The following is a 72,089-nucleotide window of genomic DNA, read 5'->3' as shown; positions in this document are numbered from 1 at the left end:
CGTCCCGCGACGCGGGTCTCTTTCTCCCTTTATTTGCCTCAGAGCGCACTGCTGGCGCGTTTTGCGTCACTTCCGCGCGCCGCCGCGATGCCTGCCGGGAGTTGTGGTCCCCCCCGGAGCGGCGGTGCGGTTTCCTATGCCCAGGTATGACTCTCGGCGGTGGCGGCTTGGGCGTCAGCTCTGGCGTTCGTTTTTAGCCTGGAATGACTCTCGGCGGTGGCGGCTGACTGACAGATCCCAGGATATGACTCTCGGCGGTGGCGGCAGGTAAGTAATCTCCCCCGCTCTGCCGGTCTCTTTCTCCCTTTATTCGCCTCAGAGCGCACTGCTGGCGCGTTTTGCGTCACTTCCGCGCGCCGCCGCGATGCCTGCCGGGAGTTGTGGTCCCCCCCGGAGCGTCGGCGCGGTTTCCTATGCCCAGGTATGACTCTCGGCGGTGGCGGCTTGGGCGTCAGCTCTGGCGTTCGTTTTTAGCCTGGAATGACTCTCGGCGGTGGCGGCTGACTGACAGATCCCAGGATATGACTCTCGGCGGTGGCGGCAGGTAAGTAATCTCCCCCGCTCTGTCGGTCTCTTTCTCCCTTTATTCGCCTCAGAGCGCACTGCTGGCGCGTTTTGCGTCACTTCCGCGCGCCGCCGCGATGCCTGCCGGGAGTTGTGGTCCCCCCCGGAGCGGCGGCGCGGTTTCCTATGCCCAGGTATGACTCTCGGTGGTGGCGGCTTGGGCGTCAGCTCTGGCGTTCGTTTTTAGCCTGGAATGACTCTCGGCGGTGGCGGCTGACTGACAGATCCCAGGATATGACTCTCGGCGGTGGCGGCTGGTAAGTAATCTCCCATATGACATATATGACAAATATGACAACAAGGTTGGCCAAGGAAGAAGATATTATCAAGAAGATAAAAACATTTGAATTTCAAAGGGACAAATTGGACTACCAAAATGGGCGTATTTATACATTTTCAAGGAAGTTTGACCCACCGGCAACAAATAAAATGCCGAAACAAATACAGGCGACAATGAGTTAGAAACATCACTCAATTTCATCTACAGACATCAGTACGGTTCCCAGCAGTGACTCCGAGATGGAACAAGGATTAAATGTGGAGCAGTTGGGGTTTACAAAGCGGTCGTTGGGTCAGGAGGTGGAATGCCTGCAAAACGACCGCAAGAAATCACTAAGATCCCATGCCTCCAACTCCGGCTCAACCAACGCAGAAAATGCAGGGCAGCCAAATCAAGGCGCAAAAAAGAAGACGCACAAAAGATGGAATCGCCGCTAAATTCACAAGTAAGTGAAAAACATGACCATTGTGAATTTAACTAATACGCGATTAAGTCCCAAAGAACGGAAAATTCTATCACTGGGGTTATCATTTTGTCCACCATGCACTTTTGATTACGCCAAAACCAGAATGGACATTTTTAAATTCATAAGAAAATTAAAACTTAGAAAGTTATTCCTGGTGAACAAACAAAAAGCGCGTAAACCTCAAGATACAAGTATGGGGGATGGTACTAACCTGTTGGTAAGAGAATATGAGTTGCAATGTGACTTACAAGATCTCTTAAATGAAGGGGATTTGGATAACATTCAAGAAACAGTGAGCACAACTGTAACCAACAATCCAGGCAATACCTCATTTAAGCCCAAATCGACTTTTAACCCAGTGATGGCACATGATAATATCGATGTGTTCAGTGACATGATAACAATAGAGATCAAGAAGCTAAATAAAAATTTTTTGATGGCAAATAAAAGAACAACAAAGTATAACAATTCTTTTGGCAGCCTAATGAAAAAACTTCAAGATGATGAAAAAACTGTAATTAGGCAATCAGACAAAGGGGGCAATATCGTCCTCTGGCCTCTGAACCTTTATCTGGAGGAGGCACTCAAACAACTGGGCGACAGATTGTGCTATAGCAGGAGTGATCGACAGGCATTTAAACAAGCATGGGACTAGTTGAATACAAAACTGTACTCATGGAAAGGACAAGGACTCCTGAGTGGGGATGAATTGAAATTTTTAAAGACTAACCATCCGATAATCCCGGTGTTCTATCTGATTCCTAAGATCCATAAGGACAGCACTAGACCTCCCGGGAGGCCCATTATATCAGCATGTGGGGGGACATTTGAAAAGGTGTCCCAATATATTGATCATTTCCTTCAGGAGTTTGTAAAATCCCTGCCATCTTACATCAGAGACACTATGGACTTTTTGCAAAAAATTAAATCGGCAGTGTGGAGTACAGAATATCTATTGGTCACACTAGATGTTACTGCTCTCTATATGAGCATCAACCATGTTGATGGAGTGAGGGCAGTTAAACATTTTCTCAGCAAAAGACCAGTGTGTCTGTTGGAGCATAACATTATGTTGGTAGAGATGTTGAAAATGTGTTTAAATAATAACTATTTTCTCTTCCAAAATCAAATGTTCCAGCAGTTGCGGGGAGTAGCAATGGGGGCCTGCTTCTCCCCCAGTTACTCATGTCAGCACATGGGGCTGTGGGAGGAGTAGGTCTTGGGTAATGCCTTTAATGAGATCATGTCTAACAAAGTGGTAGCTTGGTACAGATTTATAGACGATTTGTTTATAATCTGGAAGGGGACAGCGAGTGAAGCAGAACAATTCATTAGTGACATCAATAAGAATGAATTGAATTTAAACTTCACAGGCACTATAAGTGAGAACAAAGTCAATTTTTTGGACGTAGAGGTGTATGTAGAAGAAGGGAGACTGCAGACTAAATTACATCGTAAAGAAACTGCAGGTAACACAATCCTCCATGCCTCTAGCCAGCACCCCAACCACCTGATCCGAAGCATCCCCTACGGGGAGATGCTAAGGATTAGAAGAATCTGTAGTACAGAAGCTGCCTGCTTATCAGCACAAAATGAGAGCAAAGCAAGATTCTTACAGAGAGGCTATACAGAAAGTGTGGTGTCAAAAGCAATGGAAAGGGCTAATAAAGCAGGAATGTTCCCGGCTGCGCAAGCAGATGCGGGGGCAGGACATACAGTGGCAAACAATGCTGGGTGCCAGCCAAGACTTATTTTGGGTTATAGTTGCCAACATAGGCAAGTACAAAATATTGTCAAGAAAAACTGGCACATAATCACAGGGGACCCTGTGATTGGAAAATCTATGGCAACCTTTCCTGCAATAACATATAGTCGTGCCCGGTCCATGAGTGGCATGTTGGTCAAGAGCAGTCCAGAGATATCGATCCGGGATAACGGGCTAGGCAAAAAGCAAGGGTTTCCTAAAATGTGCTGTATGTAAGGCATGTACCATAGGGAAGAACAAAACAACATATAGCTCTCCATTTAGTGAGACATAAATCCCTATTTCCAAGAAGATAACCTGTAAGTCAGATTATGTTATCAACGTGTTGGAATGCGTTTGTGGGCTGTGCTACGTTGGTAGCACCAAGCTACAAGTCCACAAGCGCATATTGCAACATATGAGGGCAGTAACTAATAAAGATGAAGCCTACCCTGTGGCGAGGCATGTTAATTTATGCCACAAGGGGGATGTAAACTGCCTAAAGTATTTTGCAATAGATATGGTACAGCCTTTACGAAGAGGGGGCAACAGAGAAGCACGTTTAAGATTATTAGAAACCCGCTACATTCTGGAGCTCGACACCAAGACACCGTATGGCCTTAATGCGACGGAAGATCTATACACTTGTCTACAACTGGAATAACATCATAAGACAAGTGATATGAATATATCGAGAGATGCAGTAGCCCTAAAAGTGTATCAGGGGCATATAAGTCGTCAAACAAACTATACCATCTAACGCTGCCAGGTTTTAAACAGTATTAATTCAATCACAATACCAAGGGGTAAACCACACAATTTCTTTTCGTAGTGCAGGAATAACACAAAAAGCTACCCAAGCAGTATAGTAGCAGTGATCCGGGAATTTAATGATAATGCCCACTAGGGCAGTATTACTTAATCCTCTTAGAGTACTAAAATCCACAGTGAAGCAAGATCAGTTAAACAACATAAGCACTTTATTTTGCCAACTTTGCACAGAAGTTACCCTTTGTGTGACAAAATTATTTGTATAATATTTTAAAGGGAATGTGTACATATTTGATGAATAATAATGTTGGTGTATATAAATGTTGAAACTGATATTGCAATTTTGCACATATTTATATATTTATTTTAAATATTTATTATATTTATTGTGAATTTTGCACTTTTCTGTGGAGTACAAAGCAAAGAGGTAATGACTAAGAATGTAAAAACGAATGAACATTGAAAAGAAGCGTTTTTGCTAAAAAGTTCGGATTAGGCTGAAGTACTTTGTTTATTTCTATAGGCTTGGGAACATGTGACCTTTTCTGCACTACAAATCACGAGGTGAAATTCGACCATGTAATGTGATCAAGGGCTCCAGGGCCTGAAACGCGTCATGGCGGACAAGAGGGTGCACAGAATAAAATAAGCGCTAAATTCAACCTGAATGGGTCCGTTTCGTTATTCGGTTTCTAGTTTCTTTGGGGCAGATGGCGAAGTTCTTGTCATATATATATATATATATATACATATTACATCACTCATGACATGGTCAGTGACATCACTCATGACATCACTGATGACACCATCCAGTGAATGTGTGTCTTTCTGAAAAATAAATATGTCACCGACCATGTCATGAGTGATGTAATATGTGACGTCATCAGCAGTGCATTGCAGGCGCGCAAGTTATAGTGAGTCCAACTAACTATAACGTGGGAATTTCGATGGTTTTATGTCAGTAAAATTTTCAGCTAACTATAACTGGTGTGAAACCTATGGTTTTTTCAGTGAATTTAATAGGTTTTTTAAATGCTAATTCCTAACTATAACTGGTGTGAAACCTATGGTTTTTTCAGTGAATTTCATTGGTTTTTTAAATGCTAATTCCTAACTATATATAAGGCCCCAAACCTATGTTTTTTTCAGTAAATTTCAAAATTTTGTTAATAGCAAATTTCTATAGCTATGAAATGTAATATTTTTGAAAATGAATGAATCCTATATTATATTTGTATATAAAAAAATGTTTTAATGTATATATATATTTTTTGTTTTTTATTTTTTTTGCCCTGGAGCGCTCCCGGGGCGCGCCCCGGAAAGCGTAGTCTTTTGAAGCGCCCCAGGGCGCGCTCCGGAGAGCATCCCATTAGCGCTATTGCCGCGAACGAAAACATCATCGTGACATATCGCATAGCCGCGTCCTCGTGATACGCACAGCGTAAGCGCACCCGGAAGCACTCGAGCGAATACGATCGCGCAACGTAAACATCCGACGCGCTTACGCGACGTGACCCAGGGCGCGCCTACGGGCACGCCCGGGGGCGCGCCGCCTAAGCTCGTCGGGTCATGTGACCTGAAAATAACACTTTTAATTGGTGCGGAACAGTTTTGGTTTCGTAAGGATGACATCCCTAGTCTTTTGACCTGAAAATAACACTTCTCATTGGTTCAGGACATTTTTTTTTCCAAATGATGAAAGACCCCACCTTTTTTCCTTATTCTGACTTTGTCCTTCGACTGAGGAAGACCTGTTTTGAAATCTTTTAGGTATATTTTGTACTTTGAAATGGCTACAGTTGCAGCATCAGCTGGAGCATCTGCGCCACCACCACCACTACCACCAACAAGAGGACCACCACAACATCACATTGGTGGTCAAGAAGAAGAGGAGGAGGAGGAAGAGGAGGAGGGGACGAGGAGGAAGTGGCTGGAAGAACACAATACCCCATACCAACCCAAGCCACACATTGTATGGGAGTTTTTTTCCATCCCTGAGGGAAAAAAAGAAAGTGAATGCGGCAAAGGTGACTTGCCTTATCTGTGACATGGAACTCTCAAGGGGTAACCCAAATAAAAAATATTCATTGGGAACAATACCATGATAAGGCACATGCAGCGCAAGCATCCTAACAACTATGCTGCCACGGAGATGAGAGAACTGGCCAGCAACCCTCCCCAATCTACACCCAGCACCTCCAAACGAAAACAACCCACTCCATCGGCACCAGAGACAAGGGAGACAATCCCTTGCATTCAACCACGAATCGGAGAATTTAGGGTCACCTGTATTTTTTGTGGTAAGACCATCTCCTATGGTGAGCAGAGCCTAAAGCTCATCTTCCTTGCTGGTGACAACCACAATTGCCCCAAAAAAACCTAATTTTTTCCTGATTTTTTTTTGCTCCTGTTGAGCCATTTTCAATTCCCTGTTTTTTGTTTCTCCCCATAAAAATAACCAAAACAAATACAAAATAGTTCCTAAAAGCCAAAAAAAGTACAAAATGTTCAAAAAACATTAAAAAAATATAAAACAACAAAAAGAAGAAAAAAAAACAGTTCTTTTTAGAACTACCTCCAATTTCTAAAAAAAGGCTACTTTTTTTAAAACTCTATCATTCATTTTTCCCCATGGCACGCTCCCTGGTCCGCTCCCCGGTGCGCGTACCGGGCGCTCCCCCCGCGCAAATCAAATTTTTTTTTTCACTGCGGGTCCCTTTTATAGCCCCCACATCAAACCTAGGGGTCAAGGGGGGTCTACTCTGCCCCCTTATGGTCATTTCCCCCTTTGTTTTTCCCACCTCTTGTGTCTCGATCCTACTGAGACACAAGATGGCGGCCGCTCCGGACTGTTTCGAATGTTTACAGACACCCGAGAGCCAATCAGCTCTCCGTGCGCACCTCGCGTACCGGGGCGCTGCCATAGATATATATATTTTTTTGAACCTAAATTACTCAAAAACCACTGGAGCACATATCTTGAGACATAGCAAAGGCACATCGGGCTACCAGTCCCTACAATTTTGCCAAGTTTGGTGGAAATCCATTCAGCCGTTCGAGCTAAAAGTGAGGTCGACCGCCCTATGGAAATTAACATGGGGAAAACACGTTTTGGGACCCCCCTTTTATCTCGGCCCCCGCTTGACGGATACCCCCAAACTTTCATGGAAGGACCGGAGCGCCGCGAGGCAAATTTGAGGAAATTTTCAGGCAGATTCCTCAACCGGCACCAAAGTTATTCACAATAGAATTTTGAGGTTTTGCATTGAAAATAATCCTAACTATAACTACCTACTGGCGACCGCCAGTAGGTAATATATATATATATATATATATATATATATATATATATATATATATATATATATATATATATATATATATATATATAATCCCAAAGTGCTCAGATATAAGGCCGTACTCCGTTGCAGTTTGGTGAGCAGCCTTTTAATTTCGTAGGTATGCAGCATCTCCTCCGGTTATTTATTCATCGGCCTTATGCGTTTCGAAGGTTTTGTCCTTCTCATCGGAGGCCAAACATACAGCATGAGATTTACGCCACTTCATCACCCCTGACAGGCTTTTAACACTTTAATGAGCCTCTGGTGTGCTCGGTGATGTCACTGTTTTTTACACAATGCCTGCTGGATGATGTAGTTTAGCTTATTTGACTGAGCAGAATCACTTTGCCGTTTATCAACACCACATTTCACACTCATACGATCAACCCAAACACACTCTTTGTTCCTCAGCCAACCCGGAACCTCTTTTGTACCAGGCTCCCTCCCCTTAAGGGAAACAAAAGGCGAGACACCAGTAACTGAATGTGGCGTGACTCTATAAGACCACACCATTTTCTTGAGTTCATCAGACCATACTAGACCGTTAGCAAGAGACAGTTGAATATTTTCCATTAACAATCTGTTAATTCTTTCCACAAGACCATTAGCCTGCGGCCTGAATAACGCAACTCTCTCATGACAGATTCCCATACCATCCAAAAATTCTTTCATTTCTCTAGAAACTAATTGCACTCCATTATCTGATACTAGAGTTTTCGGAATCCCTTCATTCAGAAACACTCTTTCCATAAAAGCAATCACTCTCCTGGTATCAATATTCTCAGTAGACTCCACCACAAACCACTTCGAGTGATAATCCACCAAAACCATTAGAAACTTATTACGAGCACCCAATTTAGAAATTGGACCAAGAAAGTCAATAGCCAATTTTTCCCAGGGACGTGCCGGAAAATCAACACACGAAAGGGGAGGCTGCCTAACGATTTTAGTTTTATCGCTACCAGCACAAGCATAGCAATTTTTGACCAAATCATCTATTTCCCCATCCATGCCTGGCCACCAGTACAACTCACGAATTCTCCTCTTTGTCATGTTTCTTCCTAAATGACCTTCGTGCGCCAAAGTCATAATCTTAGACCTAAGATTGCATGGTGGCACCAACCTGTTTCTTCTCCACAACTTACCTTCTGAAACACTCAATTCACCCTCAACATGATGAAAACCCTTTAGGCGAATGTCAGTACAAGACTCCCTAGACCACCCTTCAGAAACATTTCTTATGACTAATGTTATCACTTGATCTTCAGACATGGCAGATTCCCATTCTGCTCTATCAAACATCAAGATTTCATTACAACTAGCTACAAAGTCGTCATTTTCCAAATCCTCACCTACAGACTTAACCGGCATTCTTGACAAATAGTCTGCAACTACATTTTTCTCACCTCTGACATATTCCATCTCAAAATTGTACTCAAGTACAGACAGAATCCACTTAGATATTCTGGGTGTTACATTTCCTTCCAAACCTCTTCCCCCCTTAAACAAATGTACAAGGGGTTTGTGATCCGTTCTCACCCTGAAAGGCAAACCCCAAAGGAAATATCTGAAATGCTTTATCCCCCATGTGCAAGCGAGAGCTTCCCTCTCAATAACGGAATAAGAGACTTCAGCTCCCTGAAGTCTCCTTGATGCAAATCCAATGATTTTCTCCACACCATCAGAAATCTGGAACAGAACTGCACCAACCCCTACAGCACTAGCATCTGTGGTAACTAAAGTCCTAGCTTTTACATCAAAATGACCAAGAGTCAGTGCATGCACAATTCCTTTTTTAACACACTTGAATGCTTCATCACAAACCTCATTCCACTTAAATGTAACACCATTCTTCAACAACACCCTCAAAGGTTCTACAACATTGGAAAATCCCTTTATAAACTTTGAACAATATTCAGCTAGACCCAAAAAGGATCTAAGCTGATCTTTGTTGGACGGTATAGGAGCATTGTTGATTGCAGAAATTATACTCTTCTTAGGTCTATCCCAAGACCCGATATCTCATGGCCCAGATAAGTCACGCTGTCTCGTTTTAATTGACACTTCTCCTTTTTTATGGTCAAACCATTACTTTCCATACGTTCCAACACTTCCGTCAAAACCTTATCATGATGTTCACAACTCTTCCCAACAATCAACACATCATCTTGAAAACATAAAACATTCTGTATTCCCACCAAAACTTGTTGCATCCCCCTCTGAAACACCGCCGAGGCAGACGCCAACCCAAAGGCCATCCTACAATACCTAAACGCACCCAGCGGAGTCACAAAAGAGGTGAGATGTCGGGATTGTTCATCCAAGTCTATCTGGTGGTAAGCTGCAGACATGTCAATCACACTAAAAATTACGCCACCACCCATAACACTTAACATCTCAGAAATATTTGGTAATGGCTGCCTATCCACCCAAATATTTTTGTTTAAGTCTCGGAGGTCCACACAGAGCCGAATCTTAGCTCCCCCATCCTTAGGTGCGATGACAATGGGGGCGAGCCATTCAGAGGCTTCAATGGGTTCAATTATTCTCAAATCCAATAATTTATCTAATTCATCTTTGAGAGGGGCCCTCATTAAATGTGGAACATTCCTAACTTTATGAACCACTGGGACCGCATTCTTCTGGAGAATGATTTTGTGCGAAAACCCCTTCAATTTTCCCAAATTGTCAGAGAAAACATTGGGAAATCTTCTCATAATGTTAATCTCAAAGCTGTCAACATTAAGGACAGAAAGTGAAGAAACCGGGAAAGCAGCATTAGGATTCAATAAAATGCCCAAATCCTTCTGGTGGCGCCAACCAAGCAAGTTGGAACCCTGCTTTGTCAGGTAAACTCGTCCAAATACTTTTCTATTTGAGAAACTTGTCACCATCCATTTGAGTCCAAGGATATCTATAGTCTTCCCACTATAACCTACTGCTTTTATATCTGGCGCCCCCCAAGACGCAACATCACAATCATTTCCCCACACTTCAATGTACATATCTTTAGACAGCAATGTATAAAGACTTCCAGAATCAATTAACATTTTAACATCTCTTGTCTGAGGATGCTTCTCATCCCTGCTATCAAAATTAATTAAACAGTGTGGCTTTTCTAATTTGTCTGTGCTCTCGGAAGGTACATCGACAAGAGAAACATGGTCTTGAGTACGCTCATTGTTAGGTAATCCTTCAACACACAACATCAATTCTTGAACATTTTCGCAACAATCATCAACATCATTGATATTTTGTGTTTTAGCATTACAGACTTTTGCTAAATGACCCCTTCAGCCACATGTTCTACAAACAGCATTTCTGGCCATACATCGTGTACTTGACGCAATATGCCCAGGAGCACCACACCTGTAACACTTAATTTGACGAAAATTTCCTTGTTGTCCAACATTACTTGGACGATACATAGGAAATTTACCAGTAGATTTAAAATCAAATTTTGCAGCAGGCTTGACTAACTTAGTCTCATGAACATCAGTTGAAACTTGAGAAACGTTCTCACTATGCTCAGTCACCTTTACAGGATCTTTAGATGCCACCAAATTCATACACTTGTCCATTTCTTTAATCCATAAGTCTGTATTTTCAAGCCCCTTGGCAATTTGTATTGCTTCTTCCAAAGTACAATCTTTTATGAGTAATTTTTCCCTTACTTTCTTGTTATTGGTACATCTAACGATCTGGTCTCTAATTAGAGAGTCACCTAGATCTTTGAATTTACAATTTAAAGACAATCCCCTCAAAGCTGCAACATAACTAGAAATATCTTCATCACTCCTTTGTACACGACAAAAGAATTTGTGCCTTTCTAAAACAGTGTTGATTTTGGCTATAAACCTTTTCTCCAACATCTGCATGCTCATTTCGTAGACATTAGTGGGTTGACCATTACCTATACCCAAGGATATCTCTGGCAAATCTTCATAAAGTCTCCTGCCTTCTACTCCTAAATTGTGGAGTAAAATTGCCTGTCTCCGAATCGGGCCAAATTTGTCTGCACCAGTAGCAAGAATGTATGTCAAAAACAGCTTTTTCCATTCTTTCCACGGCACAGTAGGCTCACCAGGGGTAGGAAGAAAGGAAGGAGGAGCAGCAAATGATTGATCAGCCATAACTGTAGAAGAAATAATATGAGTTCCACACAATGCTTACTCTAATAATTGAAGACAAATTACATCAAGAACAATTTGCCCACAACTTTTCCCAAATGAATGATGTGGAAATTCCCACTAGTTTTCCACAAAACGATGTGCCCACAACTTTCTTGAATGAACAATGTAGAAAAGAGTTCCCACTACTTTTCCACCTTTACGCTTCATATAATGATTGCAGATTACCCAGAAATAGTTATCGTTCCACGTTTGTTATTGTTTCTTGTTCCGACCTCTTTATCGCTTTCCGTTGCTCTTTGTGGTTAAATGAAAGGAAACAATTTTCTAGACCAATTCAAAATGGCCGGCACGTTTTTGTGACGCTACGTGATGGTGTGATGACGATTGCACAGGTCGCGCGGGTGATTGCAGCTTCAGACGGCGCATAGAACTCCTGGTGGTGCGGGTGACTAGCAGAGACGCGAAGAGCTTCTGACGCCGGACCATGGCACAGATGATCGTCGGAGCAGTAGCAGAGACGCGACCAGCTTCTGCTTGGCAACAGCAGTGCGTGCAGCCTCTGATGACGGTGCTTAGAAGTAGCGCGCTCTGGTAGGCAGTTTCAAGCAGCTCAAATAATGCACATCGGAACACCACGAATAACTTGGCACGAATAACTTGATGAAATTGTGAAATTCAAGAAAATTCACAAACAGTTTGCAATTCCAATTGGCAATGACGGATAAAAGTTGCTTAGGCAGTTAAGCAGACATAGAAAAAACAGTTAGAGATGGTATAACCAAGTAGTTGGAAAAGATTTCTTGTGGGTCTTTGCAGGATTGATAAAATATAGCTTTAAATCTTTAAATCCTCAAGGAAGCAGGCAATTAAAGAAACTAAGATCCAAATCCAGTAGACTTGTAATTGAAGAAGTAAATGTATACTACCAGCTCCAGGTAGTATCGTCCAGGGGTGGAGGTCAAAGGGAATCTGTCCCCTGTCAGAGTTGTCCCTCGTCGCCAGTGTAAAGATGAGTCCAAAGCAGTTTGTAGAAGGAAGTAAACTTTACTTCACTAAGCATACATGAGAAGACCTCCAGCTACTTCAGCAACCTCTTCTTACTGAGCTGCACTTCACAACATAACATTCTGAACTCCTAGCAACCTACTCAAAGTTCCATTAAACATAGATCCCAACAAATACGTTCTTTTTTTTTTTTTAAATATTTTTTATTTGCATCAAATGAACACAAAGAGAAAAATCATAATAAGCAAAATCACTCTACACAGATTTCAGTAGAGTCAAAAAACATTAAGCATTTCATAAGTCATAAACAGTAAAAAGGTCATATAGAAAGAAAAAAGCAAAAAAAGAAGAATTTAAAGAAAACAAAGAGAGTCGGTAAGAGAAAGATGCTAATATTAAGACATAAATGATCCCCAAATTCTGTCAATTTTTCGTTTAGCCCGAAGGCCCTTTGAAGTAGCAAGGGTAGTCTCCATAGAATAAATTTCCTTAACTAAACTCCACCATTCCATAACAGTTGGCGGATTTTTCTGAATTCAAGCTCTAGCAATAATAAGTCTTGCACACTAACTAAGATATTCAACAAATCATTAAATGTGCTAGAGCCCCCACATATACCAATCAATACATCAGTTGATGAAAAAGAAATAGGTTGAGTAAGTCTATCAGAGACCACCTTAAATATACCATCCCAATAATCATTAAGATGAGGGCAAGATAAGAACATGTGAACAATATCAGCACCACTTAGATCACATTTAGGGCATTTTGTGCGTTCACTATAGTTATTATTCCTTGCCCATTTAAGAATTCTCTCGGGGTATGATATAATTGACATATAGTTTTAAACATTTGCAATTTAAGGCTAGAGGAATGAACTGATGTATTTAAACTCTTTTATTTATTTATTTATTAGTATTTTGTAAAGCGCCTGGTTACACTAGCAAGTGTGTCCCCGCGCTGAAAATGCCAATAAAAGGTGTTCGTTGCTGACGCTACTTTCGATATTAGTTGTTGGGGAAGAGTATTGTTTTCAGATGTTTCCTAAATTTAGTTTCTGAAGGTTCGGTCCGCAGTTCTACTGGCAGTAAATTCCATTTCTTAGCCGTTTGGACTCTGAAGGATTTTCCGCCCATTTTGGCTGTCTGGACCCTCGGGACATACACCTGTCCCGTCCCCCTTGATCTCAGTTGTCGGGTGGGTTCATACCATTTCATAAGACCACGGAGGTAACTGGGGCCTTTGTCATGCAGAATGCGATGACCTATGCATAAGGCCTTAAAAGTCACCCGTTCCCTGATCGGGAGCCAGTGGAGGGTTTTCAGAGCTTTTTCAGAAGAAGCTCGCCTAGGAAGTTGTAAGATCAGACGGGCCGCTGCGTTTTGTATTCGCTGGAGTCTGGAAAGACTTTTTTCGTTGGCTCCAAGATACAGAACGTTCCCATAGTCCAGTCTAGATGTTATTAGGCTGTGGACTATGGTCTGGCGCACCGATACAGGCATAAGGTCAAGCGTTTTCCTGAGGACTCGTAGTATCCCGAAGCAGGTTCCTGCTACCTGTTTGGTCTGGTGGTCGAGCGTGAGGTTTTTGTCTAGCCAGACCCCTAGGTTCTTTGCTAAATGGCTAGGTGTGGGCAGATCACCCAACTCTTCCGGCCACCACGCTGATGTCCAAACTGATGGAGCTTTGCCTATAATCAGTACCTCCGTTTTGTTGCCATTTAAATGAAGGCAGTTGTCTGCCATCCAGCGTGCCACCTTCTGCATACAAGCTGCAAAGTTAGAGGCACTTTGCTTCTCAGGTTGTGTTAGGGTTACAGTCAGTTGCGTGTCGTCCGCATACGACACTGTCTCAACCCCAAACATCTCAGTAATTCCTCCTACGGGGGCTACATATAGATTGAAGAGAGTGGGGCTGAGACTGGAGCCCTGTGGCACTCCCTGATTGAGTTCTATTTCCTTAGACTTGAACTGTCCTTGGGCGACCTGGAAGGTTCGGTCGGTTAGGAAAGATTTCATCCATTCCCAAGCTTTCCCTCTCACTCCTCCATTTTTCAGACACTGTAGCAGTGTGTGGTGGGCTACAGTGTCGAAGGCGGCACTAAGATCAAGGAGAATCAGTGCCGCCGTCTGGCCCTTGTCAGCATATCCTCGTAGGGCTTCTGTTGAGGACAGTAGGGCTGACTCGGTAGAATGATGGGCTCGAAAACCCGACTGAGAGGGGTGGAGGAGTCCATTGGCTTCAACAAATGCTGATAGCTGCATATTCACAGCTTTCTCAGCAATTTTGGCGAAGTAGGGAAGAAGGGAAATGGGTCTGAGGTTGTCCAATATGTCCATGCTGATGTTGAGTTTTTTTCTCAGAGGCAGGACAGTCGCTTTTTTCCATGCGATGGGGACTTGTCCTGTACTAAAGGAGAGAGCCAGAAGGTGGCTGATACGGGGCTCCAGGATGGAGATGCTGTCATAGAGTCTTCTAGGGGTTGCAGGATCGCTGGGAGATCCAGATTTGATGCTGTTAGCTATACTGCATAGTGTTTCTTTGGGCGGAACTATAAATGCTGAGAGGCATTTATCCTCCTGTATGTGAGGGTGGTTGTCTACCTGTTCCCCGCCTGCTCTGGCCCTGTCTGGGAAGCTAGCGTAAATTTTGTCCACTTTATTAGCGAAAAATTCGGCTATTTGGTTGCACGTTTTAGTTGATCCAGTCATGGGGGTAACTAGTGAAGTGAGATCGGAGAGTTCCCTGTAAACTAGGAACATTTCCTTCATAGAATTGTCAGCGTCTTTGATTCTGGTACAGAGGTAGGATTTCTTAGTTTTACGAATGAGTGCGTGGTATATTTTGAGCCTGTTCTTATACTCAATTCTGTCTGCCTCATGGTAGTGTATCCTCCATTTTCTCTCGTGGTTTTTGCATTTTACTTTTTGATCTCGGAGTTCACTATTGAACCAAGGGGCAGATTTGGTCCGTCTGACCGGAGCCTTATGGGTCCAAGGTGCTGTGTGGTCCTGCGCCTTAATGATCAGTTTGTTAAGATGTAAGCAGGCGGATTCTATATCTTTATCTCCAGAGGGAGCTTCTAGAGTTATGATTTTATTGAAGACCTCTGTGGAGAATTTATCCCATTTTCTGCGTTTGTTAGCGTAGGTGGGTTCCTTGTGTAGTCCATCATCTGGTACCGCCACCCTGAAGGTTATAAGGAGGTGGTCGGACCATATAACTGGAGTGGGTGGGTCTATGGTTAAGGCATCCCAGTTGGCAAAGATGGGGTCTAGGAGATGTCCCTGGCAGTGAGTAGGAAGTTCTGATTTGAGTAGCATCTGGATGCCGGCTAGCTCTTGTTTGATTTCCTGGGCCTCGTTGTTCTTGAGGTCATCAAAATGATAATTTAAATCCCCTAATAGGAGTAGTCTATCATGTTCTAGGGCAGAGAGCGTGAGGGTTTCCAGCAGTTGGGTGGGGAAGGTGGCTGCAGGGCCTGGGGGACGGTATATAAGGTATCCCCTGATGCAGTATCCCTGGTGAACTGAGATGGAGAAGAGGCCAGTTTCGCTTTTGTCAAGGTCCCTTCCCTCTAGCGTACAGGTCAGGTCCTGTTTATGAATTATAGCGATTCCTCCCCCTCTCCCCTTAGGTCTGTCTATTCTTTTGATATCATATCCTGGTGGGAGGGCCATCAGAATGTCCGGAGCTGAAGTGGCATTTAGCCACGTTTCCGTGAGAAAGAGGACATCTGTTCTACCATCTATTAGGTAGTCGTGCACCTCCATCGTGTGTTTTCCTAGGGAGCGGCAATTTAGTAGGGCCATGTTTAGTATCTTCCCTTTGTGTCTAGATCCCAGGTTTTTTTTGACGGAGAAAGCACAGTGTGCACATTTTTTCTCTTGCGTATTTACATTTATACTATGTCGGCAGGGATAGTCCAGAGGTGGACATAGCTTTCGCAGGTCTAAGGCGCTATATCTTTTCTGGAGGTTGAGACCAGCAGGGGGACCTGCCCCTGCTCCCGGGCGGTCACGGACGGGCACAGACGGGCTTGCCTTTTTTATCTCTTAAGAGATAAAGTAATTAAATCAGGTGGTACATTTGAAGTTAATATTCTATTCCATTTCTCAGTTAGTGTAAAGATGAGTCCAAAGCAGTTTGTAGAAGGAAGTAAACTTTACTTCAATAAGCATACATGAGAAGACCTCCAGCTCCTTCAGCAACCTCTTCTTACTGAGCTGCACTTCACAACATAACATTCTGAACTCCTAGCAACCTACTCAAAGTTCCATTAAACATAGATCCCAACAAATACGTTCTATGCAAATATCACTGATAACAACTTAAACACAAAACTCTTCCAAACTAAAGGGCATATTTATGTGTCCCCTTGCATTGCTCTTGCAACTCGCAATGTGGTGCAAGAGTAACACAAATTTTAAAGAGATTTGTGAAGCCACGCAAGGCCATGTTGCTTGACCCTGAGGGGCTTCATAAATCACAATTAATGCAACACAGCACAAATAGCTTTGTGCATTACTCTGCGCCAAGGCACTTATGTGTTTCCATAGGTGTTGCGTGGGTGTTCCCATGCAACATTCATGGTGTGTGATGCATTCCAGATTTACCAGAAGTGGTAGACCTAGGATGGTGCCAAAAACCCAGGGGAGGCATACTGAGGAGAAATATGTATATTTCTCCATGTTTTTCCTTCTTTCTATGTGAGCTGCATTCTGCAGCTCACTTAAAAAGAGGAAAACGCCTCAGGGGATTGTTTTTGTGCAGAAAGGTGTCCCTTCCTAGACAAAAATAATCCTCCTAACAATGAAGGGCCCTGTGTACCATGGTGCAAGAGTGCCTGTATTGGCTCTAGGCAGCCAAAAGGGTGCCAGCGTAGGGTAAAAGTCAGGAAAATGAAGCATTCCTGCCCTTTCCCTGTCAGGGAGTGCAGCACAGCAAGGTAACTTGCTGCGCTGCGTGACTAACTGCTGCCCAGCCCCAAATTTCTCCACTACATCATAAAGTAAGTTGCCAAACTAATCATCAAATGAAAACCAGCTCATGTACATTAGACTTACGTACTTCTTGGAGTTGTGCACCTAGAGGAATGGCAGCAGATTATTTTTTCAGTTTCCAACAAAAAATATTAATAACAAACTTTACTCCAGCAAAGATATGTAATGTAGGAAAAGCAAAGATATTGTGTAATGTAATTATGCAAGATCATTAAGAGCACAGGGTTAGACTCCTGTCTGCTCTCATGTTTGCAGAAGGTTCTCAGGGGACGATATCCAGATAGTCAAAGTATCCCCGGGCTCAACAGGTGTTTGCTCCCATTTTGTGTGCCTCTGGAGCACTTTAGTATTACAGAAGAGGCTGCATATGCTTGTGTGGTCCCTTCTGTAATATTGAAAATGCTGGCACAGCTACAGGGCCAGCGCTTTCTCGGGAATCCGTTCCTACATTTGCATGGGGGCATGGCCCCATGCAAATGAGGGAATATCTTTTTTTTCAAATGCAAAGAAGCTGTCAGGGGGATCACTGACAGTATGCCACCAAAAAGGTGGTGTACTGTCAGTGCACCTCTTAATGGCAGCTCTCTGGATGTGGAAAGGGGTCCAATGGACCCCCCAGACATTCCTTCTTAGGCGGGTGCATTCACTCACTGCACTCACACAAGGGATCTCAAATCCCCCTTCAAAGTGCAGGCTGGTTGTCGCTTGCACTGTGAAACACGGAGTGGCTACTTCAAAGCCGCTCTGTTTTTCACTGGAATGCGCTAACCCCAGGGCAGCATGAGCTTACAGCTGCCCTGGGAGCAGTGCATTCTATGTTATAGGGCTCACTTTACCTGTTTGCTCCCAGCACACCTGTTTTGAGGTGCGGGTGGCGCAAACCTGATACTTAATAGGGCCCCTGGTAGGCAACTGCACTTAAAAAAAAAAGCTGAACTTGTGACTGGCCATCATGTGGCATTTTTTTTCTCTCCCTACAATTGAAGGGCTCTTAATGCCAAAAGCTATCTCTGATGAGATAGAGTGTCATCTAGACCCTCTTTAGACTTGCTTTCAGATATCAAAAACAGTGTTAAGTCGAAATATAAGTGGAATATTTTAGCCCCTTTTCCCTTAGCCCTCACACACATAGCCTTTAGTAAGTAGATAAAGTTATAATACCACTAGTAAGGCATGGATTCTGGAATGATTGATTAAAAAGCTGCTATAGCTCACATATGTAGCTCAAATAATGCTGAACATCACTTTTCCTTTCCCTTTCCTTTTCCCTTTCCTTTCCCTCCCTTCCCTTGCCCTCGCTTGCCCTCCCCTTCCCTACCCTCCCCGTTCCCTTTCCTCCCTCACTCGCTTCCTCCTCTCCCTACTTCTCTATCCCTCCCTCCCTCCTTATCCTTCATTGTTATTTTTCTTTGCAAGGTCGGCCAGAAACCGCATTAAAACAAATGTAAGTAAAAAGAAAGCTCACAAGACGTGGAAATATTTTCTTCAGGCGTTTTCCTGGTTTCAGAATGCAAACATTAATACGGTCCAAAAATAAAAGGCACGACAAATAACCGTGTAGGAGAAGCAGGAAAACTTAGATCGAAAACATGAGACTGTCCCACATAATTAGAAACAGCTGAGTGCTGCATATGGTGATAGAAACGGGCCAAAGGCTGAGTAAAAGTTTGAAGTACACTGCTAAAAAAAGTATGCTTCTCCACGAGCCAAAGCAAAAAATTAATTTTTCTTTCCTTCATTATCCTCCGAATTTAACTCATAATTCTAGATTTACGATGAAACAATTATCACCAAGAATCAAAAATGTGCTGGCCATTAGAACTGTATTAATGGCAATCTGGCACAGGAATTGGGTTAATTTACAACTCATGCTGAAAGTTGATGGAAATAGGAGCTTTCATTTTCATAGTTCAATGAATGTGTTTGAAACTAGCTAAGTCTTACACACTATTTGTACACTGTTTGGTCTACCGACCATACAAATAGTGTGTAAGAGTGTCCTTCTGGGCGCAGTACGTTTTTGGTAGGATAAAAGTCTCCTTTAGAGACCTTTCCTATGTTGGCTAATATTTGATAATAGCTAACCATGCATTTCATGCATCTGAAGGGGATATAGAAATATGCAGTCTATCGGCAGGGGTCAAACTGGCCGTTCTATATTTACTAATATTTTGTGTTGTGGGTGCACCACTTTTTTGGTGTAGCCACAACACAAAGTATATTTCAGTATTTACAAAGCCATGCAAAGCCCGATTTGCTTATCTGTGTAAAAAACTAAAAAGTAACCCGAGGTAGCGCATAGTGCTGCCTTGCGTTACTTTGTGTCAGGGAGGTGTTAGGTGAAGGAAGCCTAGGCGTTCCCAAGCATCCATCTATGTATTTTGACATAATACGAGATTTGCTAAAGTCTGTAAACTTGGCTTTGGGACAAAATGGTGCGCCTACCCCAATGGCAGCTGCCACATAGCTAAAGTGTAGGGGGAAGGGGGTGGGGGGAGGTGAATAGTAAAAAAAAACTACCTGTTGATGCCGTCATGACCGTGCTCTTTTCTGGCTCGCCTTCTGGCAGTCACTGGGGAACATGATCGACACCCAATACTGGTCCTAGAATGAGAGCAGCTCCAGGTTTAGTCTGAATGGTCGGGTTTTGCTCTCAGACAGGGCCTGGAATCTGAGGTGTTTTTCCAACCTGGCTGTGCAACACATCTGTTTTGGAGAAACTTAAGTGAGCATGCCTGTTTGGCCACCCTAAGGTGGTCGGTCAAACCAAGATGCGCACTTTATAGTGGCCATCACTCCTCCCCTTGCCATGGTCCGACCCTTCCCCATCTTGCACTGACATTGGGTCAGTAAGTCAAAAGAAAATACAATAATAATATTGTTTTATTATCATTTTATTTATCGCTGACTCTCTGACAAGTGGGGTGACAGTCCTCCACCATTACCGAGGAGCCTCCCCTGGCCTACCTGAGAGAGGCATAAGAAGGAGAAACATCTTTATGTCTACTCAATAGTTCGTCTTTGCAGGTGTGCTGCATTCTGCAGTACACATATAAAGAGGAATACACCTCTATGGGTAGCTTTTATGGAGGGAGGTACTCCTTCCTGCATAAAACTATCTGTTCCACAATGCAGGCACCCATGCAGCATGGCCCAAGGGTGCCTGCTTTGGGACTAAGGAGTCACAAGTCCACCAGCACCGGGAGTGAGCTGAACATTGCTATTTTTTGCAAATATGGCGCAATCCAGCGTTGTTCCATTCACGCAATACAGTGCTGCAACTTGCCTTTTAGCCCTGCTTCACATTAACTGTTAGTACATCCAGGCCACAGTATCTAAGAACACAGAGTATTATGCAAGCAGGGGAAAGTAGAGAAACTTGTCACATCCCAAATACTGACAGGTGTCTAGTAAGGGTCCACAGGGCTTCCTGTAGAAGATGCAAGAAAGTAGGAAGAGGGAGAAAGTATTCCATGCAGTAATGAGGATTGAGAGCAACATACGTTTATTTTGCTAGGTCGAAATGCAAGTTTAAAACTGTGCACATAGACTGCAATGGCAGACCTGAGACATGTTTAAAAGGCTACTGAAGTGGATGACACAATGTTTGCTCCAGACCCATTAGTAGCTTTTAGCTTGTAGGCCATGGGTACAGGTTGTACCCCTTCACTAGGGACTTACAAGTAAATTCAATGTTCCTATTGTGTGTGAGCTTATTTCACCATGTTTAAGACAGAGAGCACAGGAACCTTAGCACTGGTTCACAGTGGGAATGTGTGCAGAGTCCTATGGCCAGCAAAAACTAAGTCAGCAAAAACAGAAGGATTGAAGACAAATGGTGGGGGCAAACCATGTCAAGGATGGCAGGACCAACAGTGCAAAAACAACAATTTTCAAATATCAAGGCTTCTGTGTCTTTCTTATATTCTTCCTACAATCCCACTGTTCAGAAAGATATATGCTGCTGTTGTCCCTTTGTCTACACAGAAGCCTTTTCGCCTCATCATTCATCCTCCTCGATATACTCCTCTGAGAAGTCCTAGGACACAAGGATACCCAACTAAGAGTATAGTTCAGTTCAATGCAATTCTTCAATATCTTGAGGAATCACGTAGGACAAGAGAATTTGGATACCAAGGAGCGCAGCTCACAGGCACTTGAATCTTTATTTAGTCACTCACAGAAATTGGTGCAGTCTTTGTGCCACACTTTCTGTCAAAGTAATTTTTTCTCATTTCCTGAAATCTCTTCACCGTCCATGTTCACTCCTCATGCACAGACACATTCATGCTACCCTTGGACCTGATAGGAGACATTCATGCTACAGGGTTCCTTTCCCTAAAACTATTCAAAGAAAGAATTACCATCGGTGGAATAGGGGCGTTTTCTGTAAGCGATCAAACTTTTCTTCAGCTCTTCCTTCCCTGGGAACCAATTTGTTCTAGCCATCTGTATGCTTTTTTTTTAATCTCTATTTGAAATGTCCCACCACCCTTTTGGTTTAGGGATGGTAGAACACATATTATTTTATGGATGATCCCACATGCTGATGGATACACTTCCACATTCTTGGAGCAAAATTTAACTCCATTGTCTCATACCAGCGACTATGTTAAACTCTACCTCAGGGAAATGATCTCCAAAATGTTTATGACCCCATTGCAACTAGTGTATCTCAGACACTGAACATCAGGTAGTCTTTAAAACAAGAGAACTAAAAAAAGATATGGTGTAATCTGTTCTTCAAAAAAGGGTCCACTAAAATAATGGTAACCTCTTCCCATGGAAAGTCAGGTAGATGCCTTTTCTGAATGGGAGGAGTACCATTCTTAAAAACGTTGTAACTATTTCAGCATTCAACATAATCATTAACTAATCTTTACCTATCTGATCCAATCCAGACCACCAAAAATCTTGTTGTATTTATTCTTTGGTCTTCTTGATGCCAAGATGACTAACATGTCCCAGTTGTGCCACCTTACCTCTTAAGGTGCTGAGAGGTAATAGATGTGTTCCCCTAAAGCACCAACCATCCTTTTCACTGAGTTCCTTCCTCACATTCCGGTTTCATGGTACAACTTCTCTCAGTCTTTACATTGCAACTTTCTCTCTGGATACACACCACTCCCTCCATTTCCATTCTTCCTCAGAAATAACATCATTATTGCCAAAACAACCACTGTGTCAAACTGTACCAGCCAGGACAAAAAAAGCAACTAGCTTATTGTGTCACCTGAAATATCTTCCACTGTGAAGCTAAACAGATTGCTCCACCGAATATTGAAACCCAGAATATGGTGATACAAGAAAATTGAAGATAGAATATCGAGGTACAAAATAGTAAAAAGTACAAATAGGAATGTATAGATTTCCTATTCCTAACTCCACATCTACATACCTTGAAGACATATGTATAATGTAGGTACATTAGGTATAGAAAATGTAGACTTCCTTACCTGTCAATGTTTTTTAAATATATTGTGTCCTCAATATTGTGTTCCATTGACATTCTGTGGTCGAAATTCAGGATGCACACCCTCCTGAATATTGGCAAACTGGTGCCTTACTCTACAAGAGTCAGCATTCAACTATTTTGTCATAAAGATCTCATGTATGGTGCATTATTTGTTCTAAAGGTGCATGCCAATCCAAACAAGACTTTCCTGAACATCGTTAATGCCCAAGTCATCATAAGTGCCTTCTTCTCCATGACTAAGTAATTGATTTCAGCCTCCCTCAATGACCTGGATGCACAGGCAATGGTTTTCTCACTGCGGTCTTCTCTTAGCATAAGAACCACTCCAATACCATAGATGCGAGCATCAGATACAATCAAAATGTCTTTGCCAGGTATAAATACCTGCAAGACGTTTTGAGAAGTTGTAAGTGTGATCTCCACATAAAATTAATTCAGTTTTCCAGGATTAATATCCGTTTTTTCCAGCTCGTGATATGGAGGACAGAGACATTTTTGTTTGCAGCGAGATTTCTTTATTTTTATTCATACGACAAGGACAGCCGACACGTGTTTCGCCCCCTCTTGGCGATTTGCGCCGGGGCTTTCTCAAGGCTGTTGAAGAGGAATGAGAGAGAATGTTTTAAGTTGTGTGGTCTGAGAGCAGAATTTTTTTTTTTTTTTTTTTTAAATACCTGCAAGACGTCCTTGGTCTTGTTAAACTCATTTTCACACTCAACGCTACAACTGAAAACCTTTTTTTTTTTTAAAAGGACCTCAACTAGCTAGCCTTGTCAGCCAATCCTTACACACACTGGCTATAAAATTCTACAATTCTCAGTGGTGACAACACAGAAGGATTACTATTTTTTGTTTTATTCTCTTTATTCAAACTTTCCAGTTATACAAAGTAGTTCATTGAATGTCGTTTACAGTGGCAGCGGGCCCACTTCTTCCATTACCCTTGTATATAATCTTATGTTTAGTCATCGCATAAGTGCCTTTTTTGCAGTCACATCTAAGGCAGTCATTCAAAGAGACCGCAGCAGAAAGTCATCTACAATCGCAAAGTACATTTCATAATTACAAAATTAGAACAGAGAAAGAAAAAGGGAACGTGCCATTGCAGTCAACCGGAAGGGAAAGAAGTCAGAGGGGAATCTTTCAGTGAGAAAGTCAGTGGGGTTGGTGTCAGTTTCTGTGATGCTCACAGCTGGTGCATCTTGTATTGTTCTTGACCGTCTGGGATCTGGGAGTGTGAGCCTCCTCGTCCTCCGTGTGCGATCTCATGTAGAGTTGCAACGGGCCAGTACATCTTTAGGTCAGGATTGTTTGGGCATTAGGTCCAAGCATGCAAATAGGTGTTCCTGGCAAACCACTGCGTCTTTAAGCCATGCTTCTTTATGTGGTGCCCATGTCCTACCCCATGTCATTGCAATCCATCCCTTAGCGAGTAGTAGGAGCAGCGCAGTAAGCTTTCTGCTGTCAGTCCGGAGGTCCTTCACATAGGCTAACAACGCCATCAATGGAGACCTTTCCTTGGGTACGCGCGTCATTTCTTCTACTGCTTCACAGATATTAGCCCAGTATTGGTGAACTTGGGGGCAATCCCATGCAAGGTGTAGGGAAGTCACGTTGGGGCGAGCTACATCGCTGGCAGCGCGCTTCAGTGATTAGGCCTCCTTTTTTTGAGCCAGACTGGTGTTCTGTAGAGGCTATGGAGAAGCTTGAATTGTGTTAGACTCAGTCTGTAGATCGGGGAGAGGGCATACAGCTGCATGCAGCAAAATGTCCATTGTTCTTGTGTAATTGGAATGCCAAGCGCAGTTTACCACTCTACATGGGCTTGCAGTGTTCGCACTGGTGCTGTGTGTTGCCTATCTGTGTATAGGAGCGTAATAAGCTTGCGCGGGCAGGGATTTTTCAGAAACCACTCCAGGGTTTGGAATGTGGGGACCGCAGCTGGGAAGGAGGGGAGGCTGGCACGCAGTGGAAGTATGTCATCTGTTCTTGCATTGTTGCCCTTCAACCTCCCTGATTTGATGTGGTGCGATGAAGATGGCGTCCAGGAACACATCTACTATTTTGGTGAGCTTCATGGATCGCAATCTAGTGCATCAGCCCCTCTCCACCAAGAATGACAGTGCCGGATGTTTGATCAGGTGGACCAGTGGAGCATACATTACGTCTTGGCATGCCCTCCTGCGCATATATCATGCCCGGCCCTCATGGTAAAGCCCACTCTGTCTATCTCTGTCCGAGATTGGGGTAGTGTCTGATATAGGGTCACTGGAAGGGGGATCAGCAAAACCTGGTTGTGCTCGGGGGCAGTGTGCACCGTGAGTTGTGTGGGGTATATCCAGTGGTGTGCAAATTGTGCTTGGGCACACCAGTAGTACTGCTCAAAATCTAGTGCACCTAGTTCGCACTGCTCAAATGGAAGGGTGAGGATCTCCCAAGCTATTCTGGGATGTTTGCCCGCCCATGCCAGGGTGATCATGATTGAGAGTAGCCGCTTCCTAAAACTGTGAGTGAGAGGGAGTGAGATGTTCATAAAGAGGTATAGGAGCTTGTGTAAGACAACCATTTTGGCGATGGCTAACCATCCTGTCAGTGACAGGAGCAGTGTAACCCAGCTTGTTATGCGTTGCTCTAACCAGCCCATTAGCCTACCATAGTTGGAGCGCCATAGTTCCTCAGGGTCGCGGCTGATCCATATGCACTGGTATTTCAACGGGTCACATGTCCACTGCAGGGGAATTCCGATTGTCGCTGCGTAGTGACCTCCATTAGCGGGAGGGTCGTTGACTTAGCCCAATTCATTACTATACCGTAGAGTCCGCCAAATCGAAGGAACTTTCTGATTAGGGGATCAAGATTGACATTGCGTGTTTGACGTAAAGCATGACGTTGTCCGCATACAGCGAGACCAATATTACCCGTGGGGTGAACGCCAGTCCTCTGCGGGCAAGATGCTGTCACAGCCGGGCCACCAAGGGCGAATAGCAAAGGTGACAGGGAGCACCCCTTAAGGGTGCTGTGGAAGACCGGAAACAATGGCGTTATCATGCCGTTAACCCTTATTCGAGTTCTGGGAAGTGACTAGAGGAGCGCTATTAGTCTAATGAACTTGGCGCTGAGACCTATGCATCTGAGTAAGGCAAATAAGCATGGCCATTTGAGTGAATCAAATGCTTTATTGGCGTCAAGAAATATTGCCGCTGCCTGCAGCTGTGGGTCCACCTCCTGCATCATGGCAAAGAGTGTTCAGAGGTAATGAGCCGTGGCCATGCCAGGAACAAAGCCACATTGGTCCGGACGTAGCATCATAGGCAGCTTTGGGAGAAGATGCTCCGCGATTAACTTGGCGAAGATCTTCGTGTCGACATTAGTCAAAGAGAGTGGACAGTTTGAGTCACATTTGAGTGGGTCCTTGTCGGGTTTCAGAATTGTGATGATTAGGGCTTCCCAAAGCGATGAGGAAGCACACTCTGTTCTACGGATTCCTCGTACATGTTTAGTAAATGTGGGGCGAGTAGGCTAGCACATTTTTATAGAAGGCGACTGATAAGCCATCTAGACCAGGGTTTTTTTCACCAAGGAGAGCCTGAATAGTTCTGATAACTTACTCCACTGAGAAGGGTTCATCGTTGTAGCACCTGTGGCCCCCCTCAAGCCACAGCAGCTGCAGTTTGTCAAAAAAATCCTCTAATTAGGGCAGCTTCGTGTCATGTTGGACGTGGCATAGGGATACGTAAAAGGAGATCTTTTTGGCCTGTACAGCTGATTGGCCTACCGCTAACTCATCGTCAGTGGTGTGTAATTCAGGTATATAGTGACTGGCCCGAGGCTTTCTAAGTAACCCCGCTAGCATCGTCCCCGGAGCATTCCCACTCTCCTTATCACTGGCCCTAGTCTCTTTATCAAGGAAATGTTTTTCTCTGATGTATGCTTCCTGAAATTCATCTAGTTTAGCATGGACTGGATGTAGCAAATTGATATTTTTGCTGATAAAGAACTCCTGCTCTAAAGCCTTTATTTCCCCTTCTAATCGTTTTAGGTCCCAACATAGTGACCGAAGGACTGCTGCCTGTTTGGCAATACATTCGCCGCCTATGACGGTTTTGAAGGCTTCCCATAGGGTTGAGTGGGAGTCTATTGTGCTTTCATTGAGAAAGAAGTATTCAGATATGGCTGGTCTAATGGCTTCACGGAATGCCTTGTCTCTCAACTTTCCAGACGGAAGTCTCCAGGCGAAAGCTCTGATTGGGTAGTCCGGGAGGTCCAGCGTCAGCATTACAGAGGAGTGGTCTGAAGGGGTCCGGGGCAGATGCTGCACCTCCGCAACCCATGTCGCTGTGTCTCAGGAGACTAACCAATAGTCTATCTGCAACCAGGTAGGTCCGACGAACATCACAAATGTGCCGCTCATCTCTTCAGGGTGTCTATGACGCCATATATCTATTAGGTCGACCTCTGAGATTATGGCTTGCAAATGGGTTGCCACTCTGGGATGGTGGGTGGCAGGAGTCACCTGACCTGTCCTTTTGGTCATCGAGTATTACAATGTAGTCTCCCCCCCCCCAGATTACAGCACTGGGGTCAAGAGAGTTCGCCACCCTCCATAAGGAGGGAGATGAGTCTAAGAGGATGTCCACCCAGCGAGCCCGCTATCATGACATATCTGCCCATATCTTCCCATCTTACTGCTAATTGTTGCACGTGTGCATCAGTGCAGCCCTTTTCTGATGAAGAAGGCTACGCCACGATCATAATTTGGGTAGCATGCAGCGTGTTTTAACCCCACCCACCCCACTCGCAGTCGCCTGCGTGTGTTTTCCATAAGGTGAAGATCCTGCAGGATGCTGATGTCTTCTTTGTGGTGGTCCAGATATGCGGCTACTATTCTAGTCTTACACGCATCATTTAGACCTCGTACATTCAAAGTAACACACTTAACCCTGGTCAAGTTGTCCTACTTGACTGTTTACAGATTTGCACACATTGATGCAGGTCGCTCAATGGACGGACTAGGTAAAAAGGGAGGGAATGACACTCCAAACAGCTGCAATCTTAAAGCAACCCCACTCCTGTCCCCCAGTCAGGTTGAGCACGAAACGCAGTTACCCCACATCCCCAACATGAGTGTGTCTTTATGCTTTGCACGGTAAACATCCCAAATAGAGAAAGTCTGTGTCCACCCGCAGGGGCCAAACGGCAGTACAAGTTTACAGAGCTGAGTGTCCAGTCTTATTGTGTAACAAGTGAATATAAACATCAGCAGCCAACATTTCTAATTAGAGGTAAAGGTTACAGGCTAGGAGAGACGCTGTCTCTAGGAACAGGTTTGGCCCATTCCGCTGGATCGTTACAGGTGGTCTCTTACTGGTTCATCCATGCAATGCATGTATAGTCATTGTCGCTTGCACATTTTTCTTCTACTGTGTCCTTCCTGGGCCGCAATACCAGCATGCAATACCAGATATTTTGCCTGGTATAGTAGAGAATATTTAACTTCCAACTGTTGCAGGTTGCATTTGATTGGTAAAAAAATCTCTTTGGCTGCATGTACTGCCAGGGTGATGTCTGGGTAGAAGGAGATCGGGTTTCTTTGATGTACCACGTTTTGCATGTCTATGGAGAGGTGAAGCACAGTGTCTCTATCTCAATAGTTGAAGAGGCGTGCAATTATGGGCCTTGCTGGTGTGCCGGGGAGGACGAGGGCCAAGTGCCCAGTGGGTGTGCTCCACAATGCACACAGGTGATAACGACTCTCTAAAAATGGCCGGCAGCATTTCCTCGACATAATCCTCCACTCGTGTCATGGTAGTGGACCTTGGCACCCCAACTATGTGTTTATTGTTTCGGCACCACCTGGCTTCCAAATCTTTGTTTTTGTTCCTGATCACCTCACCTTCTCCATTCTGAGGCACTTTTCATGGGTGTCCATGCCTTCAGCTTCTAGCGCATAGGTGCGCTGTTCCACCTGTTCAAGGCGGTCACTCTGTTTGGTCACCTTCTCCTTTAGGCTCTCAAGCCTGTTTGATAGAGAGTAAATTTTGTTGCCGATGGCGGTGAGGGATTGTTTCAATTCTCAAAACATTTACCATATCTCCGGTTCAGGAGGGGTCACGCCAAATGTTTCTGCCTCCAATTGGGTGTCTTCCATGTCTGGGGGCCCCCGAGTGGGTTTGCGCTGCTCGAAGACCAGCTTTTGCTGCTTAGTGTCCGTTTTCCCATTTTCCTCAGGTGTGCTGTGTGTTACCACTGGGACATGTGCATGTCGCAGTGGTGGCGGCCGCCGCGGATGCGTGTTCCAAATTGTGTCTATGGTATCACCTTCTGGATTTGGTTTCCTTAGTGCGGCAGAGCAACTGTTTGGTGGTTGAAGTGTATCTGTTGTGGATGCTTGCTAGGCCTCTACTATTTCAGAACAGTGTACCTCCGAGGCCCTCGGGTGTGTATCTCTCAATTGGTCCACATTTCAGGGCAATGTTCCATACAGGAGGCGTGTTGATGACTATGTAAGTGCGCTAGGTCGGGGCTCGATTTTTTTTGAAAGGCAGGGCCGCAGCGTGCTGAGTTCTCAAAAGGCAAGGTGACCTCTGCTTAGAGTTGAGGCAGCCCCTCCTGCATGTGCTGGGGGCTGTGTTCTGTTTGAGTCTGCGAGTGTAATCTCTCAGGAGGGCAACTGTCTCTGTTTCCTTACGTGGGTCGTAGGCCTTAGGTGCCCTTGGTGTGAGGTTGCGGTGCAGCCGGGGGTCTTTTTCAGGCTCTCCTACCTGCTAGTCATGTTAGTTTTTTATTTTCCATTTTTTCCCCCTGGTGGCCGCCGGCCTCTGCAGATGTGCGCTTGGTGATCCCCCTGCCATGCGGCCTGCAACGCTGCACTTGGGACACCCCTCCCATCTCAAGACGTGACCCCAGCTGGAGGTTTTCTCCTTATCTGAGTATGCCATCAGACTGGGCCCCAGAGGGGGTGATCTGGGTCGCACTGAAATGCTTGCATTAAGGCCTAGGGCAGGTCTGTGGTTCCTCTGTCCTGCCAGTGCTGGTGCCAATGCAGGTCCTTCCGGGTGGGTTGTCTCGCGGAGTTGCCTGGCCGCCTTTTACCTGTAATTTCCTTGGTCGCGATGGGCAGCCGCCGCATTCCTGCTGCCGCTGATCAGATCACTGGGGCTTGTCTCTCCTCACGGGTGTCCACTCTATGTCTGGGTGGGCTCCGGGCAGTAGCCTAGCTCCGCACCGCAGGCTCCATCAGCTGCGTCACTGTGATCCGCCTCCATGCTAGGTCAGAGCTCCGCAGCTCATTGTTCAGTCAATAAGTCGGTGCTCTCAGGACCGCTGGCCGCAAAATTTCTCTTGCTTGATGCTGCAGTCTCCCCGATCAGATCAGTGCTGATTCAAGTCTTTAGTGATGACTGGGGAAGCCTATTAATGCCGGATTGTTCGTCCCGCCATCTGAATCGCGCAACAGAGCAGCCATCTTGGAGTCGGGCTCTGTAACGCCCCCCCCACCAGTATTACTCCTTGAATGTGAGGCAGGTCCCTAAAATGACTCCTAAATGCCTGTGTACTGCCTGTGTATTAGTGTTGCCCCCTTTTTATCCCTGGGCTGTGGGCACACAGTGTCTGTGGTGCTCCATTGTTTTTTTCCATGGCTGAAGATGGGTCGGAACCTTGCCCACTGGTTATGTAAAGTTAGCATTTGTGGCTCCATTTTGCGCATGGCTGCGATTTTAAATCATGATTGAAACTATTCCTTTGCCATTTCCGAGATGGTTAAATTTCTTCGGAGCTGAGTTTTGCTACACTAATAACTGAACTGTTCTTATTAGTGCATACCTTTCTTGTTAGATGTAGGCCTTCTCCCACATGGCTAGTGGTGGGCACAGGCAGAGTGACCTTGAACAGTAGATAATGTGTGCCCGGCCTTAGATTCGAAACTTACTCTTTTGTAGTTTACTGTCCAGCTGCACTGGCTTGGAAAATTCCATGGTGGGAGTGTTTTCATTGGTTTAGAAGTGTTCATAATGTATTGTCATGCTTGCTGATGTCAGTCCCTCTGCTGCACTCCTAGGCGACTGAGCAGATTGGGCTCCGCTCTGAGCGTATCTAAAATAAAGAGATATTGGTTTGTATTGTCTACTGTCTGACCGACTCTTCATTTAGTATGGAAGGCTGAGAGGTGGTTGTGAGGACCTGGGTGATCATATTCAGGTCATTTTCTTCTGTTGGCGCCCAAACAGGGACTCCTTCAGGTGAGTGACCTATCCCTTTCAGCAGACGGGGGAAGACGAGGCCATCGTCGGTTCGGACGGACGGATCAGGGATCCCTGCACGAAGAGACCCTGATACTCGCAGCTGCCCCTTCTGTCCTGCCAGACGGTCCTTCACCTAGCGGTCATCCTGACTGGAGTTCTGAATGGCGAAACCCTTGGATCTGACCATATGGTCTGAAGAGTCAGCAGTGAAGAATAAATTTGTTTGACCTATGTATACTAGGTGAGTTTGTTTTGGTTCTTTGTGGATATAGTACCATTTTGGTTTGTATTTAGTATGTTCTAGGGACCATTTTTGTAAAGAAAAGCAATTGGAATTGCTGTTCAATGCATAATATAGTGAACTTGTTTTCTTTTGAGAATGCCTTGTCCTAGTAAATTGTTTTCCTTGTGCTGTTGTTGTTGTACTTCTGATGCTCGATTGGAGGAAAGTCAGCTTGCGCCTACAGAAGGAACTCCGAATTTTGACATGTATGTGAAGCATGATCTTGGTCCTATTATGTTTAGTACATTATGGCACAAATATACGAGGGACAACACCGAGGTGCAGTAGCCGTTGTGAGGCTCTTTTGATGAACAAAAAATGGAGTATTTACAAGAACAGTTGTTCAAGGGACAAATTTGGCAGTCTATGTTTGATTCCCTCAGAACATGGCAGAAAGGAGCGAAACAGAAGCGAGTGAAGGCAGAGAATGAGGCCCGGAAGGGGAGGATGCAGGCACTGACTCCGAAAGTAGCAGAATACGACAGGGAAAAGCAGGATAAGGGTGTTGAATATGAACATAAAAGGTTCCAATTACAAATTGATAAATCATATGTGGTCCAAGAAGAAGATGATACTTTTGTGTAAAAACTGTTAGATACCCAACCTCCGCCTCCATATGCCCACAAAGAATATATTTTTTTAATGAAAACAATGGTCCTTGCTCGAGAAACAATGAAACCAAGCACAACAAATAGAACGGAATCGATTCTATATAGTCTATCCAGTCGGATAGTACAATTTAATCAAGATAAATAGATGCTGTCAAGGGGCAATTGCAATATCAAGGGGGATACAGTCCTGTATCTGAGAACAACAATATACAAAGAGTGACAAGGTGATAAGGGGAAAATTCACATGAAACACAAACCAAATGCAAAAACAAAAACAGTCAGGCGAAACAGAGAGGCTTGCTTGTTCTTAATTATACATGATAGGGCAAGCATGATAAGTAGCGACAGCTGTAACACATGTAATTAGATTTGTTTGTGTGTATGGTGTTTTTAAGCTGTGGCTTTAGCTCCTCCTCCTCCTCTTTCTTCTGTGTCTTTGCCGTCTGTGGCGACTGTGACTGATAGTACCCCTGCCACACCTATTGTTTCAGCGTCCATTTCGCCAACTCTTTCACCAGCGATGCAACCATCAGCATCGTCAGTGCCTGTTAATTATGTTGCTTCTCCTACTATGGTTTTTCATCCTCCGACATTAGTAAGTAGCGGGACACCGGTATATGGATTTGAGGATAGGGACTAGATGAAATATAAGGAGCGTATGGGACTGTTAGTGCGATCTGATGTGGGAGATGATGAGAAATAGGTAATAGCTAACCAGGCTGCCCATTGGGCCTGTAATTCTATTTATAGTGTAGAGGATATCTGGGCAACTATGAGAGATTTTGAGCATTTTATACAGCTGCATGCCCTTAAACACATGTGCGCAACGCTGATCGGTATTCGACAACAGTGTATATTAGTGAATTGGGGCAAGGACAGGTTTTTTCTAATGTTGCGGCAATAATAGCTTATAGGGGAAGACTACATAAAAAAGTCTGTGGTCAGTATCTAAGTTTCCGATGCGGGAGGTTCATCCTATATATCATTCAGAAATAACGGAATTAACGGATGGCCGTGGCAGTGTTACTATAGCGAGGGAGGCACCCCGTTTTCAAGAACAATGGGTTTATACTCCGTGGAAAAGATACAAAGTTTTGTCTCTTAAGGCTCATTTGCCTGACCCTAGGAAAAATCCTACTGCATATTATAAAGAATTGACTGAAGCTTCCTCTTCTACTGTAATGACTCTTGCTGATATCGATACTTTGGTCTGTTAGTCCCGGCTGATATTTGGAGGCTGGTGCACACCCAAGATCATATTGCAGAGTACATGGGATGTGATTAAAGGTTGGGATCAGGAAAGGAAGCCAGGTGATAACCCTTGAGCTGATATACTTGCTTTGCCTGTCCGTATTATTACATATATGCATTCTCTTATTCCACCGAGAAAAGTAGATTGGGACAAATTTTCGGCTTGTCAGCAAAAGAAAGATGAGAGTGTCTGATTTTTCACGCGGTTTGAAAACACGTTTTTGGATTACAGTGGGTAAGATTTGTCTATTGAGGGAGGTGTTTGGTTGCTTCTTAATAGATTTGTTTCTAATTTGATTCCTGAGAATGCGACTCGATTGCACGCATTTGAAAGTACTTGGCCCACCTCTTCCCCTTTTGTTATTTTGAATATGGCACAGTATTATAAGCATAGGGATAAAGAGGAAAAGGAGAGGACAGAGAAAAAGCATAAGGATTTGAAGACAAAGGTGTTGTTACATAAGGCGTTTTGAGGGAATGGTAGGACATGGTGGTCCTCCAACAGCTTCCACACACTAGTAGGCAGCCAAATACTACACCTTTGGGGCTGAATCATTGTACGTATTGTAAGGAAGAGGGACATTGGCATAGGGAGTGGCCCGTGCTTTTGCAGAAGGTGGCAGTCCCTAAAGGACAAGATTTTCATGAACGGGGTCGTGGAGCTGGTGGTGCTGACAGGGCTCAGAATGCTGCAGCCTCACAGGGTCGTTCTGATAGTAATTACTTTGGTGACATTCGTGAGGGGCAGTATTATCATGATGATTATGATATGGAGGAAGTACAGGAATGTCTTACAGCTAGGACAGGTAGGGACAGAGTGGGGGACCAATTCCAATACCTGTAGACCATCATGGTCCTTATGTAACAACGGATCTGCAAGGTTCGACTAAGGAATTATTGGTGGACCCAGGTGTGACAAAGAGTTCTGGTTCTCAAACTGTGGTCCCTGGGGTGGCTCTGTCTGGCCATAATACCGTTTCAGTAGGTTTTTCTGGTACACCAATTGTAAGCCCCATTTCAGCACCCCTTGCAATGACTATTGGTCCTTTCACTGTGGATTAACCATTTTTGCTGATATCTACTGTGGTGAAAATTTGATGGGTTTGACTTTGCTGAAGGAATTGCATGCCACAATTTATTGTTCCCCGGCAGGTGTTTATATGACAATGGGTCCAGATGTAGTACATGCTAAACAGGATTTGTCTAAATATGTGCCTCTTACTGTTTAATTTGCTGACATGCCACCCTCTTTGTGGGTGACAGGTGATACAGACGTGAGACTGCTGCCGATACCACCAGTTTCGATACAAGTTAAGGATGGTGTTATTTTGCCCCGTATTCCTCAGTATTACATACCACAGGTAGGAGATCAAGCCTTATTGCCAATTATTCAGGACTTGATTAAGAAAGGAGTGGTTGAGGAGACAACTGCTAACATTTGTAATATCCTTATTCTTCCAACTCTTAAACGGACGCCCTCAGGTTCCCTTGATGAACATGAAGCTGTTTATCGTTTTGTGATTGATTTGTCCGAAGTTAATAAAATAGTGGTTCCCCAGTTTCCAATGGTCCCTGACATTACTACGATTTGAAAAATGGGTTCTTCAGTATTCCTATTCATCCAGATAGCAGATATCTGTTTGGGTTCACCCTAGCAGGTAGCAGCTTTAGGTTCTGTTGAGCTCCTCAGGGCTATATAGAGAGTCTGAGCATCATAGTCAGGCAATTAAATTCCCTTTCGCTACCCACAGGTAAAGTATTGGTGCAATATGTTGACAACCTCCTTATTACTTCTGATACTGAGCAGGGTTGTTGAGATAATATTGTTAAATTGTTATTGCCTTTGTCCCAACATGGGCATTAGATGGCCCTTTCTAAATCTCAGAATTGCCGACAGGAGGTCACCTACTTTAGTCACCTACTGTCGAAGGAGGGTAGGAGATTGACCCATGAGCTCATCAGTATTATCGTTAAAATACCCATCCAACAGACTCAGAAAGATATGCATGCTTTTGTAGGTATCACTTCCTACTGCAGGCAGCAGATACCTAACTTCTCCTAATTAACCAAACCCCTGCTTGCACAAACCACTAAATATGTGAATAAGCCCCTGCCTTGGACGCCTGAATGTCAGCAGTCTTTTGAGCAATTGAAAACTGTGCTTTGTTTGGCTCCAGTACTCGGCACTCCAGATTATAATAAACTGTTGTACTTCCAAGAGATAACTGGTTGCGCGGTTTCTGTTTTAACACAAAAATTCGGAGATAACGAACTGCTATGTGCTTATGTCTCTGCTGTTTTTGACACGCTCGCAAGAGCCCTCCTGAGCTGTCTAAGAGCGGTCACAGCTGTGGCCACCCGGATAAGACAATCAGCTTGACTCGTACTTGATTCTTATCTCACAGTCATGGTACCTCATGCTGTAGATATGCTTTTGAATAAGACAAAGATACAGCACCTTACCAGTGCACGTCTGACTGGCTATGAATTAACATTGTTTGCAATACATATTACGATCAAAAGATGTGTCATTCTGAATCCTGCCATGTTACTGCCCCTCCTTTCTGAAAGTGATGAAGTTGACAAGCATGATTGCATCTTATAGACGGAAGAAGAGATGAAAGGACGGGTAGACTTGACTGATGTTCCCTTATCTGGCCCACAAGAGGAACTATATGTTGATGGCTGTTGTGTTAAATTACCAGATGGCACTACAACAGCTGGGTTTGCTATTACAATACTGCGTACAGTAGTTGAGACATCATGAGTTCCTTATCAATCAGCACAAACTGCTGAGCTTGTTGCCTTGATACAAACTTGTAAATTAGGTGAAGGACTGGTTGTCAATATTTATACTGACAGCCAGTATGCCTTCAGAGGCCTGCACAAGTTTGGGCGACTCTGGGCCAAGAGAGGGTTTCTTACTTTGCATGGCACAAAGATCCAGCATGGACATCTTATATTGAGGCTTTTGTCTGCTTTGACACGCCCTAAAAAATTGGCCATAGTAAAGTGAACTGCCCATTGGAAAGTTACCGACAATGTGGGTAGGGGTAATGTATTTGCAGATCAGACCACCATGGAAACAGCCGGGACTAAAATGAAAATAATGTTTGTAGCTGGTCCCCCTAGGTGGGTGCCTGAAGTTACTATGTTTAAGGATACACTTGAGAATGTGAAAGAGATACAAAGTGAGGCCACAACAGAGGAATTAGCAGTGTGGCAAGAAAGTACAGCACAATTGAACAATGAGGGATGTTGGATTGATAAGTCAGGAAAGCAGAGATGGATATTGCCAGACGCATATGTTCTTCCTATAGTCACAATGGCTCATGGCCTACCCCATATTAGTGCTAAGGATATTTGCAAGATGGTGGACCCTGTATGGCAGAATGAAAAAATTGCGACAACTGCTGCACATTTAGTGAAGCACTGCATGGTGTGCATGATGCACAATTCTGGAAAAGTTACCCCTCTACCACCTGGTAATTTTGCACCACCCACTTTCCCTTTTGAGATCCTCCAGATGGAGTGTATCGAGTTGGATAGGTGCAATAATTTAAATTATGTCTTGGTGGTTGTTTGTACATTTAGTAAATGGGTTGAGGCTTATCCTATCAAAGACAATACAGCCATTACGACTGCAAAGGTACACCTGAAGTTCTTCCCTCGTTTCAGCTTGGCCAGCTTGATCTGGAGTGATAACGGAAGTCATTTTTTAATGCCAAAGTAATTCAATTATTTTGTGATGGTTTAAATATCAAGCAAAAGTTCCATGCTGCCAATCACCCACAGTCAGCAGGTTTGGTTGAGAAGTACAATGGTACTCTCAAGCTTAAACTAGCAAAGATTCAGGAGACCACAGGATTACAGTTGCCAGATACCTTACCATTAGTTCTTTTGTTGACAAGAACAACAGCACATTCTAGGACAGGATTGTTATCGTACGATGTCGTGTTTGGATGCCCAGCAAATGTCTGGAGCGTCCCGCACCCTCTGCTGTTGTGTGACATTGAGCACCCGTTGTTGATAGATTATCTTTGCCAGTTAACTGAAAGTTTGCGTTCTATTCACCAACAGGTCCGTAATCCCTGCCAGCTACACCAGAGTGGCCCGTGCATGTATTCAGCATGGGGATTTTGTGCTACTGCGGAACTGTCAGCGGTAGAAGAGTTTGGAGCTGAGGTGGAAGAGACGGGAACAGGTCCTGCTATCAACACGCACAGCAGTCAAGGTTGCAAGCCGTAAGAACAGGATCCATGTGAATTATTGTCGCATGAACCCCCTGCATCTGCCCTACGACCAGTGGACGAAAGATGGAGTAGGGACTCTGAGTGTGAGACGGTGCCTCGGTTTGTCCCCTTCAGTGACGCCAAGCTGACTTGGACCAAAACGGATGAGGAAAATGATGATTTGCTGATTGCAGCATTTTCTCCGGAAATACGGGCTATCCAGTAGCTCCTTTTCATGGATCCCTCTGTGCCTGGAGTTACTAGGTACAATTTGCACCCTTTGTTGGGGGACAGTGCACCAAAGGAGAAGTCAGGTTAAGGATGAACTGTGTAAGTTAGGGTTTACTTTGCTATAGTACCAAAAGAGTTAATTTAGGGTGATGTGAGATTTGTGCCCTGTTTGAACATTAGACTGGATACATTGAAAGTTTTCACTTGGGGGTACATTATCCTGCTCGTCGTGGTAACCCGAGTTTAGGACAGAGCAAGTTCTACCACCGGTGCTCAAGAGCGCTAACGTTTTGATGGACAATAGGAGCCTGTACCAGTGAGGTTCTGACGTACACTGGGAACTTGTATATTCTTCTTGCTGGCATTTTTCCCCCCTTGCTTCAGTATTTCCTATGCATCCCTTTGGCAGAATGGTTGCTGATGAAGAGCAGCCAGTAATTTCTCTTGTTCACACACGTATATTTTGGTCTACCAAGAAAAAGATCGTATGTGCTGTTTTTGTTATTTTATTGCTATTGGTTTTGGATGGGGTGTCCTGGGTTTTTGAACCTGGTCAGAATGTACCATCATATACTGAGAATAAGGTTGCTTCACAGGTCCGCACGAAAAAGACAGCCCCAAGTAAAGTATTTATAGACACACATAAAAGTTTTTGGGGAAAATGTACTCCTTGCTACCCTACCGAGTCTGTTACTAGTTTATGGACAGCATATCCATTGTCAATTGTTAATTACACTTACAATCACTCCCTGATTTTGTAGAAGTGCAAGGAGTGTTTGACTTTGGCTATCCAGGTCCTTGTCTATACCATAGAAAGCCACAAGGCATAGGTTACCCAGGGTGTAACAGCAACACTTATTGTGAGAATTTTTATATGGAAAGACAGAATGTGACACCGGTGGGTTGGCATTATAAGGAGTTAACAGTTTTAACACACACACAGGTTTTTTCTTCCTGTCCAATGGAACATATTCAAATATCGATAGTGGTACACATGATGTGGCCCTTGGGATGGTGTTGCCTTTAGGTGTGCCTTGTAAACACACAAAGCCTAAGGTAAGCTGGGTTAAAAGGAGTTTTTTGAAGGAGTGAGGGACCTCAAAGTCAACAATTATAGTAACAGTATCACTTTTGGGTATATTCTCTCCTCCATTATTACCTTTGGTGGTACTGCCATGGCCAGGGGTGAGAGAGCTAGAGAATATTTTGGATGCAAGCTGCAAATACTGGCTAACTCTACGTTAGCGGCTTTGCAAGACATCACCACCCAACTGGAAAGTATGCACATATATTCTGAGCAAACTAGATATGCAATCAATTTTATCCTGGCTAAAAGCAGTGGTGTGTGTGCAATAGTAGGAGACCAGTGTGTAGTCGAGATCACAATATGGAAAAGAATATTACCCACCCCATTTTAGACATTCTAGAAAATGTTAAGGGAAGGAAAAGTGGAAATTGAAGTTGGTCACGTTTTGGTAGTTAGGGGTGGATCTTTGAGAAGCTGATTTATTTCATTGTGATTTTGATCTCTTGCTGTGTCCTGGTGCAATGCCTCCCCTTTTGTTGCTCTTATTGTACCACCCTCTTCGCTCTTAAGAAAATATTGATCCATGATACTAATGCAACGATTATGATAAAAAAGAAAGTAGAAGACCGTATGCACATAGATGAGGGTATTTTTGAGACTTCTTCCCTCCTTGCTGTTTCCCATCCCAAGGTTAAAGTCATGCAAAGCTCCAAAAAACAGTACTTATGATTTTTAAATAATTTGTATTTTGCCATTATATAAAATGTTTAGCTCATGCTATAAGGAGGGTCTGTTAGCATAGAAAAATATGCTTTTGCTTTGGTTATGTAAAGTTAGCATTTGCAGCACCATTTTGTGTATGGCCGCCATTTTAAATCATAATTGAAACTAATCCTTCGCTATTTCCAAGAAACGCCATTCTCTTGGTTCGTTTCTTCGAAGCTGGATTTTGCTACACTAATGAATGCACTGTTCTTATTATCGCATGCCTTTCTGGTTAGATGTAGGCCTTCTCCCACTTGTCTAGTGGTGGGCACAGGCAGAGTGACCCTAAACAGTAGATAATGTGCACCTGGCCTTAGAATAGAAACTTACTCCTCTGTAATTTACTGTCCAGCTGCACTTGCTTGGAAAATTCCATGGTGGGTGTGTTTTCATTGGTTTCAAAGTGTATATAATGTATTGTCATACTTGCTGATGTCAGTCCCTCTGCAGCACTCCTAGGCGACTGGGCAGATTGAACTCCCCTCGGAGCGTATCTAAAATAAACAGACATTGGTTTATATTCTCTACTGTCTGACTGACTCTTCATTTAGTATGGAAGGCTTATAGGTGGTCGTGAATGACACGGGTAACCCTATTCGGGTAATTTCCTTTACCCCAAGATGGCCAATATGTGACGTCAGCATCACCGTTAGTGCGCTTGCACTGATTTCCGAATTGCCATGCGTGATCGCCTTTGTTACTTGGAGTTCACTCAGACTTGTTTCAACTGTGCATAGGTCAATACCCACACTTCACGAAATGCAAAAGCTAATGTGTACCACTGCAATTTGGAGCCTGGGCTGATATGCACATCAGCACTCGGATTGTTTTCAGACTATGTTTCTGCTTTCAATGCCATGGCAAGGCCATTTTGCTGATGCACACTGTTTCTCCTACAATTCACCAGCAGATGCATTTTAATCACTTCTCAAATGCTCGCATGTGCATATGCTGAGCCCGGGTCATATTGACGTCTAACAATAGCTCATCATCAGTATGAAATAGGCTCTACCATCAACAGGAGGAATTTCAAGGCAGGACCTTTATTGGTAAAGGTCCCTGCAACACCTGCCCGGGACAACGGTCACCTGACCCGGAGTGCAAACATCCTCAATTTTTCAACCCCCACAGTATCATCCCCAAACCGGTATATTTCACCTCAGAATTCCAAAACACCACCGGGTTGCCATATGCATGAAGAGTGATGGGTAAAATACCCGATAATTTACTACATGGAGATTCTAATGGTTTGGGTGGTAAGCAGGAAATACATAATGAAAATGCCTAGCAAGTCGAGTTTACCTACATGGTTAATTTGGCTTTATAGGAACAAAGGGCCATCTACCTGGTGCGCTTCTTCAACATTCACTTCTGTTAACAGGGCAAGTAACATGTCATGCAGCTTGTACAATTAAACCCAAGATATATGATGATAGCTCGATAGACTAGTGCTGTTTAAGAAATAGATGCATTCCAAGAACGGCCAGATTGGAAATCAAGACCCAGACACACAGAGACCATTCCGTTGTGAATCCTGACAGACTTTCTCAATGCAACAAAATGAGCCATGATCGGGGAACTACCTTTGGCTGTGTGAAATGTGCAGTGGTTGAGTCACTTCCGTCCATGAGTACGAGAAGGGATGTATTCCTGTTTGGTGACAGCAGAGTTGGATGTATGTCGTTACAATGCATAATTTTACAACGCATGCCATTACAACGAAACTTTTACAATGCAACATCCATTACAACGCATTCCATTACGACGCATGCCATTACAACGCATTTCCCAAAACTACCTTTACAACGCATTCCATTACTACAACCCATACTACCTTTACAACGCATACCATTACAATGCATACCATTACAACGCATGTATGGTAAGTATTGGAGAGTGTAGGGGTAACATTTACTATTCTAACTCCAGGGGGATGCAACAGTAGGGTAAGTGTTGGATAGTGTAGGGGTAGAAATTACTATTCTAACTCCAGGGGGTGCAACAGTAGGGTAAGTGTTGGATAGTGTAAGGGTACTATGTGATGTAATGGTATGCATTGTAATGGCATGCGTTGTAATGACATGCATTGTAGTGGTATGCATTGTTATGGTTGCGTTGTAATGGCATGCGTTGTAATGGATGTTGCGTTGTAAATGTTTCGTTGAAATAGTAGTGCGTTGTAAAAGTTGTTTTGTAAAAGGTGTTTCCCGCAGAGTTTAGTCAGAAGATATAGAGATTTCTCCATTGCCAAATTTTCTCAGGACAGGGCTTCCTCCTGCATTCCAACTAATGACCATCAGTGCAACAGACCACAAACCAAGAATGAACAGACTTTCTCTGCGATTGCGGTCGAGGGGAAAAGGTTGGGCAAGTGCTGTAAGGTAGCTGGGTAAAAACCTAAAAAAACAGCAATGAATTTCTCTTCCTGTGAATCCAGCCATTAGACAAACGTGCAAAAGAACTGGACTGTAAAACATTTAGGGCTAGATGTAGGTAAATCTTATTTACTGATTCATAAATACCGAATTTTACCGATTCGGTATTTATGAATCGATAAATAAGATGTATGTAAAAATTCGGTAGGATTCGATATTTACCGATTCGGTAATTACCGAATCGGTATTTGCCATTGAGTACTATGGGCCTTGAAGCCCATAGGAATCAATAGCAAATACTGATTCGGTAATTACCGAATCGGTAAAAATACCGAATTGCCAAGGGGGACAGGGTGTCACTTTGACACCCTGTTACACCCCTGTTTCTGGCTTGTGTGCCATGTAACACACATACATGCCCACAGGTGTGCATGCACAGATGTGCATGTACACAGGAATTCGTTATTTACCACCCAATGGTATTAGGTGGTAAATAACGAATTCTAAAGGACCAGTAGCACTGTTTAAAGTGCTACCTACATAAGAAATTACAGATTCGGTAATTTTACCGATCTGTAAATTTACCGAATCTGTAAAATTACCAATTCGGTAAAATTACCGAATCTGTATGATTTTGCAACCCCTACATGCCAATGTCCAAATACCGGTCGTTTCGGCCGTTTCCGACTGGTATTTGGACACCTACAGCTGGCCCTTAAAGTTGAAGATATTGAGCTCTATTCACACAGTGCAAGTTTACAGAGGACAAAAGGTCATTTATTCAGGTATTCAGAAACGTTTTTCTGACAGGTGTAAATGCTTTCACTGCATATTTCTTCAACTCCTCAAGAATTATACCGGGTTTAGAAAGAAATTGAAAGCATGCCTCTTTCCGGGGTAATGGATGTTAAGATGTATCTTGTTTAATATAATCTCCCAGTGGCTAGGTTAGGCAGTGACTCAGTGCCATGGTATCCCTTTGAGGATCAGTGTTGCGTGTTAGAAATTAAAATAAATACATTAATTGCAGTGCCAAATGTGCAAATAATTAGTTAACACTGTGTTTTTGAGAAAAATGCTGAAAATAACGTACATGGAATTCCAATGAAAACAATATCCAAGCTGACTCCATTACAGATACAGTCCAAATGGAACCCCCAACACATTCAAAATACTATCTAAACATCCTATGCAGATGTGACGAAGTCAGAGCCCTTTCTGTGTTTTCAGTGCCACTTCCTGTGGGCCAGTGTGGTCTAGTCTTTCTGCATCAGTCCGACCCGGTACAAAAGGAACACTGTGGCGCATTTGTGAGTTCTGTACTTTTACTGGTACTGTAGTGTAGGGGGGGGTATTTTCATGTCATGATTATACTGCCAGATAATACTGCTGCTATTATCAACTGGGGGACAACTTTTAAATATTTTTAACTCATTATACTTTTCATTTCAATATCAATGTAGAGGGAACTCTTTTTTATCATTTTTGTTATTTGTGTATTTTAAGGAATTTACTGCTTTCTGCTGCATAATTGTTGCACTATTCGGGAATTGTAACTGTGGTCATGTTTAGTACCACTTCCAGAGGGCTATTATTTCAGACCAGAACCGCCATTGTAAAGTGCAGTCTAATCTCTCTGCAGGTGTCCGGCCTGGTAAAAAAGGCACACCATGGCATAGGCGTGCAGTGGACGCATGCAGTGGGTGCGCCGCCTGTGTCCCAAAGCTAAGCCCGCCTGCTCCAGTCGGCACCCGTCTGCGTCCGCTGGGGCCTGAGAGTCTGCTCATTTTCTGAAAATGAGATTATCCTATATCTCAGATAAACTGCATCAATTGATGAGGGCCAAGGCAAATACTTGTAAGAATGTAATACCTGTGCTTGATATTCCCACAACTTGCTCAAAATCCAACTGTAAGCTATGACATTACTTTACTTCAACTATGAGTATTAAACATCCTAACAAATTGTGTTATGCTCATAAGTTGTAGGTGCACTTATTGAGCTCGAGATCTCTCCCTAAACACATTGTAGGCTATTCATCTTTTTAGTGGAGAGGAGACAAGATGCCATGTTTCTTACTGAAACATGGCTAAAAAACGAATCCACTCCACATATTGTTATGACCCTTCCTCCTGGCTACTCAATAGCTAGCCGGAACAGAGACAACAGAGAAGGAGGAGCGGTGGCCATAATTTTTTAAGAAGAAATGTGAAGCCACCTTCAATCCTATTAGTAGTCTATGAGAGTCTTCAATTCTCTCTAAAAGTTCTCTTACCTTCACCTTCTCAGACATTGATATATGCCCCTGGGACGGTTGCTCAGTTTGTGGCAGCTTTACCTGAGGTTGTGGCTGAATGTAGATAGCAAAAAGCTAATTTCACTTTTTTAGATGATCTTAATATGTACTTAGAGCAAAATGGTTGTGAAAGTGCGAAGGCTTTAACCCAAGATCTAGACGCTCTAATTTTACATCAAACCGTAAAGACATCTATCCATAGTCATGGGTACCTTTTAGATCCTGCTTTTATGAATCTGAACAACCTCACGACAGACGAAACAATCCATATTCCATGGTCAGACCATCACATAGTCCCCTTCTGGCTTGAAGTCCCTGAAACAACAATCAAACACCCCCTCTCAGAAATCTAGACGTTAATGGTCTAAGCTTAACACCAGGGAATGGACGGATGCTCTCACCAAATCTGTTCCCACTTTACTTGCAGATACGAAGGAAAGATATAACTTATTTGAGAAATGGTTAAACAATACGCTAGAGCCCCTAATCCCCTGTAAATTTCCCAAACTGAACCAGATAAAAGGCATTACCCCATGGTACACCCCAGAGCTGACTGTATTAAAAAGAGAAGATGGAAAGAGGAAAAGAAAATGTAGGAGGGCATATAATAATAATAGCAAAAAACAGCTATAGTATAGCCATAAAAAAATACAAAAAAAGCAATAAGGCAGTTCAGAATTGCCTATCTCGAGGAGAAAATGGAGTCTGTCCCCAATTCCTCTAAATGAATTATTTAAGGTACTCAATAACCTCATGACTCTTCCTTCATGTTCCACAGGCCCCCACCTTCAAAAGAATGGTGCAATATGCTTGCCAACTTCTTTATTAACAAAATAAAAAAAATCAGGACTCCCTACCTCCAGGCCTTAAACCTTACATCAGTACTCTGGAAATACAGACCGCTAGTTCCATCATGTGGCTTACCCCGTTCTGAACAGGGATACTATGGACACCACCCTTAAAGAAATTAAATCAATATCTTCTTTGGACCTGGCCCCTTCTGATATTTTAGGTCAAGGTGGCAATTCCTTATTATCCGTCCTCATAGATATTCTTAACCATTTACTGGAAGCCAGCTATATTCCCAAACATGGAAATGGTATAGTGAAACCTCTTCTAAAAAAATAATTACAAGGAATCCCAACCTGGCATACAGCTACAGACCCAGCTCCCTGCTTCCAACGGTGGTGAGTAAATTACTAGAAAAGCATGTAGATAATAATCTGTCCTGCTTCTTGGAAACTCAGAACGTCCTCCACCCCACCCAGACAAGTTTCAGATTGGGTTGCAGTATAGAGACTGCACTAACAGTAGCCACTGAGGAACTCCACTCTATTCTAGATCAAGGTGGTTCAGCGGCAATGATAGTGTTGGATCTATGTGCTGCTTCTGACATGGTATCACACACCATGCTTATCCAGAGAATGATGGAAGTTGGCATTATTGGGGACACCATCAAGTGGCTGGAAGGCTTCTTGAGGAATACGAGCTTTCAAGTGTGGGAAGGTCCATGTTGTTAATCTATTCACCTTCTGCAGTGTGGAGTCCCACATAGCTCCTCATTGAGCCCTACACTTTTTAATATGTATGTCCTCTCCCTAGCAGAAATTGTACAGTCTCATGGTCTTGCATTAATATTGTATGCAGATGACACTCAGCTCATCTTGGCCGTTACAACCAATGTTAGCCGAACCCCCACCCAACTAAACTCTTGTCTTAGGGAGGTCACAGCCTGGATATCTGTAAGCAATCTGACGGCGACAAAACAGAGGTACTAGTGGTATGTAACAATAGCTCAAGGTGGCTGGAACAGTCCTGGTCAGAACAACTAAGGTAGCTACCGCAGCAAGAAAAACAGAAAAAGTCTGGGCATTTGGATAGACGACAACCTCATGATGGAGACTCTGGCCAAAAAACTGGCATGGTCCTGTTTTAGCAACCTGAGATTTTTCAGTCATATCTTGCAGTGCTACCGGCATCCACAAGGAGGGTATGGGTAGAGAGTTGAATAAACTCAAGACCCAACTATGGTTACTTCCTCCATCTAGGCAGTTCTAAATATGAGATAAAAAAATCTCCAGGTGGTGCCACTGCAAGAATTCTGCTAAAAATACCCAAGCACCAATCAGCAAGATCTGCTCAATCAGCCTGACATTGGCTGCCTGTACAAAGGAGAATTCACTTTAAGGCTCTATGTATTGAGCATTGAACTAGCCACAGGAAAGGCCCACTCATCATCAGGAACTTACTCACCCTGTATGTTCCAGGAGGTATCTAAGAACTAATTATCAGAGACTTCTGCTGGTGCCCAAGGTTAAAAGGGCGAGAAGCAGAGACTGCTCCTTTGTGTACCTTGTATCTGTGCTTTGGAACATCCGTCCAGCCTCCCTTAGAAGTCAGTGATCAGAAGTATGTTTTAGAAAATGTTTAAAAATACATCTTTTTGAAGAATTGACTTCAGTTAACTTTTTCATTATGGTAGCTCGATGAGGTTGTTGCAACTAGCCCTGTGAGGCCCGCTGGGGTAGCCATGCACTATATAAAAATAACTGAATTGAATCCTCTGCAAACCCAATCCAATCTTGCCTCCACTGTAGAAATAATCCTAAATTGTCCTTATCTGGGCCTTTGGTAGAGAGGTGTTACTAAATGAGCCTCCACTATAGAGATGATCTTAACTGACCCTCCACTGTGGATATGATCCTATTTGGTCTTCTGCTACAGACAAATCAAGTTTGCCTTCCATTCTAGACAGAATCCTAACTGGACTTCGAGCACAGACACAATTTGATATGGTCACATTCACTAACCCTAGAGGGATAAGGAAAGGTTGTATGCTCCCTACCTAGCTGTTTGCCATTGCTGTAGAGCTGTTGGTTTATAAACTAAGGGGGCATTATGCATACAGGGGCATTCCATTTAGCTCTAAATGGCATTAGTGACAATGTATTGGGTTGATGTTTTACTGTTTTATTACACATGAAGACAAGACCTAGAATGTTCCCTGATATCTGAAGAGCATTTATTTTCTAAATTTCTTAGGCATACATATAAAGGGGAGATAGTTTGAGGTATTTCCTCATACCAGTACCACGCTACAAATAGAGTGAGTACCCGCTTTGCTGGAATACCAGTTCTTTAAAGTATTTTGGGATAAAGGTTCAACATGGCCATGCCATGAAGTAGTGATTCAGACATTTATTGACCAGTGATGATACCTCTTTTCAGACATGGTAGATAGGTAGATTTGATTGCCTTTGTTGTTCATGTGAGGGACGCTCTTTTCAAAATAGCTGGGAAGGTTCAAATCCTGAAGTCAGCGCTTGGCTCAATATTGTGTAATTTTGGGCAAATCACTTAATGTCCCTAAAGAACGAAATGAACTGTAAGAGTGTGTAATGCAATTCTCAGTTGATATACACAATCTTGATTATCTCGAATATCACAAAAAATTAACCATACCCTGTTAGTCCCTAGTTAGGTTGAAGCCATTGATAATATCACATATGTATAAGTGTGACTTTTAAATGCTTCCATACTTATTTACCATTATTTCCATCAATATAAAACGTTTTTTTACAACTTTCTTAATATTTTTAATTTAAGACGGCAAACAGGCATGTGCTTGGTCTGAGGTACTTACACTGCCATACAAGAAAGAAGAATTTTCAGTCTCTAATCCTCAGCTGACGCTCATTTCACTTATTTTGCTTCCGCCCAATCGTATGCCACACTAGATGGTTGGATAGTATGCTATAAATACGGGGACAATACAATCCAGCTTGGTTCAGTTTTGCTAATAGGTTGGGTTTTGCATGGTTGCTCTTGCCTGAGCTTCCCTTAAGTGACATACAAAAAGGTAGTCCAGGAAGATCTGTTTAGGGCTGATATGACGACTTTTGGTCACAAGTGTAGCAAAAGTCAATTTCAGACTTTATCATACTTCAGTGCTGACAGAGCTACCACATCCTTAGCTATGCTCACATATTACAGTCTATGACCCACATAACAGAAAAGGAGCCTGAACTTTTCAGTGGATCCAAATGAATTGTTTCTGTTGACACAACTTTCACAAGGATTATTGCTGTAAGCAAATTGTACTTGTATCTATGAATAACGTATTCTTACTTCCTTGTTTAACATTTTTACACCACATCTATTTTTCACTGCTCTTATTGTGTGAATTTGAAAGCACGAGAACCCGAACTGCCATTGATGCAGTCAATTGAATGGATATATTATGAATTTGGCATGGGGTAGAGGTATATTGGCCTATCTTCGTCAGATGGTATAAAAACTGTCTCAAATGTTTGTTTGTGGTCTTTGATTATTCCTTTGCAAGCTCTACTTGGCTTTGGGCTGTCGATTTCTAGACTTCAGGTAGTATCAAGACGCCAATGAAATGGTAAACGCTACACTTTAGCGAGTGGGCCCGGTGCATAAGTGAGAAAATTGCCGTCTTCACATGGGGTCTTTGGCAGAGAGCAGGAGGGATGTACAGGTGAATCGATGTCAGCCAGCATAAAGAAGTGTGCATGTGCAAACAGGATTATTCACTCCATTTTGATGTGGCAATCAACCCATCTCCCTCTCTGGTACAAGTTTTAGGGCTGTGCTTGGAAGCAGGTAGGGAGGGGTGTTGGGGTGGAATGGCAATGGAATACTTTGGTAGGAGGCCATCACAAACAGAGAGAGCTCCTCATAAGGCAGGAGAGAGATTGGAAGATTGAGAGAATGATGGGACAGTGTCTGATCCAGAATGGAGTTGGAGGCAACCTAGGCCTGGTGCAGTTAGTCTGGAAAGGACAAAAACAAAGAATAGGAAAGAGCCGTTTTTAGATGACCTGGATGGAGTGTTGCATGTTAAAGGGTGTGAGGGGACTTTAAAGCCATAATGGGCGGGTAATGCTTATGGGTGGGGTGATAGAGGTTTTTAGCTAAACCAAAGGATTGCCAGAGTTCGTGAGCTCTGCTTGCTTCCAACAAAGCTAAATTTTGCCCAAATCAAATGGGGTCATTACTATGGTGGAGGGCCCGCCACCGATAACCTGTTGGTGGCGGACCCCCCCCATCGTACTGTGGTTTTCCGCCCGCCAGATTACAATGGTGTGTGTATTCTTGGCCACCAGAAATACCTACGGCCACGGTTCCGACAGGCGGTCATTTTCTGACCGCTTGTTCCAGCAGCCGCATAGCTCATCATTGCGGCTGTGCCTGTCAGGCACCGCCATTGGGATTATGATATCCCTTTTCGTCGGTCATTTCACGGCAGTCAACCCGCCACAAAACAGAAGGCAGAAACGGATTTGGGGCCCATAGCAGAGCCCCCTTCATTCCCTGGGCCTGGGACAAGAACAATGGGGGGCACCTATGTCGCCCCTTATATATTTCCCTGCACCATGTGGCAGGCACCGCATGGTGACTGCCACTTAGTGCAGGGAAATGTTAAGAGTGCATTTTTAGCATTGCGGTAGGTGCTACAGCTAGCAACACCTACCGCAATGTAAAATAAGGCAGGTGCGACCGCTGTGGTGGCGGTCGCATCATAATAGCATATGTGGGACCCCCGCCATATAGGCAGGTGGTCCCCATCCCCAGGATAATGGCAGACTGACAGAAGTCTGTCCGCCACCCATCGTAATCAGGCTCATAGATGCCAAAAGTTGTCCCTTTCCGAAAATCCGCTTACGGTGCCAAAAACTGCAGTTTTGTAAGCATAGTAACTATAAACTATTTTTTACAGTGCATTTTGGTCCTGCAGATCTCACCTGAATGAGTTGAGTAATAGGTTAAATCTATTTCTGATCTGGAAAATATATTTATCATTTTAAAGTAGCTGAACAATTGACAACGTATAGACATATGATATAATCCTATGAATATTGGAAGTTTCCAGCGAATTTTCTGTAGCTTTCTGTCTGTTAGAAGAACATAGATTCCTTCTTTTTAAAATGGTCAGAAAATGCTCTCGAGCAGTGAATCCTGGTGTCGAGAAATGGAAGTTTAAAACGAAATGATACTGAAAGCAGGTCATGTTCAAACTGCAGTCTTATTTCAATCCCACAATTTATCTTGCACTTCAAATCCAGTATCTAGCCAGGGAATTGCTTGACTGTCCTAGGCATCGATTGCTTATTTTTTCATTTTATTGAAGTGACATGAATCAATTTTTGTGCATGGACATTTTATCCCAGACCTAGGTCCCTGTATCTATATTTAAATTCTATGTCCGCATTTTCTGCCAAACTGATTGCTATTATAATCCTTGACAAAAGGACACAGCTAAATATCAATATGGAATTTAGTGGCATCACAATAGACCTGTGGAAAAAAGTCTTCTTTATCTCTACTTAAATTGATTTTTTTAGGTTTTAAGATAACCTTTTTTAGTAATTTCCTCAATACAACGTATTTTAGGTTGCATTACATCAGAGGAAAATACATTTGACATTATTTGTTCCCTTCTCAAATATCTTTTCTTTCTGGAAACAACCCAGGTTTGGCACATGCGTTTAAGGAAGACAAAGAGAATGAGGCTTAATTTAAATAACTTAGGGGCACATACATCAAGCATTTTACTGGTTGCAAAGGGGAAGATTTGCAGAATCAGCCCGTTTGCGACTGGTAAAATGCTATTTGCGATGCATCCAGCCTAAAAACATTTGCAAAATAGGTAATTGCACATTTTGTGATTACCTATTTTGCAAATGCAGCTAGGAAATCGCAAATTGTGATTCCCTAATTGCGATGCATTATGCATTCACAAATTGTATTTTTGCAATTTTGAATCGCAAATTACCAACAACTTCAAGTTGATGCTAATTTGCGTTTCCTTTGAATAGTGCACAAAAATGCATTTTTCAAAGTGCAATGTGGTGCATACACATTCCCTTAGGGCATGTGTGTGCACCCCATGTGCATACTTACCTTTGTTGGGGTTGCCTCAGGGTGGCCTGTTGGTCCCCTTGCAACCTTGAAATTGCAAGCATAATTTGCGATTACCTATTTGGTAATCGCAAATTGCGACTGCTGTCCCATTCATTCCTATGGGCCTCTAGGCCCATAGGAATGAATGGGAAGGCATTCATTAATTGCGAATCGCAATTTGTGATTCGCAATTAAAGAATGTGTAGGAATCGCTAATATTTTAGTGAAGCTTACATGCATAAGGAATTTCAATTCCTTAATAGCGATTCCTTAAGAATCGCTATTAAGGAATAGCTATTCCTCAGCTTGATGCATGTGGCCCATAGGTACATTGAAGAGCAGAGCACTGTTTCACTGCATTATTTTTATAATACCGAATATAGACAATACAAAAATATTCAACTTTTAGTAAAAATAAATAGACAAAAAGGAATATATGTTTCATGAACAGAGAAGTTTTGATCGTGCATATACCTACAACGTGTCTACTTTTTATCAGGATGTGAGTGTTGAGATACAGTCAACATTGCAACCAAAGAACATTCTGTGGACAAATGTAAAGTTGTGATGGTAAGGCAAATGCACAGAATACACCCAGATGACTTAAAAAGTTGCCCTGGAGTGTGCAAGTCAGCATGATTTCGATTATTCACAATGTCATGATGACAAATGTCCGGATCGTTGAACAGTTCTGGGGGTGGTGAGCACGAGCATCCAGTCTTCAGGTGCAGGATGCATTGAACGAACAAAGCAGAAAACTAAAAAAAACACACTACATAGACTACAGGCTCACCAGGAACAATGTTTCTTGTATCTAAGGAGAGAGGCTGTGCTTGTTAGACCACCAACTATGAGTGTTATTGTTGCTTTTTCATGCAGTCTAAGTCCTAGTCAGGCTTTGGGAGAGGAGTATTAGTTGGCATTCAAAAATAACATCCCTCCCTTTTGAGCGTTAGCAATGGCCTTTATTTTTTCATCTGACAAGGACTGTGTATGGATTAGAATCCAATTTTTTATTTTGTTGAGTCCCCTGGATTTCCTTTCTGTTTTTCTTACATTTTGTTGACAGTTTTCGGACCCCTTACACTTCATAAATGGCACCTACAGGCTCACCCCTGGGTGAGCCTGAGAGTGGAGGCCCATCTTGATTGTCTCACCCCTAGTCCTAGGTGGTAGCCCACGCACGATCACCATCCGAGCCCCGACAGATGCCAACTGATTCATTTTCGTTGAACCGAGTCACAAGAAAAAAGGTTACAAAATGTAAAGAAAAACAAGAAAAGGGGACATGGTAGAGACACCCTGAACCCTAGGCTTGCTCAGGGCAAAAAAAAACATTATGTTTTAAATTTAAAAAAATGAAGCGCAGCCACCTGTGCTTCATTTCCTGTAGGCCACTGGTGGGCCAAGTCCTGGGGGCAATAATGAATAGAGATGTGGGGGCGTGCACAGCTCCCTGCGGTCCTGGGGTCTGCCACTCTCCAGTGCCTATACAATGAAGTGCAGGGGCCACACGACCCCCCACATCCCCAGGGACCACCACCTCCCCAGGCTATATTTACAATAAATGTGTGGGAGGCTCCAACCCCCCCATGCAGTACATGCGACCACCACCTTCCCAGGTAACTGAAATGTGGTAGGGCCACACACCTCCCTGGGGCTATGCTGACAATATGTTGTTGGTGGCTCCTGCCTCCCCCCACAGGCCCAGGGACCACCACCTCCCCAGGGCTAGTTTCCAAATTGGAGGGGGGCTATGTGAACCCCTACTGAAGCCATAAATGGCCCTGGTGACCGCCACCCCCCAGGGCCATCCAACCATGTCCGGGGGGGTTCCCATAGCAAACTAGCGTGCTCGCTTTGACCAAGCGAGAGCACTTTGCTCTTGCCTGGTCAAAGAGAGCACACTTTGCTTTTCATCCGAAGGGAGCTGCATGTCAGCTAGCTCCCGCAGGAGGCGGGGGCCGGCTGAGACCGCAGGGCCTTCAGGCTCCACCCACGGTCCCCGACCAGCTGGCCATACCCCTGGGGATGGGGTCCCCGGAACCATAAATGGCCCTGGAGGGGGGCCGCTCAGCTCCTTGCCTTTTTATTTTTAAATTAATGTCACGGCCCGCCTCCCTTAAAATAAAATATATATTTTTTTAATGGCCTGGCCCCGGGCAATGGGGCTGAAATTGGCCTCAGGCGGGGGGCTGCGTGGCCCCTCTCCCTTTTCATTTTTTTTATTTATGGATCAGGACCCGGGGATGGGGTCCCCGGGCCCCAATGGGGTTAAGGGAATGGTGGCCACACAGCGTATCTTCTAACAATTTAAAAATAAATAAAACTAAGCTGGTAACTCGCTGAGGCCCTGCCCCCTGTTTCCACTACTCTGCAAACGCACCTCCTGGCATGCCCATGGTTGGGGGCTGAAGTCCCGTTTGCTGCTTTGGGTCCTCAGGGCCAACTAGCCCACCTGTTACCTCCAGTAAGCCTCACACAGTGGGAGTGCTGAGAAGTGGTCAGAGGCCATGCCCCTTTTTCCACCACTCTGCAAATGCACCTCTGGGCACACTGATGGTGGGTCGATGAGGTACTCTTGCATTCTGAGGGCCTCAGGACGAAAGTGGACTTCATCCCCAAAGCAGCAATGCTCCTAAGAGGCCTCGCTTTGCTTTAAGCATGCCGACCCATAGCAGATTGGATTCGTTCACTAGCAGCCGTCGGAAAGGGTAAGACGATGTGATTAGCTTTTCTTTCTAAACAATACGAATAGCATAGTGTTGCAAACAAAAGTGGTAAGTGTAGAAATAGATAAACACTCATAGATAGGAGTGGCCTGGAGGTATTTTTTTTATATCTATATATTGGGGCACATGCCTCAACGAAAATACCCGTCACAAAGGGACAGATGATGCATCCCAAATGTAAAAATGTAAATTTAAGTAATCACTAAATTTGTGATTACTTAAACTGCGATTGCATTTAAGGAATCGTAAATTGTGATTCTTCAAATGCAATGCAGGAACCCAAAAAAAATTGCGAGTTCGCAGTTATGAAACACAAATTACCATCAAATCCAGGTTGATGGTAATTTGCGAGAACTAAGAAAAATGCACAAAAGTGCATTTTTCTAAGTTCCATGTTGCAGACATAGAGGCCCTTGGGGCATGTGTGTGTGCAATTTCAGGGATGCCTCAGGGTGTCCTTTGGGCACCCTTGCACCCTTGAATTTGCATGTGCAATTTGCGAGTACCTATTTGGCACTCGCAAATTGCGCATGCAATTTCCATTGATTCCTATTGCCCTCTAGGCCTATTGGAATGAATGGGAAGCCTTTCCTTATTTGTGATTCACAATTTGCGAGTCGTAAATAAGGAATGTGTAGGAATCACAAATGTGTTTGCAATTCCTACATGCATAAGGAATTGCGATTCCTAAATTGCAATTTCTTAAAAATCGCAATTTAGGAATAGCACTTCCTAAGTTTGATGCATGTTGCCCATTATTATTATTTTACACTAGTCACCCAGCAGTCCTGATCAGACCGGCTTGGTGGTACTCTTAAGCCTAAAAATAGTTTCATCAGGCCCTCCTCATCAGAGTGGTCTGGAGGTACTCTTAGCATAAATATAGTTTCGCCAAGCACTCTTGATCAGAGTGGCCTGGAGATACTCTAAGCATAAACATTGTTTTACCCCGCACTCCTGATGAGAGTGGCCTGAAGGTATGTAAGCCTCAACCTCATATTTGTTAGTTAACTGCGAGCATAGTGTAGGATGGTGTCTTATCACTCCCTGTATCTAAAAGGAGTGTTGAGAGAGGGAAAAAAAGTTAGGGAAGCTTGTGCTGCAGGAATGCATTGATATTGTTCGCATCGTTGTAGTCTGAGAGACAGAAGACCGCACTTCCGAAGCGCATTTGCACTGGTTGTATTATCATTGTCTGTGGTCAGGAAGAGCCTGTTTAGCAGGATGGCATTACTATTGTGTCTTGCACATCGTTGCGCTCATGTCTGACTAGCACACCCTACCCTTTGTAGACTGTTTCTTCATATGTGCTAGCTGCTCTCCAAGACCTTGCATGCACTTTTAAAGGGAATACCCTAATTGACATAACAAACACTCTACAGATGGTTAGGTTGTGCATCCCGCTATCAAAACAGGCATTTTCTTGTATGTGTGTTAGTCTTTGAGGATGCTTCATATGCAAAATCTCTTCATATGAGCATGCTCTGTTTTCTTGCATATATTGACACGCATTATCTTGTGTGCACATTATTCTTTCGGGTGCTTCACGTGCAAATTCTGGTCATACACACAGTCTCTGTTTCCATGTGTGTATTGACTACTTGTTCAGAATTTGGTTGTTTTACTTTGCACCCGCTCTCAAAATGAGCATTTTCTTGTGTCCCGGTTAGTTTTTGGGAGTGTATCAAATGCATATTCTAATCATTTGCGCACTCTCTGTTTGCTTGTGTGTATTGACTACTTGTTCATAGTTTGATTGTTGTTCTACTGTGCACCCTGCTCTCAAAATGCACATTTTCTTGTATGTTGGATAGCATTTAGGGGTGCTTCACATTCGAATTCTGTCCGTACTCTGTTTTCTTGCGTATATCGACTAATTGTTCAAAATTTGATTGTTCTACTGTGCACCCCGCTCTCAAAACGATTACTTTCTTATGTGTGCATTAGTTTTGTGGGTCCTTCACATGTGAATTCCAGTCATACATGCAATCTCTGTTTTCTTGCATGTATTGACTACATGTTCATAATTTGAATGTTGTTGCACTGTGCACCCCGCTTTCAAAATGTTTATTTTCTTATGTGCATGCTAATCTTTCGGTGTGCTTCAAATGTGAATTCTGGTTATACGTGCACTCTCTTCTCATGTGTGCATATTGACCTCATGTCCCAAATTAATTTTTCATCACACGTGCCCACCTCGGGTCCTTCAAGATGTGCACTCTCTTGTGTGCATGTAATTCCTCAAGGGATGCTTCACGCATCCTGCTGATACACACACTCTACGTTCTGATGCACACCTTTTTTTTTATATCCCTCACCTTTCTGTCCTGTCACCAGCCTCTGCCCACTATTCTTAATAACATTAAGCAAAGAAACGTTTTACTGTCTTGAAGAATTTACAATTGTATGCATGTAAAAAGTACTTTTTGATTTTCATTGAATTGTCACAGGTTGAAAAGTGAACTGCTTTTCCCCACACAAGTTGTAGCCACTAGCTCCAGACAAAACATGCCCCAATTGACCTGCCCACTCCAAACCCTGCCCATTCACACAACCAAGGCACAACTGAACGCCCACACCATCACCAACCAGGGTCAACACCACACCTCTCTCATGGCCCCTCAAACCACCAAAGTGTATACTCCTCTGGAGCACAATCAGGGAGCCTTCCCCAACGAAAAGGCAAAATTTAGTAAGCATTGCCAGGAGTGGCACTTGAAAACCAAAACACACACCTCTTGGAAGACTGTCAGGCTGAAGACTCAGCCAGACTAAACACCTGCGATAAACAGTATTCGGACGTACAATGGAAACTGGAAGACCTGGAAAATCGTCAAAGACAAAATAACTTCAGGGTCCTGGGTATTGAAGAAGGGGCAGAAGGGGATGATATCAGGGCCTATGTCCTGAAATTAATGAGGGCAGCCTTTCCGGAAATAAGCCAATGGGAGTGGGAAAAGTAAATACAAGGAGCCCACCGATTTCCACTAGCTCTCAAGAAGAATCACGCCAGAGCCCAGGAAGGAGCACCAAGACCGAGAGCAATATTAGTATATTTTGAGAATTTTTTGCTAAGAGAAGATGTGTATTCGAAAGCGCGCCCGATTGCTAAACGCTCCTATGACAACCAGCCATTTTTTACTACCCCAGACTTTTGTCATATTACAGTCGAGAGGCATTGGCGATTGAGAGAACTGGTGGAACCATGCCGACAGATGGGCCTCCAGGCATACCTAATGAACCCGGTGAGGCTCAAGATCATCTACAAAAATACCACCAGGGTATTTTCGTTTGAAATTCAAGCCAAAGCCTATATGGATAAGCTAAAACCAGGAAATGGAAAGGGAAATGCTACATTCCAGTGAGAAGTACGAAGACGGATGATAAATATGGGCTATGTCCATTGATACTCCCATGAAATAATGCATGCAGATAAAGAGGAGGAGTAGAATAAGTAGAGCAAGAGGGGGGAGGAGGAGGGAAAGTCTGCACAGCTAAACATTCAATGGGGAAATTCTTGAATTAGAGGGTGATTTAGAGGGTGATTTAGAGCTAAGCACACCACAAAGGAATATATTTAACAGCACAGCAAATGGAGGTCAACCGCCAGACTCCATCACAGAGACCTTAAGTCTGCTTGCTTTTTTTGTGGGGAGTAGGGAGGAGGGAGGGGAATGAGGGGGAGGGGGCCCTGGAAGGGTGGGGTCTGGGTTTGGGTGTGGGGTAAAAAGAGAGATAAATCATCATCATCATCAGTCAACAAAGTAAATCAAAGTGGGGTACATAGGAAGAAAGAAGGTGGATTTAAAAAAACTTCATGCGATAGTCACTATAAATATATGTGGCTTGAACGATGCAAGGAAACGCAGGGATTTGAAGAGTATTTAAGAACAGTACGTGCTGATATAATATGCCTACAGGAAACACATGTAGAGGCCTCCCGCATGTTTCTATTGGAACAGCTGGGGTATCAACTTCTAATTTACACGACGCAAGGAACTAGGACACGGGGGTGACGATACTTGCACGAGTTAAGGTAGTAACAGTAAAAAAACAACTTGCAGATAGCTATGGTCGCTGGGCTATGGTGGAATGTAACTCTATGCTCTATATAGGCCCCCACAGTAGACGATCCGGAAATACTAAACCAAGTTAATAGGCAGTAGTATTAGATGCCTGAAAACGCGAATTCAAGAACACATCAGAAACATAAGACACAATGACATCCGTAGTCCAGTTGCGCAACACATCTCTCAGAATCATCCTCATGAAAAGGAGATTAGATTTCATGCGATTGACAGAGTCCCGTTAGGCAAACGTGGGGGAGATAGGACAACGTGCCTCAGACAACTAGATTGATATGCAGATTGAGATCTGTGAATCAGGGCTTAAATATAAATATAAATATAAACAATGAATTCCATCACTTTTTGTAGAATTGTGTACATGTCAGCTCTTAACAATCTCACGATAGAGATCTCATTCAGTGGGTCCTTGCGTACTTTATCATGGAACTAACCCAAAAAAAAAAATCTTTTTATAATCTGATACAAAGTTGAAGCTGTCCTTTGATTTCAGCTTAACATCACATATTGGATCGCCTTTCTGATATTTGATCCCCTTGGATTGGCACTCATCAATCTATATTTCTGACTAATCCAAGTTGGTGATTAACATTGAGTCAGGTTTCTTGACTCGTTGATTCCACACTGAATATATCTCTGGCTCTTTTTCACCCTTGTCACATTTAATATACACAAACTGGGTAAATTGTGAATGTGTAGTTTTTGTAATCTTGATATGTGGTTTCTAAATAATAAGAAATCTTTTTTTTTAAATCTTATGGAAATATCATTGGGCTCTTGTCACATTTAATATACACTTAGTATATACAAATTGGGTGAATTGTGAATGTGTAGTTTTTGTAACCTTGTTATGTGGTTTCTATAAAATAAGAAATCCTTTTTTAAAATCTTATGGAAATATCATTGGGCTATATTTCCTTAAAAGAATGTTAGTATATTTCGTCATCTTTTCATCTGACATTGCCCTTTATAACTTTAAAATTTCTGGTCACAAGAGAATTACCTGATGAAAACAATCGGCTTTCATGTTCACCTGACTAGCCTAAAATGGCGACTATTTTCGAGCAAATATCTATTGATTATAACTAGTCTTTATCGTCGTTTTGACTAGTCTGAAATACATGGTTTGGCATTTTGTAAGGAGAAAATTAATGAGCGACTCTATGCTTTTCTTACTTGACTAACTCAAGATGGCTGCCATTACTAATATAAACATTTTTCATGTTCATTTGACCAGCTCAAAATGGCTGCCATTTTTTCGAACTCGTACACATAATTTATAAATGATAGAGTGACATCGAGTCGATCAAGACCAGGTATATCTCGCTACTATTTATATCGCTGCACGTAGTAAATATTTGTCTTGGCGTTTTGTACTGAGATTTCTAATGAAGAAATCTATATTGTATTTGACTAACTTAAGATGGCGGCCATCATCGAGCAGATACGTATGTCATCACTACTCGACTTCTTCAATCATCAATTAACTGTGTTAATTGATAGTTAATAATTGCTATTGAGGGTATAAATACTCTGTCCTCGTAACTCTTAAACTATACCAGACGACCGCATGAACTACGAGACGCCGATACTTTATTGACGGTGAGTAATCCTCGGGAAACTTGTAGGATACGTTTTTAGCACAGGGTTGTCTTTAGCCCGTCAAAACTCTTTTCGTTTACAAATTGAGTCTATTTCGTGGATAATATCCATGCTCTGATAGACACTATGGGGTGCTTGGAATCTATACTTGATGTTAAATAACATTGTTTTCAAAGATGGCGGCCATCCTTTTCTTCCATCCTTTTTGTCTTTTTCACAACTCGGGAATGCTAATAATTTGCCCTTTAAGATGGGGCCTGCCAGCTTTATCAGCAGGACTTTAAAGAAATGAACTCCGGTCTTAAAACTTACTTATATATACATATTTTTTCAAATCTACAAACATAAAGGACATATTTTTTATTACCTTGTCTTCCATTGTGTGCATGATTTAAATAAATTTAATAAAGTCAATCGATGAATCTATAACAGTGCGTTTAAGGCTCATGGTTCATTTTGGAGTGAATATATTTCTAATTATATAATTTTATCCATTTCCTCGCTTAGCTAAGAGGGTTTTAGTTAAGGGGATATATAAATTGACAATGCAATCTTGCATGGTGTATACAGGAAACCACATATTAAGTGGATCAGGATTGATAGAATTAGAAATCTTTTTCCTCCTAATAAAATCTAATAAGCACTTGTGTCTGTGACAGACAGTCTGTCACCTTTATGTGAATATCTTCAAATCTTTTCTTGTAGGCCCCTACTGCTCTATTCTCATTGAAAAATTGGATATTTGGTACATCTTTGATACATGATCTCCTTATTTATGGAAGTAAGTGATCAAAATTGACTTCTTCTCTGATTATTGGACTCAATATAGTTCTGTTACCTGTTTAGATGATGATAATGAGCCTATGTCTAGTAAAAAGTATTTAACATCGTGCTCTCTTGTTTTCTGATAAAGTTAAGCATAACAAACTGTCTATATAGACAAAATAGGCCACAACATCGAAATACAAAGGTGGTTTTAAGACTCATAAATGAAATGTGACTACTTAGGGATAATTGGGATTTACTAAAATGACCATGGATAGAAAAGCTATTTAAGGGTAATACGCCACGCATGATATGATTAATGTATGAAATATTAAAACTCTTAAATATCCGCTTACAGAACATTTGAATTTCAAGTGTGAAGACCAATGTGAAGCTGTGCCATATAGAAAAATCTAAATAAAGGTATTCTGTGATTTTAAATTATGGAATCATGTCGCAAAGTCTGTGTACTTATCCTTTAATCAAACCTGATTAGATACCCTTTTTTAACAAATTGCTATTGGACTTTTTATTTGCTTATACTTCCTAAAACTTAAAGGGTCAAACTACTGTAAATTTGGTTCTGTGTCTTTGTTATATGAATCCTCTTGGAAACACAACTGTTATATACACACATAGTGTTTTGTTATTGTGTTCTCCCTGAAAAAAGAGATAAGACCAAGGTCTATTTCTGATTAATGTTTATCATAAAATGTCTGGTTTTCTTCATCTTACTTTTGTAAAAAACGGTATGGATTATTTTTGTATGGACAATATTTATCGTTATGTAAATATGTTTATATATTTTTGTATTTTTAAATGTAGCCCTGAAGAAGTCCGGCCACGGACGAAACGCGTTGGCTATTGGTTTTAATCATCAACTGTGAATAAAAGAATTTGCTTACAGAAGAAATCTGACTTTGGAATTCTTGGGAGAACAATTGGAGCTAATGTGACCATATGTATAAAAGCATTTACATTGTATTACTTATTGTTGAGGTGTGCAGGGTCATCTTGTGCAAGTTAATACTCAGATGGCCGCCTGGTCTCTTCCAATAATAATGTGTGGAGATCTGAATAATAATGGGCTTAATGGCCTATGAAAAGATGATCCAGACAGATTTACAGGTCGAAAGAGAAAAAGCCACAGAGCCCTGATCCAAATATTGAAGGATAATGGCCTCATAGATATGTGGGAACAACAAAACCCAGTTGGGGGAGGTAACACATATTATTCGGCGCCACACAAGGCCATAGCACGTCTGGATTATTTTTTGATCTCACCAGTGTTAATTTCTCTTTCTAAGATAAATAGGCTGCCACAGGTAATGTCGGATCATAATCCACTAGTATTGGACATAGCAATTCGAAACAATCAGGCACAATTAACAGTTGGTCATTCGAGAGAGCCTTACTACAAGATAGGAATTATGTCACACATATGGAAAGCTGGCTTAAAGACTTTCTCGAAATAAATAGAGGGTTCGCGCAACCTGGGATAGTTTGAGACGCACTGAAAGCAGGTATCAGGGGGGAAACTATGAGCTATTCCATCAGGCGCAATAAGGCAGAAAAGGCGGGGATGGAGAAGAAGATGAGATTGATTATCACACTGGAGGAACTGGTCAAGGCAATTAGTAGTAAAAGGGATATCAAAGAGATAGTACAGAAACTAGCCTTAGCCAAGGCAGCGGTGGGGGAATCGATTGCCTCTAAAGCGGCCGGAAGATTCCAAGCCTGGAAACAGGAGCAATATGAGTATAGCGAACAAGTAGGCCGTTTACTAGCAATCAGAACCAGGCAAGCAGCTACTAGAGGGGATATATCAGAGCTAATATCAAACGTTGGGGTTATAGCTACTACACCTAAGGAGATCTGCGTGATATTCCAGGATTTTTATCAAGAGCTATATAACGCAGATAGGGGGGTGGCTAGAGAGGAAATAGAGCACTATCTGGAGTCTGCATTAACTGAGAAATTTACAATGGAGGATAAAGAGGCCATGGAGACTTGTTTCTCTCTTGAGGAAAAACAGGGCGCGATCAATGATCTCCCCGCCGGTAAGGCGGTAGGGCCAGACCTCATCCCACTCGAATTTTACAAAAAATTCCTTCCAATACTGCAACAGGATCTTTATAAACTCTTGCTCCAAATTCAAAAGGGAGCAGCACCCCCAATGTCTTGGGGAGAGGCTACAATGGTGGTATTCTTAAAAAAAATAAACCCAGTCTCAACCAGGCTCTTACAGACCCATCAGCCTTATGAATAGCGACACAAATATTTATTCAAAGATCCTAGCAAGCCGGCTAAGTTTAATGATCGGGAAGATAATCTCGCCCAGGCAGCATGGGTTTATCCCAGGGAGGGGTACGGCAGATCATATCAGGAGAGTGTGTACGCTATTCAATGGTGTGGCAGCCTCACTAGACCCTATGGCTCTCATTTTGTTAGATGCTGAGAAAGCTTTCAATAGGGTCTCATGGGGGTTCCTATGGTTAGCATTAGAAAAGGGAGGTGTCAATAAAGGGTGTATAAGGGCTCTACAGGTACTGTATATAAACCCCAAGCTCAGACTTAGAGTTATGGGCTAGGCGAGCGGGGCAATAAACATCGGACTGGGGACTCGACAGGGTTGCTTCTGCTCCCCGCTACTCTTTGCCTTTTATATCCACTCCTTTATAAGGAGAATAGAATTTAACAGAAATATTTTGCCGATAATATTAAATGGGCAAGAGACAAAAATTTTAGGTTATGCAGATGACCTAGCGATTACATCACCAGAACCGGTGTCCGCTCTGGTGGAAATAGAAAGAGAGGCGGATATTTATGGGGCATTATCTGGGTATAAACTAAATCAAGGTAAGACGCAAATTGTGGTTAACAACAAAATCACACTGGCAGACCAAAGAGTGACCGACTCAGCAGTGTATTTGGGAATAACGATAACAACAGATTTAACGAAGCTAGTAGAGAAAAATCTCGCCCCTGTGATTCAAAAATCTAAAAAAGACAGACAAAATGAACAATTTGCATTTGATAATAATAGGCCGCTGCAATATAATAAAAATGCTATTCCTCTCTAAAATTTTATATCTCTTCAGGACGATCCCATTAAAATTTAACAGCAATTGGTTTAAAGAGATGGAGGGAGTCACAAATTGCTTTATCTGGGCAATAGGTAAAACACGAAGAGCCATTAAATTCATGTCTTTGTCAAAAGAGTGGGGGGCTTGATGGTACCAGATTTTAGGGTGTATTATTGGGCAGCAGTCCTCCAATATGCTGGAGGGCTAATGGGGGGCACTACTCAAGATAAGTGGAGGGGCAGTGAGAGCATTCCAGATACATATGAACTTATAACATCGGTGGCTAACGAATGGCTTTTAACATATAGGGCCAGATGTAGGTAAATCGATTTTACCGATCCTAAAATACCGAATTTTACCAAATCGGTATTTTAGGATCGGAAAATGGGATGTAGGAAAAAAATCGGTAAAAAATACCGATTCGGTAAAGTTCGGTATTTGACAATCGGAATCTACCGAATCGGTATTTACCGAATCGGTATTCCCCATACATTCCTATGGGCCAAAAGGCCCATAGGAATGAATGGGGAATACCAAATCGGTATTTACCGAATCGGTAAATACCGAATCGGTATTCCCCATGCATTCCTATGGGCCAAAAGGCCGATAGGAATGAATGGGGAATACCGAATCAGTATTTACCGAATCGGTAAATACCGATTCGGTAAATACCGAATCGGAAACCTAACCAAAGTGAAACTCAAGTAGGCAGCCGATCATGTGCCACCACCCTCCCCCTCCCTACCAGGAAGTGGCTACACAGGCAGCTGCAACTAATCAGAACCTTCTGGAAAGGCAGTTGGAGCAGAGCAGAGTGCAGGAGCAGCAGAAAGGGTTTGGAGCACTTTTAAAAGTGAAAAATGACAAGCAGCCAAGAGAAAGAGCTGCCTGAGAGGAGGAGGAAACTAAAATTCAGCAGCATGGAGCTGCAGGTCCTAGTGGAGGAGGTGGTCAGGGTGCACCACAAATTGTTTGGGAGGCAGTCCCTGACTGTGGCTGAGTCAGCCAAAAGAAAAATCTGGCTGGACATCATGGAGAAAGTTAATGCCGTGGGGGTCACCACCAGGGATACAGAGGACCTCAAAAAACGGTTTTATGACCTGAGGAGCCAAACCAAAAAAAAAATGGCAGAACTACACAAGCAGGCTACGAAAACAGGCGGAGGCAAGAACCCAGCACCCCCCCTGACTGACCTGGGGGAGATGGTGGCCTTAAACCTTAAACCGGAGAGCGTCTGCCGACTGGGAGACGTAGACAGCTCAGCCGGAGCTGCAAGCAAAAAAGGTAAGAGAAATGCACAGCATTTCCCCCCATACCATTCCCCTTACCTGTACCCTTGGTGGGCAAGTAAACCCAATTCCAGTACTGCTAGCAATACACTGGGCCAATGCATGATGCAATATGTAGACAGGAAATGTTAGGCCATGTCATACAGCACACCAACCAACTAGTACATGTAATGACTGCATACAGAACATGGCCAAAGTGAAAATTATTTTATTGTAGTGACTGTGACACAGTAGCGCTTAGATAATGTACGCTCATATGTCCACAGGTGACACATCTCGTAGGCGCTCGCAGGAGACTGAAGGGATACCACCTGAGAGGGAGGAGAGTCAGGATGCAGGAGAAAGTACCCCCAACGTACCACAGGAGAAAGCTGCATCAAGTAGCCATCCACCTGGCCAAGACACAGAAATGGCCCAAGAATTGCTGGCAACCCCTAGCAGATCTCAGTCCCCACTCCTGCTCTCATCACCAGAGATGCCTGCATCACAGCATGATGTGATACCCCCAACACAACCAGGCAGGAGGCATGTCGTGGGTCCACTCCCCGATTTGGAGTCCGTGGCAGCTGACATGGAGGGTGATGGACAACAGAACTTGCCTGTACCAGCGAGCCCTGGCATAACACACTCCAGTGCAGGGATGGGCCATTGTAGTGCAAGATGCCGCAGAGTGCAGGAAAGGCCAGGAGATGCACCAGTTGAGGGTCGAAGTGTGTTCCTTGGTCTGGAGGGGAGCATGGTCCGGATACAGAGGATGCAGAAAGAGCCATCCAGGCATGCCAACGACAGCTGAGGTCCCTGAATAGTAACATTGGAGAGATAGGAAAGGGCATCAGTGAGATGGTACAGGACAACAAGGAGATGGTACAGGTCAACAAGGAGATGGTGCAGGTAAACAAGGAGATGGCTGCAGGGATGCGAGGAATAAACAACTTGGTGCATCTACTATGCACAAAACTTGACAATGATTTTGCTGCAAGGGACAGGGATAGGCGTCGTGCACATGTCCGAAGTACTGCCATCAACCGCCTGGCCACTGCTGCATCCCTGGTATGCAGGAGGAGCTCCAACATACAGGAGGCCATGATGCAAAACACTAATGAGGTCACTAGGGGCATGGGCAGGGTGACCAGTGCTCTTGAGGTGCTGTTGAATGCACAAACTGCGCACACAGCTGCAATGGATGTGCCTATCGGTGAGGAGAGCACGAGCAGGAGCAGCATTGGAAGCACCCCTGTAACTGAAACTAGGAGGAGCAGGTGCCATGCTGAGGCCGCAGGCCAACAAGACAGTGAGCAGGTTGAACAACCTACTAGTGTTAGGAAGCGGGCAAGGAAATGACTTACACAGTTCAAGGTGTAATTCAACATAACTCTGAGCATTGCCGTTAAATTCTTTTTGTTAAACTTTTGTGATTTAATAACAAAAGTGATTTGAAAATTAAACCAGTGTTGTAGCATACTACGCCTGTCTTTGTCTCCTTACTTACTTAAAAATAGTTGCGTGTGACCTCTTCCCGTCTGTGTCTGCCATCAGTTGATGTTGCTCCACCAGATGTGTGTGGTTCAGGGACGGCATCCTCGTCGTCATGGTCCTCAAAATCTGAGAGTTCCACTTCTGTCCCCTTCTTGACCGCCAGGTTGTGCAGCATTGCACAGGCTGCAATCATTTTGCAGCAGGTGATTGGTGTGTACTGGCGGGCCCCTCCACTTTTATGGAGGCTGCGAAACCTGCTTTTCCACATGCCAAAGGTGCGCTCCACGATGTTTCTAGTTGTTTTGTGTGCCCGGTTGTATCGCCTCTGACTTGGTGTTGTTGGGTTGAGGTAGGGTGTGAGGATGAAGGACCGGAGGGCATATGCACTGTCCCCTATTAGTAATGAGAAATTGACATTATTCACATGCTCACACACATCCACCTGTAATACGATTCAAGTGATTTCCACACAGTGTCTCACCTAGCAAGTATCCTTCGCCAAACTCCCTCGCAGTCAGGCGTGCATAGATCCCACTGTTTTGGAATATGTAGGAGTCGTGGGTACTCCCTGGAAATTTGGCTACTATGTCAGTGATCACGTATTTTGCATCACAGATCACCTGAACGTTGATGGTGTGGGTGGACTTGCGGTTCCGATAGATGTACTCTGTGGCAGCTGGTGGGCATATTGGTACGTGGGTACCATCAATACAGCCTATGATGTGTGGGAAATGCGCCACCTGGTAAAACTCTGTCTTTGTCCTTAGCAGTTCTGCATGCGTTGCAGGAAAGCGGATATATAAATGCATTCTCTGCAACATGGCATCAAGGAATTTTTGAAAAAAACGTGACAGACAGCTCTGAGACACCCCACCTACGGCAGCAGCCACACTCTGGTAACTTCCAGATGCGAGCAGGTGTAGGCTGCACAGCACCTGGACATGGGGGGGGGGATGGCGTGGGCCCTTGTGGTTGGATGTTCCAATAGTGGGTGGAGGTCCCTGATTAGGTCCAGGATAGTTTGGGGATCCAGCCTGTACCTCGGCAGGATCTCTGGGTCAATTAGCTGGAATAGAGTGATCCTCTGTCTGTACACCTGCTCCTCCCTCCTCCAGACCCTCTCACCTTCAGCCTGTAGGCGTAGCCGCCTCGCAATGACATAGAATGCCGCCATTGTTGAGAAAATGTTGCATTTTGGGCCTTTTTTATACCTTGCACCTGTTTACCACCTGATTTGAATCCATGGTAATTACAGACTCTTAAATACCGATTTTCAGCCAAATCGGTATTTCAGAGGTTCCCTACATCTCAAATACTCATTTTTACCACTTGTTATTTTCCGAATCGGTAACTTTACCGATTCGGTAACTTTACTGATTCGGTAAAATTACTGATTCGGTATATTTTCCAATTCGGTAACTTTACAGAATCGGTAAATTTTCCGATTCGGTAAAATTACCGATTCTGTATATTTTCCGATTCGGTAACTTTACCGATTCGGTAACTTTACCGATTCGGTAAAATTACTGATTCGGATGTTTTTCTGTCCCCTACATCCCAAAAGGCCTATACCGGTCGGTGACGGCCGATTTTCGGTAAAATCGGCCTTTACCGACCCGTATTGGCCTACCTACATCTGGCCCATAGTGAGGCAAATTACTATAAGAAAGTAAAATCTAAGACACTGGGGGCGTAATGTCAGTATGGACCTCGGTCCGGAAAAGGCTAGATCTTGGCAGAATGAACTATTATACCCCTCTATTTAACAACCCATCACTGCCGGCGGTGTTTTGCGATAATGTAATGAAACGGTGGGATGCGTTTTGTATACAAACTATTGGGGATTTCACAGATGCCACTGGCATAATCACCTTCGATAAGGCACAACATCTATACAATCTAGAGCGTAGAGATTTTTATAAATATTTGCAGATTAGATCAGCTCTGATAAAGAAGCAAGGGGGTAATATGGTATTTAAAAGAGAAGAAGTTATGGAGCAAGTACGGAGTGAGGAGGGTTGCACAATCTCACATATATATGGAGAACTGAGCCAGCATACTGAAGATGATCAGGGGAAAGTCTCAGAAAAATGGAGAATGAAATTGAACTTAGAAGGAAACAAGTTTGAAACTTTGCTCATACTTGGAAACAAAGGGGCATATTACCAACAACTAGCGATAATTTTTGTCTCTCACTTGTTTAGAGACAAAAATTATCGCCGCACATCGGCGATTTTTATCGCAGATAAACCTTGCTATTAGCAAGGTTTATCGCAAATGCGATAAAAAACGGCCGCAATGCATGAATATCGCTGAAAAGTCAGCGATATTCATGCATTATCGAGCAAATGCTCTTAGCCATGTTATCCACCTCCCATTGGATAACATGGCTAAGAACTGCTCAGGGCAGGTGTTAGCTTTTGGAGATATTCGCGCTTAGCGCGAATATCTCCAAAAGTTGGTAATAGGAGATAGCGATGTTAGGGACTGTTTCCAGTCGCTAACATCTTGGCACGCCCCCTTTGCATGTCATTAGTGATAAATATCACCGAAATGCAAAGCGGGGCCCAAGATGGTCGCTATCTCCTATTAGCTGTCACTAACTGGTGTTAGCGACAGCTTGGTAATAGGGAGATAATTTTATCTCTGCTTTCTTGGCTTTTAAAGCCAAAAAAGCGGAGATAACCCCCTTGATAATATGCCCCACAGTGTTAAAGGTAGCAAACCTCCAGGCACAACATTATAAAACTATCTTCGAGCTTTATTAGACGCTGCATAGAATAGCTCGCTGGGGGGGAATAAGTGGCATAACCTGCCCACGATACCAAAGAATAGAAGCTGACACAATCCACATGTTTGCCTCTTGTCAAAACTTAGATCCATTCAAAAACTCAATAGAACAGTTTTTGGACAGAGCAATGGAGATAACTGTTAACTTAACCAGAGAAGTAATAGTATTGGTGTAGTGAAGGAAGGGGTCCCTGTAGCTCATCAAGAATGTATCTTTTTAGCGATGGCCATAAGTAGGATATGTATAGCATCTTTATTGAAAGACCCAACCCCTCCATCATTTCAAAAATAAATGGCACGGCTATTAGCAATATATAATCTTGAGAAGGCACTATGTGAGAAAAAGGGCCGGAAGGCTAAACAATTAGGGAAACGTATCTGGACTCCAGTTCTAGAATTGAAAAAGAGGGTGGAGGGAAGCTAATGGAAGTGCAAGTAGCATGGAATATATTCAGCGGCTAAAAGGTTGCATCTTGTTTTGAAATTCTGACATGGTTTTTGAAATATTGCTCCTCTGTTTCTGGCCTCTCGCTTTCTTTTTCCTTTTGTTCATTTTCTTAACAAGAAATATATGACCTATGGTACTCAATCTGTGTAACAATGAAGCAATGACATTTTGTACTGATGATGATTAATACATTTTTTTTTTTAAAAAGGATGAGGAACCCACCTTGGCGGTGGCTATCAATGACATACCTTACACCTTCGTAGTGGACACCGGGCTAATAGGTCTTGCTTCAAGGAAGGGAATGTTCCTGTATCACTGAACACCATGGACACACAGAGGTTTTCAGGGACTGTGAAAATGATTTCCTTTACTGAAATACTTGATTTGGAGATACATGGAAACCAACTCCAAGGTCAACTAGTGTATCATCCCTCATCCCTTACCAACCTTCTGGGGAGAGATCTAATGGCCAAATTATACATGACCATCTACTTTTTGGAAGATGGAACCATGACTTACTCAACACACGGGATCTACCCCTTACAACTTTTCCCTAAGACACAACTCTGGTAAGGAGGACTCAGTCCGGACTCAGCAATAGATCAGACCACATTCTCCAATGCAGTCCTGACCCTCATCGCCAATCACCCAATGCTATTAGGGAGACAATTACAGTTGCTCAAGGAATGGCACCAAAAGTGGGAGCCCCAGGAGGAGGAGCTAGTGACAGTCAAGATAGTGGAGATCAGACCAACTTATGGGGTCTAGATGGCCTCTGACAACAATCAAGTTAAATGGGCATGCATCATTTGCTTAGACCCAGGTCTCCACGTATGGGCAATATCAGACAAATAACTTTTCACGACTACCCAAAGCCACTACAAAAGTCTTAGAAGTTCCCATAGACATCAGAGTCAAACTGCAGCTTAGGGTCTCAACGACTGTCACCAGGGCGACATCTCTCAGGGTTCAAGTCAAACAACTGTACCTAGATTATACCTCAAGGATATACAGGACGTGGCTCTCACACTTGAGCGAGAACTCTGGGAATCTTTGGGACACACACAAACCAGGGGCATAACACAGGCCACCGCAGCCCCCGTGGTGTGGGGGGTCCCCTCATCACAGCACTCTGGCTGCAGAGCTCCTGATTAAGCCCGGTGGGGGCCCCTCAATGTGCCTTGCAGGGAGGCCCCCTCGAGTTTCGTTCCATCAGTGACACAGACCCCCACGAGCTCATATACTGGGTCACTTTTATAGGGAGACCCGTCATGCCCCACAGCCTACTCTACACTGCCCTGAACCAGCTCCACCTAGTGGCACACACCCCTAAAAAGAGCATGCTCACCCACCTACAACTACACTGGTTTATTCCCTATGTGGCAGAAAGGATCTCTATGTACCTAAATGAGTGCACAATATGCCCGTTGTACTCACCTCAACCCACACTGAAGGTCATAGCCTCATCTATTCCGAGACCCTTTAGGGCACTTCAGGCACTACACATAGATTTAATTGACATGATCAACAGGTGTGCCACTTACTAATCTCTAATAGTGGTGGTCTGTCCCTTCTCAAGGTGGATAGAAGTGGACCCCTCCACACACTGCAATGCTAAGGCGAGAGCTACCTTTCTGTTTCGAGAAGTCATACCCAGGTGGGGGGTACCAGAGTTCATCCAATCAGGTGACAGTTTGTAAACAAAATATTCAAAAACACCTGCACCCTGATGGGCATAAGCCACAAGCTGATCTCAGCATACCTCAACAAATGCAATGGCATAGTGGAACGCCTCAACGGCCTTATAAAAAACAAACTCAGCAGACTGTGTACCGCCATGATTAATAAATGGCTGTATTGCTTGCCCCTAGCCCTGTTCACTCTAAGGAACACCGCAAGCAGGGACAACCACCTGACCACCCAAGCAGCTAGTCACTGGTAGGTCAAATCAGATGCCAATACCTCAGAGCAGAACCAAACTAAGCACAGAGTCCAGCTACAAGTCCATAGGTAATGAAATGTATACATACCTCTCTGAACTGACCAAATCTTGCAGACTCTTCTCTAAACAGGTTACCCTAAGGAAGGAGGTGCGTACCTCCATTGATCTACCCTATAGATCTTGTTGCCAGCTGACCGAATTCTGATCCACAACTTTCATTGCCTGTGGAGAGACAGCAAGTTTGAAGTTTCAACTCCTACAGCTTTTAAGGTCAAAGGGAAAGGGTCATGGTACCACTTGTCAGATATTTGCTTGGACCCATCACTACCACCACCACGAAAAGAGTCATCATCACAGACTTTTCCAATATGAACAATGGACACCTTGGGTACAGAAGCGCCCTTCGGGCTTCACCCGGACTTTGCGATAGAAGTGCCCAAATGGCTCTCCCCAGACATTACATTGACTCTTTCGTACTCTGACTAAAGCCATTCGCCTGTGTTTTGTCTTTTGCCCTATGTGCTATGATGGTTTCTCACCTATGTGTCACCGTACAGAAACAGGTCAAGTTTCTGCCAAGGTCACCAGTTACAGTGGTCCAGTGTGAGTGCCAGGATCTGATCCATTTAAGATACAACTCACCACACACAACAACAGCATCGCACATGCATTATAAATAGGCTAAAAATAACAACAAAAGAGTGACTGTCAGTGTAACCTAGAAGTGGTTGCACTAAGCGATAAAGAACAGAACCAGTGTTTGTAAAAGGAACCCTCACTCACCAACCTGGTCGGTGACATGCTTCATCATAGGGTTCCACCAGAGAAGCAGAATGCTTCCCTGGTGTGC

The sequence above is a fragment of the Lissotriton vulgaris genome, chromosome 3_1, assembly GCF_964263255.1.
Source record: "Lissotriton vulgaris chromosome 3_1, aLisVul1.2, whole genome shotgun sequence".
In the NCBI taxonomy this organism is placed as follows: domain Eukaryota; kingdom Metazoa; phylum Chordata; class Amphibia; order Caudata; family Salamandridae; genus Lissotriton; species Lissotriton vulgaris.
Note: the sequence above shows the minus strand (reverse complement) of the source record.